General features: G+C 39.5%; 5 protein-coding genes and 1 long non-coding RNA gene across 8 annotated transcripts in view; 4 read left to right on the forward strand and 2 right to left on the reverse strand.

The window, feature by feature from the left end:
• Positions 1-14749: 14749 nt before the first annotated feature.
• On the reverse strand, positions 14750-40807 carry LOC146694083 (uncharacterized). Its single transcript, XM_085430159.1, has 16 exons — positions 40780-40807; positions 40648-40680; positions 39918-39963; positions 33233-33387; positions 30770-30904; positions 30342-30536; positions 30010-30072; positions 29487-29500; positions 29076-29098; positions 28119-28219; positions 26751-26842; positions 25476-25702; positions 17721-17880; positions 16595-16757; positions 16416-16469; positions 14750-16320 (listed from the first exon to the last, which is right to left on the reverse strand). The coding sequence occupies exons 1-16, from the start codon at positions 40805-40807 to the stop codon at positions 16070-16072; spliced, it is 1740 nt and encodes a 579-aa protein (XP_085286285.1). The 3' UTR covers positions 14750-16069.
• Positions 32340-32815, forward strand: LOC146694084 (uncharacterized). Its single transcript, XR_014923874.1, has 2 exons — positions 32340-32524; positions 32748-32815. It is a non-coding gene; the product is annotated as an uncharacterized LOC146694084 (long non-coding RNA).
• Positions 40808-47996: 7189 nt separating the features above from the next.
• On the forward strand, positions 47997-50043 carry LOC146694085 (caspase recruitment domain-containing protein 18-like). Its single transcript, XM_085430172.1, has 3 exons — positions 47997-48104; positions 49126-49407; positions 49659-50043. The coding sequence occupies exons 1-2, from the start codon at positions 48098-48100 to the stop codon at positions 49401-49403; spliced, it is 285 nt and encodes a 94-aa protein (XP_085286298.1). The 5' UTR covers positions 47997-48097; the 3' UTR covers positions 49404-49407; positions 49659-50043.
• Positions 50044-50372: 329 nt separating this feature from the next.
• LOC146694086 (caspase a-like) lies at positions 50373-54611 on the forward strand. The gene is made up of 8 exons (XM_085430171.1): positions 50373-50469; positions 51682-51966; positions 52084-52178; positions 52308-52484; positions 52591-52840; positions 52937-53107; positions 53263-53372; positions 53787-54611. The coding sequence occupies exons 1-8, from the start codon at positions 50463-50465 to the stop codon at positions 53889-53891; spliced, it is 1200 nt and encodes a 399-aa protein (XP_085286297.1). The 5' UTR covers positions 50373-50462; the 3' UTR covers positions 53892-54611.
• A 3246-nt stretch (positions 54612-57857) lies between these two features.
• Positions 57858-61194, forward strand: LOC146694087 (caspase a-like). Its single transcript, XM_085430173.1, has 8 exons — positions 57858-57919; positions 58018-58296; positions 58374-58456; positions 58582-58758; positions 58848-59085; positions 59179-59331; positions 59460-59569; positions 59648-61194. Exons 1-8 carry the CDS (start codon positions 57913-57915, stop codon positions 59750-59752), a joined length of 1152 nt encoding a protein of 383 aa, XP_085286299.1. The 5' UTR covers positions 57858-57912; the 3' UTR covers positions 59753-61194.
• A 4169-nt stretch (positions 61195-65363) lies between these two features.
• LOC146694088 (syntaxin-1A-like) overlaps positions 65364-71331 on the reverse strand; it is a 106785-nt gene continuing 100817 nt past the window's right edge. For 2 of the 3 annotated variants that reach the window (XM_085430176.1, XM_085430177.1), the window contains 2 exons: positions 71242-71331; positions 65364-66743 (listed from right to left, as the gene is read on the reverse strand). The exon at positions 71242-71331 is cut by the window's right edge and continues 21 nt beyond it. In XM_085430176.1, coding sequence (XP_085286302.1) covers positions 66666-66743; positions 71242-71331 — 168 coding nt within the window. In that variant the 3' untranslated portion in view covers positions 65364-66665. Of the gene's footprint in view, positions 66744-67914; positions 69669-71241 lie in introns of those variants that run through there. The other variant, XM_085430179.1, reaches the window with a different exon arrangement.

A 71331-nucleotide genomic window follows, 5' to 3' on the forward strand; every position in this document is an offset into this window, starting at 1 on the left:
CTTTATATTCTCAAACGGTCAAAAAATTTAAGTTCAGGTTTTTTGGAGTTAAGAAAGTTTAGAAGTTTTCTGTTTTCCACATTGTTTCGCTTTGTTTTTGCTCCCTGATTACTTTCACTTATACATGATGGTTAAGTTTAGACACTAAAATATTTGGTTAGTTTTGGGAATACATTTTTTGTTTGTTTATTTCGGTCAGAATGTATGTCTTTACAATAACCTGAAAGATTAAAAATAATGCTTAGGACACTTAGGAGATCCTTTCCATTTCCACTGACTCCCAAAAAAATATAACTATAGCATGATTGGAGGTCAAGGATTAGAAACCAACCAAACTTCTAGAAAATCATTAAATCCATCACTGCACTGAAATGTGCATAAAATTTGAATATAAGTTGTGCAGCCTACATTATAAAACAAATTGTTTCCATACTTCTTTTCTTTTTTTTCTTTTTTTAAATTTAATGTGATATGGACTGTTTTGTGTTGATTGTTGCCTGTTTTACACACATCCACAGCACTGAACCAAACACACATCTCTGTGGGTCGTCGTGTTACAATCCAAAGCAAAATCGTTGCTGTGAGAGTAACCACAAGCCTCACTCACTCGACAACTCAGGTGTCACTATCTATTTGTTTGTTTGCCTTTGTTTTGTAGTTTTTTTGGTTGTTACTACTGTATTACATCACTCTGTGGTGTATGTAGTATGTAGCTATGTAGTAGAGTAAGTTGAACAAGTAACCTCACCCCAACAAGGCAGTTAGAGCTGAGTGAGCAATTGTGTCTTTGTCATGTTTGTCTTATGTGTATCATTGTAAAAAAACAAAGAATTACTTGAACGCGTCATTTGTTTCTGTGGTACTTATAATTTTGGAAAATACCTCTAGAGGTAAACAGTTAAAACAAAAGAAAGAAGATTGTTTTAAAGAACCTTTAGTGGATTTAGTGGAATGTAGTATTGAGAATGCAAACCGACATGATACCCAAAGAAGCAGTAGCAGCAAAACATAAAAAGAAGGATTTTACCTTCCTACCTGTGTTTGACATATTCATCCACCCCCCTTCTACAATCAGCTGAGCCATGCTCTAGGATTTCTAGCCTTTTTTTTTTTTTGGCGAGAATGTCTCACGACAGTGACTTAAGCAAGTGCGCCGTTAGTGACAACAGCTGTGTGCAGATCAACAGTGGATCACATATCGATTGTGGGAGAGAGTATGAGCGTGCAGCGTTTAAAGCGTGGAAGTACTGACCTTACTTTGAGTTTGATTCCATAAAAAGTGACAAAACCATTAGCGTCCATCGTGCGTGGGAAGAAAACTTCTTTTTACAGCGAAAAAAACCCCTAAACTTCCAAGCAAGCACCGAGTGCGCAACGACGTAATGGGAAATTCACAGAGAAACTCGCGGATTCTTCAACTGACCGCGGCACACCTGCACCAGGGTAAACCTCCGCCTACCGCAGTCCTGCTTTACAGGTGAAAATAGAGCAACAGGACCGCTGAGTCTTTGACTTTATTTATGTTCTGCTGTGTTTTACTTGCATCTATTTGAAAGAGTGAGTGTAAACGCAAAAAATATTTTATTTTATGTGCTGGAATGTGTAGAAAATAGGTTTCAATGTTAAACAAATTTATTCAACTCGGAGAATGTTGCATATAATTAAATTTTTGCTTGATGCATAAAGTTAAAAGATTAAAACTGATAAAACAAGTTAAAAAAGAGACTTTTCCATTTGATTACATTTTGTATGATGGATTATGCAGAAAAAGTAGAATTGGGCTGAAAGATCTATTGCTTTATCACCTCTTCAGGTTGTAAATCGTGTTTTTAAAAAGTAACTAAGTAATTAATTACTTTTGAAAATAAGTAATCAGTAAAGTAACAGGATTACTTTTTTGGGGAAGTAATCAGTAATTAGTTACTGATTACTTTTTTCAAGTAACTTGACCAACACTGGTTGTTAATAATAAATTAATTAAAGCAACGAAACAACCTGAAGATCCGGTTGGGAGCCGAAAGAGCCGGTTCTCTAAAAAGAGCCGGAAATCACATCACTACTAACTTGATTAATGACAGTTTTTCGAAAAAACATCAGGTGAAATTTGTGATTGCATAACTGTCACAGTGGTTTTGCAGATGTACGTCACGCTCTCTCAACCGTTGAACAAACAGTAATTAAGTTTTGGCTTGAACGGAAACAAAAATTTCACTACGAAAAATTCCTAAATGCATTTTCTAAAGATTATTTTTATTTTTACCTTTTGTACTGGATGCCACAGTAGGGACGATTTATAAAAAAATAAAAAAAAATTTAAAAAAAGCATATTTTGTGTGCAACTTTTAGAAAGACAAATATCTTCATCTTCAGAGAGTCTCTATAATAAAATTTCATTTATTTTTGTCCGGGACGACGTTAAATTCATGTGTTAAATTGTTTTTTACATGTAAGATTACATTTATTTTCTAGTCAAGAACAACAACAGTAGGAAACATATCTCTCGCTGTAAATTTCTTCCCGCTTTTGTTCTGCATTTAAAATTTTCAAATCACAATAACGTTGTAGCATTGGTATTTAAGGATTAAGTGAAAATAAATAGGCGTAATTTGTCCGAGCAGCCCCCAGTTCTCAGGACCACAGACTGTCCCCAGCAATTTCGAACAAAGTGTTTCATCTTTATATCAGAAACACGATTCTCCTTCAGCTGCCTCTCATTGATATGAATTGCGAGGCTTTTCAAATCAATGGGAGGCAGAAAGAAACTCGCTTCTTCGTTGATATAGAAAGACATAGCCAGTTTATTTTAATAATGATCAATGTAATCTACCAAAACTGACTCTGATTAATGAGTCACAAACGAGCACACCCCACGATAGCGCAGTTAGTGTAAGAGCAGGTTTTACGTGTTCAAGAGGCAGATCTAGGATCATGCTGACGCTCTGTAAGTGATTTTTTTTTTTTTTTTTTTTTTTTATTATCATGCATTCTTTTTTTCTTTGACATTATTTAGCTCAATTTTCAAGAGAAATTGCATTTAAGTTTGATTTTTATTTTATTTCTGGGAGTACTGCATTTTTTTTTTTTTTCAATCTATGGAACTGGAAAATAAAACAGGATTTTGTTTTTAGTAAATGACGTTTTAGGTATTTTTTGTGGATGTAGTGAAAACATGTTTGTGTGTTTTACTGAGTGTTGGTTTGAAGATACAGGTGTTTGTTAGTTTTTCTGTGGTTCAATTATAAAGGTGATTGGTTAATTCAGTTTTATTTACTGTGATGGCATGCCACACATGGTAAGCTCCACACCTCACCACCCGTTGATTCACTTTAGTTTAATTTACAGTCACTACTTTAAAATATTCTATTTATTGTTCAATATTGTTTCTTAAATGTATTTATTTTTCCATCACACCTTCCAATGTTTATATGGTGTACACACATATTAACCTTGCAAGGTCAAAGTTCTGTTTTATGTTATATTAATACATCTTTCTTTGTTTGAGTTACCTGGGGTTTGGCTTCTCCTGTCTGGCAAAAGATATGGCAAAGGGCTGCGAGACCTGAAGTACCACTGACAGCCTAATTGGATTGCACCACATGCTTCATTGCCTGGGGGGTGTTTCATGTTTGTTTCATTGTTTTGTATTAGTTGGTTATATGGCAGCCATCTTGTTTTCCCCCGTGTGTGTCATTTGGTTTAGCTAAACCGGTATTTAAGTTCCCCTGTGTGTCATTTCAGCAGGTCAGTTTGTCATGTTTGTTTGAGTTTAGTTTATTGAGTTGACCTCTTTTATTGGTCTGCCTGTTTAAGTTTTGGCTTTGTTAAATATATTTTCATATTTTTGGGTCAATAAAACCCTTTTTTTTTTTTTCTTTTTTTTTTTGAATTAAAACACCTGTGTCCTTTATGCTTTACTGCTTGGTCCCTGACATTTACACAGCACCAAATCACAACAACAGGGCCCTATTTCAGGAAGCCGGTTTAGAAAACTCAGAGTTAAAAATGATACACGGGGTTGAGTAACCCCGAACTGTCCAACTCGGAATATTCGGTTTCAGAAAGGCTGATAACAATTAGTTCAATCAACGCGGAGTTGCTTTAACCCCAAATTAAGTGCGCGCACGAGGATACATAAAGCCCTGATTAGTGGAGCACAGATTAAGCGAGTCACCATGGAGACGGAGGGAAAGAAGGCGCGGTAAATGTATTTCACAGCGCTTGAGGCCGAAATTCTGATGGCAGTATATGCCGATAACATGCAAATTTTGCGTAACACAGCCTCAGCTGCAAAAGAAAGGGAGCATGCATGGCAAAACATAGCCGACAGAGTCAATGCGTGAGTGTTAATTTAAACCTTGATCGAGGGATTTCCACCCATTTAACACGTTATTTTATTATATTTTATTTTTTATTTCATACATTTTATTTTGTGATGTGATGTGAGTGCAGGTGCAACCCAAAAGGCCCCAAACGTTCCTGGCAGCAAGTAAAAATGAAATATAAAAATATAGTCCAAACAGGTGAGGTGTAATTGTATTATGAGCCATAGTGCTTGGTCTGTTTGTCCGATGTAAATCAATTGCAGTTAGAGGCTACATTAATTTCCCCTCTGTAAGCACTTATTGAAATTATCTGAGCATTACAAGTACATATTTGCTTACTCTGTATGCTCATATGCGACCCGTTATAGCCACTAGAAAAAAAGTGGAGGCCCGAAAAACAGGTGGGGGTCCTCCACCACCACCACCACCACTCACAGAGGCTGAGCAGTTGGCTTCCACATTTGTGATAATGTTGGCAGCATCACATATGATCTTCACAGTGCAGAGAACACAAATTAGCATCCATTACTATAATGAAATAATTTGTTAGTTTGAAATGCTACAGGGAACTATGTACCTGTACATTAATGCTGTGGAAAGACTTCCTGTTCACATAGTCTCCTTCATTTACTGAAGGAGCAATGATTGGAATGTGAGTGCCATCTATACAGCCAATCACGCCTGGGAACCGTGAAAATAAATGTAAAATTTAAGTAGTAGTTCAAGTATCACCACATCATGTATTAAGTTTTGTTCATCCTGATACCTGCAATTTTGTGGCATCCCTCTTTGATAAATCTTGTGGGTCTATGACCGGGAAACACCACAAACGAGTACAGGAGACGTTTCAGTGCAACTGTAACATTCCTGACTGCCCGACAGACGGTAGCCTTGGGAACGTGCTCAGCATCACCAATATTATACAGAAAGCTCCCGTTTGCAAAAAACCGAAGTGCAATACAAATAATATGTACAGAACTGAGAGAATGTCCACGATGTGTCACATGAGCAATATTAGGCCTGAGGATGTTATCCAAATAACTTATAGATTGTGCTGAGAAACGGTAACATTCACACAGGAAATCATCAGGAAATGATAAAATGTCAGAACGCGCTCTAATCACTCTCTCCCGGCGGAGAGCTCTGCGGAGAATTTGTGCTTCAACATCTACTGGCTCTTCAAGGAAGGGGCACGCCATGTCTGACACTTCCTACAGTCAGGTTTCCGACAAAGAGGCGGAGAAGGTCAGGGTTAGTTGAAGTAAACCTGCTAGGGGGCAGGTTAGCTTCACGGAGTGTGTCGTCATAGTAACTCACTCAGAATTTATCTAAACTCGCTTTGTGAAACTGAAAACCCAGAGTTTTCGTTAACTCAGGGTATACTTACTCAGATTTTGCTCTAAACCGGCTTCCTGAAATAGGGCCCAGTTGCCCAAAGACACTTTATATTGTAAGGTAGATCCTACAGTAACACATACAGAGAAAAACCTAACTTGGATGACCTCCTATGAGCAAGTGATTTGGCAAAAGTGGGAAGGAAAAACTCAACCATCTGCTGCGACCGGTTGGTGTGAGTGATGGAAGACAGGAAAAAGACATGCTGTGGAAGAGAGCCAGAGATTAATACCAAGAAAAAACAGTTGGTTAGAAATGCCAACTGTTGCTTCATTCTGCGTAGGTTAGTGATGTAGAAAGACAAGTTGTAAGCGATATAGAACCTTTTATATTTGCTCTAATAGTATTTGCACATCAGAACCAGTTTGTGTTACTTGTTAATTGTCCCCTTTTAGTACTTTGCTGGCCTCATTCTCCATCTAACATGACTGTCAATGAACCATATTTACATTTTACTTTATTTCAAGCAGCCACATGAATAATAAAATATTAAATTGTAGTTAAAGATCTGAAAATGTATCGAACTTTGAGAAAATGAAGAAACCTTTTCTCTCAGAGAAGAGTTGTTCCTCTAAGTCCTCAAGAGCAACTATCCTGCAGCTTTTAGATGCTTCCCTACTCCAACACAGCTGAATCAACTGGTTTGATTACCTCTTTAGCATGCCATCAAGTTTGACAAAGGCCTGATAACAAGCTATTCATTTGATTCAGGTGTGTCGGAACATGGACGCATCTAAAAGCTGCAGGACGGTAGCTCTCGAGGACTGGGATTGGGCAACCCTGCTCTAAGGTTATTATAGGGTTTTTAAATTTGTTTGTTCACAAGATGGAGCCAAAGTGCTTCAAAATTACAAAGTCATCATTAAGTGAAAAGAGATAGTGGAAAGCTGTGGGTTGGCAACCACAGGAGTGAATCCAAAGGTGTAACATTAAGTAAATCATTTCCCACACCCAAGCATTTGTAGCCTAAGCTCATTTACAAATCCTGACAAGTTTGCTTTGTTCACAGTTGACATATTCGCACACAGATCCTATCACTGACTCTCTGTCTGGTGAAAAAGACCCCTCAATGGGGGTCAGCAGGGGGTCAGAGGATGAAAAGAGCATCAACGCATACGCAGTTTGGGAAGCACAGGCACCTTCTCAAGCTTCTCATTGCTTCTTTTCTGAGAGCCTGTTTTCTTTTGACAGTCCTTGTCCTACGTGCAGTGTATCTAGTTTTGCTTCCCCTCGTCTCGTTATGTTTGATTACTCCCAGCTGTGCTCTCCTGCTGTGTCTCATTCACTCACTACTCCCATGTGTATTTAAGCCCTGTGTTTCCTCTGCCCTTTGTTGCGCCGTACCCTCGCTATGCTGTATTTCGTCCCTCCGTGTTCAAAGTGATTCCTGGTTCAGTTTCTAGTGTTTTAGTTTTCTTCTTTTGAGTTTTGTTTTGTATTTGTCATAGTGATTTCCAGTAATATAGCTGCCACTTTCAGTTAAATTTGGTGTACTGTTTTTTTCATCCCAAACCACAGAATTCGTATGAAGGAAACTCGTCCACCACAAGGGATCACGCCTAACAGGGGAACAGCCAATCACAAAGCAACAAACAAAAGTCAGGTGATTAGTGTGAGCTGTGGGTACTCCTTCCTGACGTTTTCCTGTGCTGGGTTGTTTCCCACGTGGTTTGGACTGACTAATGTTACCTGTTGGGCTGGTGGAACTTTTTTTAAATGAGTATTTATTTCGTCATTGTGATACTGTTTCTGTACTGGTGTATCGTTTTATTAGGTGCTGTAACATTTTATTATAGGCAGAAAATAATTATGAATGTGTAACAGTGGTTGCAGGTATTGACTGCTGTTCAAGTGAAGCTTTTTTTTTTACCCATTATTTCCCATTTGGCAGTGACGGGAGGGTTAAGTAACAGTCAGTGTCTTGGAGGGTTTGTGTGAGTATAGTGAAGTAATCTTAGATGGCAGTCAGTGCAGAAAACCGAAGAAGCATCTAACATGAGTGAAACTGAGGGACTTTCTGTGAACAGCTTAAAGCTCCTCAGGTTGGGAAAAAAGAAAATAAACCTTCTCCCCAGTCTGAGGTCCAGAACGCTCTGGAGCAGGTTATCTTCAAGGATGTCTCCATACATTGCTGCATTCATCTTTCTCTTGACCCCAGTCTCCCAGTTCCTGCTGCCAAAAAACATCCCCACAGCGACACACTGAAACCACCATACTTCACTGTAGAGATGTATTAAACAGGTAAGGAGTGGTGGCTGGTTTGCTCCAGATACAATAGCTAATCATTTTACTAAAGTTTTATTTTAATCTACCATCCAAAGATCTTTTAATGCATCATAGTAGGCTTCTATTCTAACTATATATAACTGCTTCTTGTAAGTAAGTCATCCTCTTTTGCTGGGACTTGAGCGGCTGTGGTATTACAGGACTGGCATAACAAGTTGGGCACAACTGTCACCTCTGTACCACCTTAACAATGGTGTCCACAACAAAAACTCGGGGTGTGTGTGTGTGTGTGTGTGTGTGTGTGTGTGTGTGTGTGTGTGTGTGTGTGTGTGTGTGTGTGTGTGTGTGTCAGGCAAATATGTGAGTCTTATGACAACCGACATAACGCCTACCTTTTTGTCTGCAGATAACACTTTGATAAGTCACCGCTCAAAATGTTTAGACGATGAGGGGAAAAAAGTAAAAGCAGCACAAAGTTTATCCAAGCCAGCATGTGTTTGGGGTGGAAAGTTCATAATAACTTAGCAGTCATTGTAGCAGGTAGCATACAAGAATATTAGCATAAAGTTTGATGTTAACATAAGCTAAACTGCTATCAGCTAATATGGTTTATCATTTAAAATGCATGAAAGTTATTAATTTTATGCTACTTTCTTGCAATAAGCTAAATTTTAAATGGCATGCTTGGTTATGTTCTTGAACCATACAATTGAATGTATACATGTACTGTAAAGGCCCTGAATTAATAAATGAATAATACCAGTGAATGATAAACAGTTAATTGCCAACATCATGGACACAAACATGCTATAAAGACCCAAAACACTACCTCAGAGGTCCAACTAAGAATTAATTTTTTTTTTTTTTTTTTTTTTTTTTTTTTTTTTTGCAAGAATGTCTCACGACAGTGACTGAAGCAAGTGCGCTCTTAGTGACAACAGCTGTGTGTAGATCAACAGTGGATCACATATCGATTGTGGGAGAGAGTATGAGCGTGCAGCGTTTAAAGCGTGGAAGTACTGACCTTTGAGTTTGATTCCATAAAAAGTGACAAAAACATTAGCGTCCATCGTGCGTGGGAAGAAAACTTCTTTTTACAGCGAAAAAAACCCCTAAACTTCCAAGCAAGCACCGAGTGCCCAACGACGTAATGGGAAACTCACAGAGAAAGTCGCGGATTCTTCAACTGACCGCGGCACACCTGCACCAGGGTAAACCTCCGCCTACCGCAGTCCTGCTTTACAGGTGAAAATAGAGCAACAGGACCGCTGAGTCTTTGACTTTATTTATTTTCTGCTGTGTTTTACTTGCATCTATTTGAAAGAGTGAGTGTAAACACAAAAAATATTTTATTTTATGTGCTGGAATGTGTAGAAAATAGGTTTCAATGTTAAACAAATTTATTCAACTCGGAGAATGTTGCATATAATTAAATTTTTGCTTGATGCATAAAGTTAAAAGATTAAAACTGATAAAACAAGTTTAAAAAAAGAGACCTTTCCATTTGATTACATTTTGTATGATGGATTATGTAGAAAAAGTAGAATTGGGCTGAAAGATCTATCGCTTTATCACCTCTTCAGGTTGTAAATTGTGTTTTTAAAAAGTAACTAAGTAATTTTGAAAAATAAGTAATCAGTAAAGTAACGGGATTACTTTTTGGGGGAAGTAATTAGTTACTGATTACTTTTTTCAAGTAACTTGACCAACACTGGTAACTACTTATTATTCGGTCACCTTAGTTTAAGGAGAAGTTATTTTTACATGAGAACGTGATTCATGTGATGTAATGGATGATATAGTAGTGGAAGTGTTTCTTTAGTGAATATGTGAGGGACATTCACGCTATAAGCAGGAGAAACTGATAAAACTGCCTGTTTGAATATGTTGGTTACAATTTTATATTGCATAGTTAACAGGACATAATGTCCTTTTAAAGATTTAGACTTTAAAAGGACACCAGCATATAATTTTCAAACTAACCCTAATATTATAGTAAGATACCTTTCTAGTTTATTTTAACCAATATACTGAACTATCATGTTTAGAAACCTACATAGACCAAATAGTCTATAAAAGGGGTCAGCAACCTGCGGCTCTGGAGCCACATGCGGCTCTTTTGTCCCTACACTGCGGCTCCGTGGTTTGGGAAAATAAATTGTAAAAGTATTTAGCTGAAGTGTATTTCATTTGTGGGGTTTTTTTTGGTTTTTTGTTTTTTGTGTTGTTTAACTTGTTCTAAATTGGAAGATTATCATGATATTGAAATATAAAAATAAAATGATATTTTATTATTTTTCGTCGCTCAAAATAAGGATACACTACTCACCGAAACGCCATGCATTTATCCAGACTTTCAACCCCAGGTAGGCCAAGTATGGAGAAATGTAAGAAAAGAAAAATATCTGAAGAAAATAGAACATTTAATGATGCCTGGGCAGATTTATTTGCGTTTACTTCTGACGAGAGCAGCCTACCAGTATGCCTAATTTGTGGATTGTCGATCTTCAGATCCACATACGTATTTGAGCAGCTATTCTCTACCATGAACTATTATTAAAAACAAAAACTGCTCACACCTCGCAGAAGACAGCTTACAGTCCTGCGTAAAGACAAAAGTGACTTCGTACAGCCCCGGTCTGCACACGTTGTGTGCAGAGGTTCAGGAGCAAAAGTCCCATGGAAAACTTGTCACGGCAGACCCGATGATGTTTGCATGAACATGCTTTTCGGCTTCTCTTTATTGACTACTTTTCACACACAGTTGCTGTACACATGCAGCTAGCTTTAGCTTTCCAGCACACAGCCCGACACATAACACAACAGTGGAGAGAGCACAGACTTTAAGGTGGCGAGGCGTGATTGCGGACACTCAGGTGCGTCCACCTCTTCTGCAGAGGCACTGTAGGCCAATAAGGATGGCGGCTCAGTTTTTGTTTGCTACATGGATAATTTAAGTTCAGCTTTTTTAATTAATTTCAGAGACCTTCAACTGGATGTCTTTCTTTTTTGTAATTTTTTTTTTTTAAGATTTCAAAATGTGTTCATTACAATAAAATTTCATTTTCTTTGTAGCACTTCATGGATTTCATAAGCAACACTTTATAGTTGTTTATACAAAGCATAAAGGTAAAAAAACAATGTATGCAGTGTTATGTTCATTTTAGATGTCAAAAAGTATTTGCGGCTCCCAGTGTTTTCTTTTCCGTGGAAACCGGGTCCAAACGGCTCATTGGGTCTTAAAGGTTGCTGATCCCTGGTCTATAAGGTCTAAAAATTGATGCTATAGAGACCTAATCACCCAGTAGAATATTTAACCTGTCATATGTGTCTTTGGCCTATTGTCCATCACTGACATATAACAACTGCTCCTTATTAAAACTCAAACGACTGATTACACATCAACACTGACTTGTCAAAGTTCTTTTAAAATTATATATAAAATTGCTAGCTCAAGTTGATGACAGAGGTTACAACAGAGGTTCGTCCTTAAATGTGTTTGTCTTGATAAGTTGTTGGTAACTACTTGTAGAAGACAACAGATACATTGACCAAACCATCTGATACATAACTCCAATTACCTCCCAGTGTTCCTTAAACCTGTTATTGTGTGTTATGTGTGCGTTTGAGGATTTCATTTAGTAAAATCTTACTTTGCATTTGCAAATCCATATTTTGAAATTGCAAAAACTTTACAACAATGATGGTGAAACCTACTTAACAGCAAAGCCAGACACAAATGACCAATTTTCTGGATTTTTATTGGAAACACAAGGGATTATTTGCGCAGAATTGATCCTCTGTCCCCTACGTTCAAGCATTTCCTTTGACAGTCCCGTGCCCTGCACCAGTTTATTCTGTTTTGCTCCCTCCCTGTCTCGTCTCGTGTGATTATGTTCAGCTGTGTTTCCTGCCTGTTTGCCATTTCCATAGATTTTACAGCACATAAAGGCTCTGTCCTAATTTAGGGTCTGCACGCTTGAAGTACGCATTTCAAGTGCGGTTACGTCACCGCCACGCAACGACGGCTGTCCCAATTCGAAGTGTACTTCAAATGCATACTCCAAATGCGCCGTCGATTTCCCCAAATATCAAACGTGGTCCGGTGCACGCTTCGTGGTCCCATATATCCCACAATTCATAGCGCGGCGGTGGGTGTGGATAATTTTGTCGCAAAATACGGCAGAAGGGAGCGGCCGAAGAGGTTTTTTTTTTCCAAACTTTATTGAACTTATAAAGCGAACAGTCAGTCATTCCAGTTCAGTTTGTACAGTAGACATACAAGGCAAATAAGAGTAACAATATACAGTACAATGAAATAAGGTTGAATAAATAAAGGATTAAAAAAAGAAAAAAGAAAAAAGGGGGGGGGAATGTGACAGACTTCATAACAACTTTGTACTTGAAAGTTGTGACAGCTCATTCGTTAAACATTTCTGAATGAATTTCAATCAATGATAAACCTTTTTTATTGGAAGTTAATTTAAGAGAGTTTAAGTAATATTCAATTTCAATCAAAAACAAATCAAATGATGGGGTTGAGTTTTGAGATTTACATTTATGTATATGGAATTTCCCTAATAAGATGGAGCGGCCGAAGAGTGAACTGTCAAAAGTACTGAATATGACGTCACTTATTTATGTGCGAATGTTTAATAATTAAAGTCAGTCATATATCCACAAACACAACAAGCTGAAAGTCAGTGATTGATATATATATATATATATATATATATATATATACACACATACACACAAAGCTGTATGTAACGTGTCTCGCGGTTAGTATCATGGTTGCTAGGCAACCTGAACAGCGTGACGAAGCGTATACCGTCCCATTTCACAAGCCTCTCACTTCCGCACTTCTCGTACTTATAGTACGCACCGTACGTAGTACGCGTACTTCAAGCGTGCAGACCCTGAATTGGGACACAGCTAAAGAGTGACATCAGCCCACAACTTCTGCATATGACAATGAAGAAAGACTCATACTCTGCCTATCCCGGAGCCTGAGCAGGGAAACTGCTTGTTTCTACCCGCTTTGTGTACTTATTGCTCTTTACATGATAGAGCCTGCATTTTATCTTCTTTGGAAAATGCTAGTTGCATAAGCCAGGACTGAAGATGTTAGGGCGTAATGACACAGAGGCCAATACGGAATGCAGCAGGCAATTTCTGCTATGTGGTACCTGTAGGCTAAGACTCCGGTGAGTCAAGAGACAATTTGTAATCTGATAACAGTTTTGGTAATGTCACACGACATACCTGATTACTTTATTAACTTTATTTGACAAGTATACCAGATTTAACCTAGAAGTTGATATGAATGTAATAGTTTAAGAAGTAGCCACAGTATTAAAGTGTCTTCATTCTGAATGCTGCACCTTTTTTGTGCTTTTTTTCTGAGACACAACATAATAATAAACAGAGCTCTTATGTTTAGCATATCTATATAACGCAATTAAATGGTTAGGCGCAAATGTGTTGTACATTCACACTATTTAACCAAAGATATGAACCTAATTAGCTAGGATGCATGAAGCCATACTCTTTTGATAAAGTTCAGGACTGAACGACTGAACACAATCAAATGAGGAGACAGGGGAAGCAAAGCGGAACATGGAACACACAGGGCACGAGCCTGTCAAACTAAAACAGGAAGTATGGTGCAGACAGACGAAACCCAGGGAACAGAAGGAGAAGAGAGAGGGAAAGGAAGCAAGGGACAGATAGAGCGAGAAAGAGAGAGACCAGACCCCAAATACGAATGTATACAAATATAATTATATATTATTGTTGTTATATAAAGGAACATGTGTATGAAATGTAAGTGGCACACTAATTTCAGAAAGTAATAATAATAATAGTTATTATAATTTTTATTATTATTATAAAGTGAAATAATAGTCTTAGTTATAACATAATATAAACAGAAAGTGATACCTAAATTTCTGTTGTCAGCTCCTTTAAATGCAAGTCCGAAAAATAAATGAATAAATAAATAAGCTATTATAATTATTATTTATTCATTTGGCTTGAAAAAAGTTTGTTTTGGTACAACAGAGCATCAGCTTGATCCTAGATCTGCAAAACCTGATCTTACACTTACACCAACTGCGCTATCGTGGGGTTCTCATTTGTAACTCATTAATCAAAGTCAGTTTTGGTAGATTACACTGATGACTATTAAAACAAACTGGCTATGTTTTCGTACATCAAGTCAATCCCATGATGAGGCTGAAGGAGCGAGTTTCTTTCTGCCTCCCATTGATTTGAAAAGCCTCACAATTCAAACCAGTGAGAGGCAGCTGAAGGAGAATCGTGCTTCTGATATAAAGACGGAACACGTTGTTAGAAATTGCTGAGGACAGTCTGTGGTCCTGAGAACTGGGGGCTGCTCTAAAACAACCAGCTTTATAGAGAAAGAAAAAACAGTGCTAAAAGAGAGTGGATCATTTCAATATAGAGACTGTCTGAAGGTGAACATATTTGTCTTTCTAAAAGTTGCACACAAAATATGCATTAATTTATTTATAAATCGTGTCTACTTTGGCATCCAGTACAAAAAGTGAAATAAAAATAATCTTTAAAAAATGTATTTAGGAATTTTAGGAATCTTTTAGAAAAAAAAATCTTGTGAAGTAAGACACACAGAGTAGTGAATTTCAACACGTATATATTTTACTTGCAAGGAAGGAAAAACATACACAGTGAACGTCTATTCAATTACTCATTGGGGCAATCCCGCCAGTTGTATTTATACACTTAACAACTTTATGCCAAGATTCAGCTGTGTGCAGGCAGGAGAAGGAGCCAAACGCAGACACGAGGGATAAACTCAAAATGCCACAGCTTTATTGGCAGACATTGGGAAAGCATACACAACTACAATGAAACTAAAATGGGAAAAAGCTAAACTGATACTGAAGGAGACACACAGGGTTGTGTAGATCATTTTAGACCTTTTAGATTGCTTGCTCACATTGCTTTTTAGTAACAGGAAGCTATTTGAATACAAGAGAAAACAAAGCAGGTTAAATAAATGTTTGTATTTATTTATTTGAATCCTTAAAGGACAATAGGTCCGGTCAAATATTAAACATTTACAATATAACTATGCAATATATTATATTAACAACAAGGCACTAAATCAAGCAGGCAGTGTTTATGTTTGCTTATAGCTTAAATGTCCCTCAAATCCTTACTAAATTCCTTACCATTCTTAAATTCCCATACCTATCCTTACCATTTCCACAACTATTTTACATGAATCACATTCAAAGAAACAGAAATTCATGGAATTTTTAGTGGGTCCTTCTAACATATTTGTATTCTTGATATTGGCACTAAGTGTTTATCATTCATTAGAATTAACAATCACAGTACATCATGGACTTTACTGCAAGTATTCAGTTGTATGGTTCAAGGACGTGCAAACAGTTGTCACTTATATTTTAGTTCAGTGCAAGAAACAAAGTTACATTTAGATTTTGTTCAAATTTAGATTTGAGCAACAACATTGTGCACCAGCTTGCTGTGTTACAGTATTGATTATTGTCAAGTTGTGTGAATCACTACAATGTGAATCCCCGTAAAACTGAAGTGAAAAGCTACGTTGTCTTTTGTTTTCTTTACTTAAAGTACCTAAATTCTGTCTGTGATACGACATCTTGGGATGTGTTAAACAACAGAGCAACATGGTTTGGCTGGACACAGGCACAACACATCATGTGAAGTATTGTATACTACTGATAAATGGACAGGTTCTTCTATATAACACTTTTCTACCCTACCTGAGCACTCAAAGCGCTTTATATAGCGTCCCTCATTCACACATTCATACAACGACTTCTTCCTGTGTTTAAGTTCGAGCTAACATTCACACTGTGATGGGTGAATCAGAGAGCGATTTGGGGTTAGTATATTAGGTTGCAATGCAACCATAATAAATATGGTAACAAATTACTTTGTAAAATAATGTTAACCAGTGTAATGTAATTTGTAATTAATTACTTTTTTGAGTGATAAAGCCAACACTGTGAGTAAATATGTGGGGAAAAAAGAACTTCAAAGACGAGAGTAACAGATCCACACTGACCACGTATACATCAGCCAGTGGTGACTAGTCATGAACATTTGGAAATAATGAAATGGAGTGACTGAAGAACAGAGTCATGATTGAAATCAATGAAAACATTAACTTTGTTAAAGTAGTAGGTCTTCCCAGCAATCAGTTTAGGGGAGCTGCAGCGATCATCTCTTTCCAGGATGTAAGGCAAAGGCAGAGCTTTCACTTTGGCCTCCATCCCATGGACCTTCAGCACACTCCTGAACACAATGCTCTGCAGCGACACACTTTCCACAGTCCCAATGTGCACTAAACAATGAGACACACAAGTACTTTACATATACTTGTAAACAGCATTTGTTCTGATATTTAAAAAAAAATCTAAATAACAGATGATATCTTACTTTCTTTGCAAAGATCGATTTTGTTCAGATTATCCACAGATAGAAGTCTGGATCCTAAAAAAAAGAACATTGTAGGTGCATTATTGGTTAAATACAGAATCTGGGCTGAGGCATTGAGATAATATGACATACACTGAAGATAAACTTTGTGAGAGAACAGCTCATCAGACACAACAGACCATTAATCATCTTTCTCTGATCCTGTCCTGGTTCATGGATTCTTCTCAGCCCCCCAGCACAGCATGACCACAGGGTGGTGTTATAGTAAAGGTGACCACAGCATCTGAACCCTGTCTTGGCAGAGTAGAGCACCTCTTTGTCCTCATTTGAGCAGCAAATGTCCTGGTTTTTGAAAAGATATATAGCATTTTATGTTAAATAAAAGCATGATTGATTGGACTCATTGAACACTGTGTTAGTTCAGGCAAGCCATAAAGTCAACTTCAGCCTGTAATGTTGATACAGAGCTGGTATCAGGCACATTTTTGGAGATTAATAGAAAATATTACTTTGACTAAAGTCAGTCTGACTGTCAAATATACAGTAAATACCTCCAGCAAACAGTTTCAAGATAGAGAGATGAAGCATTTGAAAGGAAGTGATTAGAATGGTTCATCAACCCTGATAATTATTGCTGGTTCAGATTAGAATGGCTTCTTTTGCTAATAATCTCTACCGAATTGTTGTGAATCTAGCTTTTGCAGAAGGAATCATAAAATGTACACAGAAGATGATTAATCTGCTTTAAAAAAGCCTCTAAATGTTTATGAAAAGTTTTTAACAGTTGGCCAAGTAGCTCCAGTGATGAGTCACTTGTTACATCATGCTGTTTTCATTCACTTTATGCTGACTGTGCTTAAGTTAAATATATTTTTGATTTGTAGTTCAGTTATGCAGAGTTATGCAGTTAGAGAGAGAGTTGCGGTTTCCTGTTTACCCCTCAGGCCCATATCAGTTTCTCTACTTTACCAGTGTTATTCATGTTGCTTCAAAATTACAGACAGGACTCTGAGATAGTTAAAAAGCTCAAGAAATCTAACTTTTCAACAGTTGTTTATTTTTTCCATTTTCATATTGGTCAAATCATGGTTTATGCGTCATTTTGATATGACACCAAGAGGCAGAAGGCACCAGTCAGAAAGAGGCGCTTTAACAATGATAGGCCACTGTAAACAAGACACACAGTGTGAAAAGTTATGGGACAGGGAGGCCAACTTAGCTGTGTTAAATCTAATGACATAATACAGTGGAATACACGAATAAGATGAACAAACAACAGATTTTCATCATCATTACTAATTCTACCTGTGGCTTTTGCAGAATGGATCCGCAGCACTGCGCATCCCCTCCATGCTTGTCTAATGATGTCAGATTGTACAGTGTTCCTGCACAGCACTTCATCTGTGGGTCTTTAATGTTGTAGGCTTTGACCCCACAGCAGTAAATGTTTTCTGATTTCAGATGTCTGGTTGGAAAACAGCGGGACACATTAATATCAAATAAGGACAAAAATAAATAATTATGTTTGTAAGAGGCTGAGTTAGATGAGTCTGTAAGGAGGCAACAGATGAAATGGAGGAAACACACTTTGAGGCTGGAATTCTTGCATGCAGTTCATTTACAAAAAAATGTGATTACCAGGTTAGTGGAATGAACAACCAATGAAGAAACTTGTGCCAACAAACTTAAGATTTAAAAAAAAAAAAAAAAACTATGGAAAACTATAAATCAACTACATGAAACTCTAAAAGGCTTACCTGGTAAGATCCCAATCCCCCCTACTATAAAGGGGCTTGGAACTTATCATTGCCTGTTTGGCAGTCTGGATCTCCAAAGTGGATTGCATTATGGAACAGAGTAAACCTGTTTACTGTTTTCCTAAACCTCAAACATCCCAGATAAGTTGAATTGTCAATACTGACAATTTAACTTTGCAATAAATAGTTTTGAATGCATAGGCCCCCTGCACAATTATGTTATAGTATGAAGATGATGACTTGGGAAATGCTAACATTACCAGAAATATGTATTTTATCTAACCTACTTACCACTTGAAACAAACTAATAAAGAAGTGGTTCACAGCAGCATTAGTGTCACATTCACTGAGACAACTCTATTCTTTCGGCTAGATATAAAACAATAGAAATTGCCATCTTAGTGTTTTGTGGGCCATACTCAGTCTTAGTCCTCAAGAGGCATGGGTTATCCTGTGACAGAGTCTTTATGTATAGTGTTGGATGTCATTCTGGAAGCTAACTTCTTCATTTAACAGTCTTTACACAAGCTGTGCACTGAAAGCAGAACATCAGAGCTCCACTTTAAGCTCTCAGTCATTGTCTACATAGAATGCATTTATACCAAATGCACTTTGACAGCTACTGCAACTGGAAACAGACTCAAGAGCAGCCAAAAAGTCAACCAGTTCAACTCCAACAGACATAACCATAAAAGTGAATCCTGAGTAAAAATACCTGGTGAGTTGGGCAATAATCTATATATTAAATTCAAATGTGTCACTTCAAATTGCAAAATACTTAATGATGCAATAGCTAAATACTTTAGCTCTAAGATGAGTCATGACCACACAGAAACAAGACACGGAACACAATGAGACACCACACAGACTGAAAGAAATGTATTTTAAGAGTCCTGGGAACCAAACGAAGGCAGGGAAAAGTTTGTTACGCAACTGTCTGTGTGTCTTAGAAACCATATGAAATCATCAGCTATGAAAAATGTTTCATTCTACTTCTCTTCTCTCTCTCTCTCACTCAGAAGACAATACATTAAACTAGTTTCCATGCTCCCAGCTGCTCTGACTGACTAAATTCAAAACAGGAGCCATTAGATACTAATCAGATAAAACAAAAGAAGAAATCCCTTTTCAGTGAATTTTATCAGCAATGTAAAGCAATATGTCTGTGAAGGTTCTCAGTCATCCAGGCCATCATAGTCAAAGGAGCTTGCAAAGAAAAGCGTCTGGACTTCTTTAAGTTACTTGAAGATGTTTCACCTCTCATCCGAGAAGCTTCTTCAGTTCTAAGGTCAAATGGTGGAGAGTCCCAGATATAAACCTAGTGGGAGTTTCCCCCCACAGAGGGACAAAAGGACCCCCCGATGATCCTCTAATCGCCTGAGCCAAGGTGTGAAACTGGGTGTGGGTCCCAATCAGCCAGATTTTCGGGTGAGTTCATTGTGAAACCTGGCCCCACCTTATCATGCGAATTCCTGAGATCAGGTGGCCCAGGATGTGAGTGGGCGTTAAGGCGTCTGGGAAGGGATCTCAAAACTGGATTATAGATGGCAGAGAGTTGGTGTCGTAAACCACCGCCTCTGTTCAAAGATGGTCGCTCACAGTGGACATAGATGGCTTCTTTCACTCCTCTTTCAAACCATCTGTCCTCTCTGTCCAAAATGTGAACATTGGCATCCTCGAAAGAGTGTCCTTTATCCTTAAGATGCAGATGGACTGCTGAGTCTTGTCCTGTGGAGGTGGCTCTTCTATGTTGTGCCATGCGCTTGTGAAGTGGCTGTTTGGTCTCTCCAATGTAGAGGTCTGAGCATTCCTCGCTGCACTGTACAGCATACACCACATTGTTAAGTCTGTGTTTAGGCGTTTTGTCTTTCGGGTGAACCAGTTTTTGTCTGAGCATGTTGCTGGGTCTGAAATAGACTGGGATGTCGTGCTTGGAGAAAACTCTCCTGAGTTTCTCTGATACACCAGCTACATAGGGGATGAAAATGTTGTTGCGTCTGTCTTTCTTATCCTCCCTCGCTGGTGTCTGATCTTCTTTTCTGTGCCTCTTTGCTGACTTTAAGAACGCCCATTTAGGATAGCCGCACGTTTTGAGTGCTTCCTTTACATGTGTGTGTTCCTTCTTTTTTCCTTCAGGCTTAGAGGGAACATGTTCTTGGAGTAATTAGGGTCCTAATTACTCCAAGTTTGTGTTCCAGAGGGTGATGGGAGTCGAACAGGAGGTACTGTAGGGTCCTAATTACTCCAAGTTTGTGTTCCAGAGGGTGATGGGAGTCGAACAGGAGGTACTGGTCCGTGTGTGTGGGCTTCCGGTAAACTTCGATGTTGAGGTTGCCATTCTCTTCAATGTGCGCTGTGCACATTGAAGAGAATTGACAGCGTCTTCATTAATCCCATGCAAACGTACACCTATCTGGAACAACCCTGACATATTACAAAACAATAATATGATAAACTTTTCAGATTGGAGTGGTAAAGGAATCAAATATTTAGAACATATACTAGAAGGAACAGAATTTATTTCATTTGACAGACTAGTTACACAATATGGGATCAACAAGAAAAGATTTTTAGAATATCAACAAATTAAATCCATAGTAAAAAAGAAATTTAAACCGGGTCAAGTTGAACTACAAACACCACCAAGTGTGGTTCAATTTCTTACTCTTAAAACCCCCAAATTACTATCCAAAATATACAGAATGCTTTCTAAAACAGATGAATCAATATCACTTCCTATTGCAAAATGGGAAGCGGATTTATCAGTTAACTTAGACCTAAACTTCTGGTCTCAGATTTGCTTAAAAACCTTTCATCTAATTAGAAATCCCAGTCTTCAATTAATTCAATACAAAATATTACATAGAGTGCACTATACAGGTCATCGGATATTCAAGATGGGCTTTACGTCTACCAACAACTGCTCACATTGCCAAACCAATTCACCGGACAATTATATCCACGCTCTTTGGTTCTGTCCACCAGTTCAGAAGTTTTGGCGCGAGATATGTGAAGACTTATCGAAGTGTCTGAAATGTAACATTCCAACTTCCCCCTTAGTGTGTTTGTTGGGCAGCTTAGATAATGTCACTTCAGAAAAGAATATAGCCCATATGGTTTTCACTGCCCTATGCATAGCCAAGAAAACAGTCCTAATGAACTGGAAAAATAAAAGTAATCTTAATTCTAACCAATATAGAAATTATCTATTAGATTACATTAGTCTTGACACAGCCTCTGCCACCACATCAGATCAATTGCTCTGGGCTCCTTTGATCAGTTCCATCACCTAGTGGGGGTGGGGGGTCATAGTTTGGTCCCGCCTTCACTGTTGTGATTGGTGTGGGGGTAGGGACAGGCTTAGGGCGTCGGGGGGTTCCCCGGAGGCATTTTCCTTGGGGGGCTCAACCCGGGGTAGCGGTCATGTCCGGTTAGGGGCTCTGTTGGCTCTCAGGTGACTGTTTCCTCGCGGCTGCGTGCAGCGGGACTAGGGGAGGGTCTGTGCTGACGGACGTGGGTTACTGACCTGGTAGCCTGGCTGCCCCTGGGTGGGTCCGGGATGGGCGTGAGGTTCTGGGGGCGCTCCGTCTCTGGGCTGGGGCCCGGGCCGGGCCTCGGGGGCTTGGGTCCTGGTTGGTGTGTTGCCGGGGTTGTGGGCGGGTGGGTGCATGGGGGCCCAGCCCTGGAGCAGGGTGCCACCGGTGCATCGAGCCACCTGGGGGGCTCTTCAACTGGTGGGGAAGATTGTCACATCTTGCAGGAGCTTTCCTCTCCTCAGGGGCTCTCTCTACAGGAGGGGGAGATACAGGAGAGGTGGAGGAAGATCTCAGCCTGGGTGTTTATTGTCTTATGTAGTCTGGAAGAAGAGTGGATGGTGGGGTGGGTGCAGTTTTCTCTGTGGTGGGGTTGGGTGGACTGTCCTGGGCTCTGTGGGGCCGGGAGGCGCTGCTGCGCTGGGCCCCGGTCTGGATGGGCCCGGGCCCCCTTTCCCTGGTGGGTTGTGGAGTATGGGGTGCCTACTCCGCGACCCTCCGGAAGGAAGGGAGGGGCAAGTGACCCCTCCCTGGGGCCAGCTCCCCCGCTGACCCCAGGGAGGGGTCACTTGCCCCTCCCTTCCTTCCCTCCCCATCTCCAGCTGCCTCCCTCTTCCCGCTCCACCACAACCACCCACACATGCAGGACCTTGGAGTAGGGGTATGTCACCAGGGTGCAGAGGAGGCCACCCCCCCCCCCCCCCCCCCCCCGTCCCCTTCTGGCTGCCTCTGCCTCAATTTTATCCCACAACTTAGACATTCACATTACTCACACTCTCATTACACATACATATAGGATCTTGGGGGTGGGCACGATACACGGAATCCAAAGTACCATCAGGGTGTACACCCCACCCCTGGCGTCGTTGCCCACCTCTCAATGTTAAATACACGTAGACATTGAGGGCCAGAAGGAGGGACCATGTGCTTACCTGCTGCTCTCTGGCAGGTAGCTCCATGCCCTCCTGGGTTTTAAATGCACCTTAGAACACACATGCATCAACACTACAATGAGCGGGTGGAGGGAGGTTTGGAGTCTTCTCTCACCCCCATTCTCTGCGACCTGCTGGAGCGGGGGGGCTAGGAGGAGGAGTTGGCCATCCGACTGCGGTCTGGAGTGTGGGGCCTCCCTGCTGCTGCGGAGTCGGGGCGGTCTGCCTCCCCCCACCGCAGGGAAAAGGGTAACACCACCTGGGTCTGGGTGCAGTTCCCCCCCTCCAGGGGCAAGGGTACCTAGACCCGGGGCTTAGAGTACGCTTGGGGAGTGTGATCGTGTGTACAACGTCTCTTTATGTCTGTCTCCACGTTGGTTGAGTGTGGAGTAAGTGTATATGAGAGCATGAGGGTGGGAATGGATGTTTGTAAATGTGTGTGCCTGTATTTCTGTGTCTATATGTCAGGTCGGGTGTCAGGCGCCACCTCTCTGGGGACATCTTAGGCCCTCCAAGGTATGGAGGCCTATCTCCCCCTACCACCACTTCCCCTGCCAGTGGCGGACTCCCTCAGACATCGGTGCGTTGGTGGTTCTTTGTGTCCGGGGATGGGCGTCCAGGTACACACCGGCTCACTCCTTGGCGGCCGCTTATCGGGGCCTGGAGCCTGGGGCTTGCTCGGGCCACTTCGGAGGTGGGGTGCCCCCGGCCTCTCGGCCTGGGGCTCGGTCACTCAGGCACGGCTGGCTGCCGGCGGAGCTCACGGGCGCGTCACTGCAACTCCCCCTGGCTTCTGCTCCGCGGCTGCTGAGTGAGCCCTCATCTGGGACTCTCCTCAGCTCTTTCTGGGACAGTGGCGCGGCTGCCCCTCTGTTGGTCTTCCTTGGTCTCTTGTGTTCTGGGGGCCTCTGGATGTCTGGAGTTTTGATCTCCTCCATACCTGCTTCATGCCCTGGAGGATGGGGCTGTGGCCCCCCCACACCCTCTAGCAGATCATTACATGAAGGAACCTTTTAAAAAACAAAAAACAAACGCGTCCATGCTCACAGGTGTACACACGGGTGATCACACCCACAACCTACACCCTTTTTGGCTCCTACCTCAAAGCACACTGTGTTCTGTTGATCTTATGTGCTGCACAATAATGTTTAATATTTAGTATTTACTGTCATATTCCCATATATCATTGTGATGTTGTTTATTCTATCACTCTTGTTCTCTTCTGCTTGTTTTCTTTTTTCTTTCTCAGCAGGTGACCCAGGTGATTGATATATGCATTTTTTTTTCTTTTTTTCTTCTTTTTTTTCTTTTTCTGCTCATTCTGTTGGTTTTTGGTTTTTGCCCTTCTCCCCCGTCCCTCTTCTCAGCTGTTTCTCTTTCCCTCTTTCTTCTCCCCTTCTTTCCCCCAGTCAAGTCTGTCCCGTATTCAGTAAGTGAAAATAAAATAAACAATAAAAGGTGAATCAAATGGACCATTATGGCAAGGCTGGGATGGTCAATTTGGTAAAGTAAATCCGTTGGGCATCTTTCTTTGCCTTTAGACAACAATTCTGATGGCAAAAGAGCCAAACGGGACAGGCAAAAAAAAAAAAAAAAAAAAAAAAATGTGCACAGCGCAGTCCAGGAAAGGCAAACAGTTATCCTTTGTGTCTTCCCTGGTGAACTTGATGTTTTTATCCACAGCGTTAATGTGCGCAGTGAAGGATTCCACTTCTTGTGTCTTGATTTTGACCCAGGTGTCGTCTACATATCTGTACCAGTGGCTGGGTACTCTTCCTTTGAAAGAGCCAAGAGCCTTCCTTTCCACTTCCTCCATGTAAAGGTTGGCTACAATAGGTGACACGGGGGAGCCCATAGCACAGCCATGTTTTTGTCTGTAAAAGCCTTCGTTGTATTTGAAATATGTAGTGGTGAGGCAGAGGTCTAACAGTGTGCAAATCTGATCGGGTGTGAAGTTGGTCCTGTCCTCCAAGGAGCTGTCTTCTTGTAGTCGTTTTCTGACAGTCTCCACGGCCTCCGTGGTGGGTATGCAAGTGAAGAGAGAGACTACATCAAAGGACACCATGGTTTCATCTGGATCCAGGGTAAGTTTCTGGACCTTGTCGGTGAAGTCGGTGGAGTTCTTGATGTGGTGTGGGGTGTTCCCCACGAGAGGAGCAAGGATGGTAGCAAGGTGTTTAGCAATGTTATAAGTGGCTGAGTTTATGCTACTGACTATGGGTCTGAGTGGGACAGCTTCCTTGTGGATTTTAGGAAGTCCGTAAATGCAGGGTATGGCATCCCCTGGGTAAAGGCGGTGATATGTAAGGCGGTCAATAATTCACATGTTCACATTTTGGACAGAGAGGACAGATGGTTTGAAAGAGGAGTGAAAGAAGCCATCTATGTCCACTGTGAGCGACCATCTTTGAAAAGAGGCGGTGGTTTACGACACCAACTCTCTGCCATCTATAATCCAGTTTTGAGATCCCTTCCCAGACGCCTTAACGCCCACTCACATCCTGGGCCATCTGATCTCAGGAATTCGCATGATAAGGTGGGGCCAGGTTTCACAATGAACTCACCCGAAACTCTGGCTGATTGTTACCCACACCCAGTTTCACACCTTGGCTCAGGCGATTAGAGGATCATCAGGGGGTCCTTTTGTCCCTCTGTGGGGGGAAACTCCCACTAGGTTTATATCTGGGACTCTCCACCATTTGACCTTAGAACTGAAGAAGCTTCTCGGATGAGAGGTGAAACATCTTCAAGTAACTTAAAGATGTCCAGACGCTTTTCTTTGCAAGCTCCTTTGACCCCAATGTAAAGCAAGTAAACAGAACACATGCACACAATCACCTGTGTCCATTGCAGCAGATCTCAGTATGAGGCTGGTAAATTTCTATCCCACAGCAGTGTTGTCCTGGGCTGCCGTGAAACTGAGAACAACACATGGTCCCTTTAGCCGGGTTGTAAGGAATACCCATCTCTGAACATTCCTCTCCATCATCTCTGCCCTCGTACAAGCTCTTATTACAACACAGAACTCCACGTTGTGCCGAGCCATACGGCGTCTCTCCACAGCACTTGAAGAATCAGATATAATACAGTAAACTGTGCAAGCAGACACAACCAGACTCTCTAGTTTACACATTCAAAGCTAAACAGAGAAATGCATGAGTTATGAAGAAAAAACAGATGAAAAATGCAAATTAAGAACATAAAACACTTGCGAAAATTCTGCATTACATACATGTAACATCCATGCATTATGTTTCTACAGTCTTTTAGCCTTACCAGACTTTTGATCCTTTTGCATTGGCAGTAATGAATACGGACTATCATGGTCCCCGTGTCTGCCCGGCCGGCCCCGCAAGGTTACATGTGTTTTTGTTTACTCTCTCTTTCTCTTGCCCTGCTGCATGGGCGGAGCTCTCTGCGGGCTCCCGCCCTTGGTCCACATACCTATTGCCCATCAGGCTGCCATTATGTGTTTGCCATTTAAAGCCAGGACGCAGACAGTCTCATCACTGGATGATTGTGCAAGACACGTTAGTGAGACTCTAGCCTCAGTGAACTTTTGTGTGTAAATCTGTGATTTTGCTTAACCAATCTCTCTTATGAATAGTTTTCCCGGACCCATAAACTACCCGCTGTGTGGACGTGTGTGAAGAAGAGAGCGTGTGTGAGAGAGCTTCCCCTTCCCGGATTTTCCCCCTGGACCCTAGGAACCCCGCATTTCCTCCACTGTAAATATTCTGCACCTGGTGATTGTGTAAAAACAAAAACTCTGTTTTTGGGACTGAACTCTGCTCTGCGCTTGAGTTCCCATCATTGCTTGTGACACGGACGGTGTTAAGGGAATTTTACACGTAGAAAACAGAGATAGAATCCAGCCTCTGGCACTGTGTGAAAGCAGTGGCCTGGACCTCTGAATTCTGTTGTCAAAGAGTAGCACTCTTGCCAACTTTCTACATTGTAAAGCTATATGATTGAATTTAATAATAAAAGGTATGTATGCTTTCAAACATTTTTCTGCTTCAGTAAAACAGTGCTTTAGATTTTCAACTTTCAGTGGAAATGGTGGTTTGATCATTTTTCCCTGTAGGGGCTGGGGAGCAATTAGTACATTACCTGATCGATCCAAGGCTTCCACGGAGATACACGTCCATCGCAGCAGACCTGAGTATGTGGGTTATACACTGTAGCTGTGGCCTTCCTTTGACCTAAACAGGGTGGTTTAGAGAATAGAAAGAGGAGAAAGGAGATATAGCGAGCAAGTTTTAACTCATTCACTCTTTGAAGTCAGAGCTTATGTGTTTTCACATCCTTTGAACAGTCCTGAATTTCAAGTGATGTAAAAACATTGTTACACTTTTTGATTTCCGCTAACAATGAACGAGTTCAGACAGACACCCAGAATTCTTCTGATTTCCCCCCTCTTATTTCTTGCATAGTCATGGCTGTAGCTCAGGTGGCAGAGCAGATCAGCCACTAATCAGAAGGTCGGTGGTTCGATCCCAGGCTGCCTCCTGGCTGCATGCCAAATATCCTTGGGCAAGATACTAACCCCATGTTTGCCTACTGGTGGTAGTCAGAGGGCACGGTGGCGCCAGTGTCCGGCAGCCTCGCCTCTGTCAGTGCGCCCCAGGGCAGCTGTGGCTACAACGTAGCTTGCCATCGCCAGTGTGTGAATGTGTGGGTGAATGACTGAATGTAGTGTGAAGCGCTTTGGGGTCCTTAGGGACTAGAAAAGCGCTATACAAATGCAGGCCATTTACCATTTACCATTTATCTCTTAATTTACCATTAGACCCGTGACCTGTCAAGAGCTGGAATAAGCTCAAGAATGTGTATAATAACTGATAATTATATGAGCAATTTCTTCTTCCTGTTGTTGCTACAATAACATATTAATGTTTCATGACTATCAATGCAAGTTCCTACAAGAATGATCATGACAAAATCACATTATTGTGATCTCATAGTTTGTTAACTTGGACCAAAAAAAAAAAAAAAGGCTAGAAATCCTAGAGCATGGCTCAGCTGATTGTAGAAGGGGGGTGGATGAATATGTCAAACACAGGTAGGAAGGTAAAATCCTTCTTTTTATGTTTTGCTGCTACTGCTTCTTTGGGTATCATGTCGGTTTGCATTCTCAATACTACATTCCACTAAATCCACTAAAGGTTCTTTAAAACAATCTTCTTTCTTTTGTTTTAACTGTTTACCTCTAGAGGTATTTTCCAAAATTATAAGTACCACAGAAACAAATGACGCGTTCAAGTAATTCTTTGTTTTTTTACAATGATACACATAAGACAAACATGACAAAGAAACAATTGCTCACTCAGCTCTAACTGCCTTGTTGGGGTGAGGTTACTTGTTCAACTTACTCTACTACATAGCTACATACTACATACACCACAGAGTGATGTAATACAGTAGTAACAACCAAAACAACTACAAAACAAAGGCAAACAAACAAATAGATAGTGACACCTGAGTTGTCGAGTGAGTGAGGCTTGTGGTTACTCTCACAGCAACGATTTTGCTTTGGATTGTAACACGACGACCCACAGAGATGTGTGTTTGGTTCAGTGCTGTGGATGTGTGTAAAACAGGCAACAATCAACACAAAACAGTCCATATCACATTAAATTTAAAAAAAAAAAAGAAAAGAAGTATGGAAACAATTTGTTTTATAATGTAGGCTGCACAACTTATATTCAAATTTTATGCACATTTCAGTGCAGTAATGGATTTAATGATTTTCTAGAAGTTTGGTTGGTTTCTAATCCTTGACCTCCAATCATGCTATAGTTATATTTTTTTGGGAGTCAGTGGAAATGGAAAGGATCTCCTAAGTGTCCTAAGCATTATTTTTAATCTTTCAGGTTATTGTAAAGACATACATTCTGACCGAAATAAACAAACAAAAAATGTATTCCCAAACCTAACCAAATATTTTAGTGTCTAAACTTAACCATCATGTATAAGTGAAAGTAATCAGGGAGCAAAAACAAAGCGAAACAATGTGGAAAACAGAAAACTTCTTAACTTTCTTAACTCCAAAAAACCTGAACTTAATTTTTTTGACCGTTTGAGAATATAAAGAAAATTAAATGAATAGTCAAAACAATCCTTTGCTACTTTGTAAAATAGTCATACTTTGTGTTATGTCTGTAAGTTACCTGCATGATTGTACATCTTTCAGTGGAGTGTTTCATTCACACTAAAGCTTGCTCAAAAGGGCTTGCTGAGTTTCTATCTGTATAAGGTTCTTAACTATGTAAAGTGCACTGACGGTATATAAAGTGGAACTATATTGATTGATTAAAACTTTTTATTTTGAACATGTTGAAAAAAGTACAACAACATAGAATTAAAAGAGACAAATAAACAAAAGAAAAGAAAAGAAAAACGAGGAACCACAACCAAACGTTTTCATTAACTTACCATTTGGGTTGGAGCTTGAATATCTGAAAGATAAAATAAAAGATTTAACACACACACACACACACACAGAGAGAGAGAGAGTCTTGTTTTCATATCTTCGTGGGGTATCTCGTTGACATAATGCTTTCCCTAGCCGCTTACCCTACTCATCAAAAATAAACGCCTAATCATAACCCTTAGTCTAAACTTAACCATAACCTAATTGTAACCCTGACACTAATTGTACCCCCCCCCCCCCCCCACACACACACACACACACACACACACACACAAACAGATTTCTGTTTAATAATTAATTTTAAAAAATAGGATTTTATTCCTGATTTGCCTCCTTGTCCCTTTTTTCAAACTTGACATTTTTATTGTTACTTCCAGAGGTCCCCTGGACTTCCCAAGAAACACAACACCTACCTTCTGTTTCATACCTGTGGATATAAAGCACAAAGAGTTTTCATTAACCAAAACAAACAAACAAAAACCCCTATAAAACCCCTATAAAAGTACTATACTTAATTTGAGAATCACAGTGTGGTATGATAAGTGTTTAGGTTTTTATTTTGTTAAAAATAAATGACAAGTTCTGATATTAAAATATAGTTGACTCACAGCAAGACAAATTCGTCAACTGTACTTCAGCACTATGATTCTTATAACAGCAGCACTCAGTTTTGACGTTGAACTGGCCATGATGACAGCACACATGATCTCTGGACTTCCTTGTCAGGATCTTTTTATCATTATTTGGACCACAACACAACTTATTTTCCATATTGTAAATCTCTGTGGAATCTCTGTTTTTTAGATTAAATATGTTAATCTCAGTAAATGATCAGCTCTTTAAACTAAATGCTCGGTTTACATGTTTTTCATAAATGATATGCATTAAAGACTGCTTTTTCATTCAGGATTATAAGGTCTTATCAGCTCTACTCACCTTCACCACAACTTCCATTCTTTGGTGATGGCTTGTTGAAGTTGGTATTTCCACTTGAAAGGCCTGTAGAGGGAAAGACAAAGTCAACATACAGGCTTCACTCACAGTAATTAGCATAAGCTTCCTTTAACCATCCAAAGGAAAATGGAAAAAGGAAAATTTGCTGCAAGCAAACTAATCGAAAGCTCTTTTTTTTTCTTTTTTAGCAAATGTAACCATACATACAGTTTGACATACCTAAAGACTGATATGTAAAGTTGGACTCAAACTACAAAAAAATGTCATGAAATCCATTCAGCAAAGTATGACATGCTATTATGTACTGAGCTGACCTGGAGTGAAATTCCTGACACAGCAGGATGAATCCTTCGATTGTATCTCCAACTTCTCCTCATTTGAACAGCAGCACTGAGTCTCAGTGTCATACTGGCTGTGACCGCAGCACTCATGGTGACGGGAATTCCTCACCAGAATTGTCTTATTATCAGCTGGACCACAACACAACTGTTTGTCCTTATCAAAAACATCTGTGGAAAAGATCATTGTCATTTTTAAAATTTTTACTTCAAATATAACTCAACTGAGAAGCTGCTCCAGTATCCTCAAAATGTTTGAATGGAGTACATTTCACAGAATTGTAAAATTGTTCTACTGAAAAAACAATAATGTTTCTGTGTTTAATTAATAACATTTCACTGACAGCAATGATTTGTAATGAAGATGTAATTTAGTCTTCTTTTCCAACTGTGTGTCTGCTCACCTTTACCACAGCATTCAGCCATTGGTCCAGGTTTTGATATGATGGATGATTGACAACATATTTCATTGACTGGGTTGTAGGCCTTCAGGTCACAGCACTTGGACGCCTTCTCACTCAGACCCTGAGTAATACTAGCTGTAAAAACAAGATAACTTATTGTAAACAACAGAAAATTTGTTATGGCGAGTGGTTTATGGTAATGAAATCACTGCAAGGAAGTTCAGAAGTTTAAAGAAGCAAACAGTTGAATCTAAAAGTATCTGTCTGTGAAGGTTCTCAGTCAGATAGGTCATCGTAGTCTGAGGAGCTTGGAAAGAAAAGCGTCTGGACTTCTTTGAGTTGCTTGAAGACGTTTCACCTCTCATCCAAGAAGCTTCTTCAGTTCTAAGGGTCAAATGGTGGAGAGTCCCAGATTTAAACCCAGTGGGAGTTTCCCCCCAAAGAGGGACAAAGGACCCCCTGATGATCCTCTACCTAATCACATGAGCCAAGGTGTGAAAGCGGGTGTTGGTCACAATCAGCAAAGATGCACAGAAAAGAAGATCAGACACCAGCGAGGGAGGATAAGAAAGACAGACGCAACAACATTGTCATCCCCTATGTAGCTGGTGTATCTGAGAAACTCGGGAGAGTTTTCTCCAAGCACGACATCCCAGTGTACTTCAGACCCAGCAACACACTCAGATAGAAACTGGTTCACCCGAAAGACAAAACTCCTAAACACAAACGTAACAATGTGGTGTATGCTGTACAGTGCAGCGAGGAATGCTCAGACCTCTACATTGGAGAGACCAAACAGCCACTTCACAAGCGCATGGCACAACATAGAAGAGCCACCTCCACAGGACAAGACTCAGCAGTCCATCTGCATCTTAAGGACAAAGGTCACTCTTTCGAGGATGCTAACGTTCACATTTTGGACAGAGAGGACAGATGGTTTGAAAGAGGATTGAAAGAAGCCATTTGCGTCCACTGTGAGCGACCATCTTTGAACAGAGGCGGTGGTTTACGACACCAACTTTCTGCCATCTTTAATCCAGTTTTGAGTTCCCTTCCCAGACGCCTTAATGCCCACTCACATCCTGGGCCATCTGACCTCAAGAAATCACATGATAGGATGGGGCCAGGTTTCACAATGAGCTCACCCGAAACCCTGGCTGATTGTGACCCACACCCATTTTCACACCTTGGCTCATGTGATTAGGTAGAGGATCATCAGGGGTCCTTTTGTCCCTCTGTCCAGACGCTTTTTCTTTCCAAGCTCCTTAGTCTAAACGTATCCCGGTCAAAACTTACATTAACTACTGATTTTATCTACTGTTCTGATTTTATCTGTTTTGATTTTATATACTGTTTGTTTGTTTGTTTGTTTGTTTGTTTGTTTGTTTGTTTGTTTGTTTGTTTGTTTGTTTGTTTGTTTGTTTGTTTGTTAAGTGGGTTTAGAGCTCTGGGTAGCTCCCCAACTAGGTCTAGACTGGGTCTAGAGAGTATTTTAAATTCAGGGAATTTAAAATAGAAAGTAGCTCGTCCACAGAAGGACTGGTATGATAAGTGTGTTTCTAATGTAAGGTATGTTGCTGCGTTTGTATTGTGAGCTATCTGAAAACCTTTTTATTCTGTATTTACGTTACTTACATCCATGTGCTATTTTTTAGCTAGACATGTGTGTCATGCAAGCTAGCAGCACCCCATGAGAAATGGGCCAAAGTGTTTAAGTGTTTACCGGAGTTTTGCACCCTTGGCAAGCGGACTGAGGTATGTGATGAGAGATGATCTGTTGTTATATTTTATTTAACTGAACTGTGTAATCCCTTGATGCTGTTTGAAGTAACCCCTTTTGTTTTATTTAATCTGTGACTGTATATCTCAGAATTACTTGTTTGAACTTGCCTGAATTAACTTAAGCTCATTGTTGTTATTGCTCATTGTTATAGTTCAAAAGGTACTGTACGGGTATCAATTTTTTCTTATTTTATAGTTTTCACGGTGCTCAACGTCCAGAGAATGAGCCGTGTGTGGTGAGGAAATAAATGGCTGCACCCGTTAGAGACTCTTCTGTCGTTCTTGATGCCAAGGGCTGCTACATGGATGTTTCTTGTCTTATAAAGCACAATATATATGCTTCAAGTTGAATCAAAGTCATTGCTGATTGGGTAAGGGGGTTAAACGTAATGTAGCTTTTCAAACCAAAGTAGGAAGTTTATACAATCATCTGCAAGTTTAATTTGTAAAGTATTAATATTAACCTTTTTAATCTCAAGCAGTGCAATTTAACATCTCTGCAAACTGCAGCTACCAAAACAGGAGTTTAAAGAGACCGTTCTGATTCCTGAAGCGTAAATGAAAACAACAAACCAGTAAAACACTGAAGCTGCTTCTTTACATTCAGGCACTCTGGTTCTTTCACATTTACAAAGTCAAATTAACATTGGCTTTTAGTTAGCTAATTCACAAATTCATTACCTGTGATGATCTTTCCATGTTGAACTTTACAACAAGTGGCTGTAGCAGGATTGTAAGGCTCCTTTCCACAACAAAACAGATTTGAACCTGGATGAAGTTTGTTTTCACAGCAAGCAGCCTCCTGGATGTCATACTGTGTTCCATTGCAGTCTTTTCTAAAAAAGCACAGATAACAAAACCCAGGATATTATCCCTGTCACTCATTTCTATTCCACATACATAACATTATAACATAAGAGTAGATTTGGTGAAGGTAAACAAGTTTAAATCAAAAGCAATAGACAGTGCAGGTGGTGGAGGTGAAGAAGAGAATGCACGCAGGATATATTGGACAAAGGATAAAGAATGTTATATATGAAGCTGTCAGGCAAGAGGAAAAGATCCCAGATTAGATTTGTGAATATATTGAAGGAGGAAATGCAGAGGGCTGGTGTGATAGAAGAGGATAGAAGAGATAGGGTGAGATGGAGGAAGATGATCAGTTTTTGCAACTCCTAAAGGGAGCTGTCAAAAAAAGAAAAAGAATCTATAACTGTATGTCAACAGCAGTGCATTTACACTCACTATCTATTTCATTAAGTATACTCGTTCTGCTCCTTTTTAATGCTAATATCCAATCACCTAATTAAAAGGGAGCGACTCAGAGCATTTAGACATGTAGACATGCTCAAGAAAACCTGCTGATAGTTGAAACTGAAGTGACTATGAACATGGAATGGTTGTTGATGCTGGAGAGTCTGTTCTGACTATTTCAGAAACTGAAATCACAACTTGTTACAACCAAGAAACAAGATGCAGAAAAACATCTCTGAACATAACATGTCAAACCTTTAAGCAGAGCACGCCTGCTCCTCCTGTCAGCTAGGAACAGGAAACTGAAACTAGAATTCAGGACTCACTAAAATTGGAAAACAGAAGACTGACAAAATATTCTGATGAGTCTCAAACCATATCAAACTAGTTTTTTGAACATGACAAGCTCACTGTACTTAAATGACTAGCGCAGTCACCAGTTCTCAATCCAACAGAGCACCTTTGGGATGTGATTGAAAGAGATCTCTTTCAAAGAGATATCTGCAGCAAATGTTTGACGTTATCAAGTCATTATTCACCAAAATCTCTGAAGAATGTTCCCAGCAACTTGCTGAATGTATACCATGAAGGGTTAAGTCAATAATCCAGAAAACAAACTTTACATAAATGTCATAAATTGATTTACATAACATTAAGTGAAATTAGTATTTGATGCCCCACAACCTGCCCATAATTCTAGCTTCTCGGGAAGCCCGAAAATCCTATAAAAAAGGCAGCTTTTTTATAGGATGTGAGCTAGGAAGAGTAGGTGCTTGGTTGCTCAACCATTTGCAGAACTTCAAAGTAATTTGAAATGTGAAATGACCTTTAAATTCTGTATGTATATATGACATGTCTGCTTCATTTTGACAAGTAAATGATCATTTTAGGAAAACTAATCTTCTTTGTTTTTCTTTCCTCCTCTCTGGAGGGATTCTGTCATAGGCCAGTTTGAATTGAGAAGGCGTGGTCTAAGAGTATATAAAGGTGGACTGCTGGATGAGAGGTGGATAGGTTGCCATGTTGGAAGTTGCTGTGTGTGTGTAAAAGATTGGCCAATAAACTAAGGTTGCTCTCTGTTCAGTCAGGTGAGTTTGATGCCTGTGGGTTTCATAACACACATCTCTGCCTGTTTGCAGCAGAGGCGGAGCCAAACATTTGAAACACCTGGGGCTTAGCCATAAAGGGTAGTATGCATGTGGGAATTTTTTTTTTTTGGGGGGGGTAGAAATGAATGAAAAAGATTAATGGCTGACAATGGACGCCCCTCTGTCCTAGTGCTATTGGATCTTTCATCGGCATTTGACATGGTTGACCATAACATACTATTGGCGAGACTAGAGCACACTGTAGGCATCAAGGGCACTGCCTTGGATTGGTTTAAATCTTACCTCTCCGATCGGCTCTCTTCGGTTCACTTGGCTACCTCCTCCTCCTCCGCTGTACCTGTTTGCTGTGGTGTTCCCCAGGGATCTGTGCTAGGCCCTACCCTGTTCTCACTGTATATGCTTCCTTTAAGTGTCATTTTGGAGAAATACCACATTGCCTTTCACTATTATGCCGATGACATCCAGATCTATTTTGAGCTGAATGATGATCTAGCTATGTCCGTGAGTAACTTTCGAGAGTGCATGTGTGAGGTCAAGCAATGGCTTCTGGCAAATTTTCTTATCCTTAACGATAAGAAAACTGAAATTATGATCTTTGGCAGTGACGCTCTTCATGCCAAACTTCATGATGCTTTTGGTTTTCTCACTAGCTCTTTCCCTGACACTGTTAGGAATCTGGGTGTGCTACTTGACAGCTCATTTAAACTTGACAAACAAGTATCTGCTGTCGTCAGATCTAGTTTCTACCAACTTCGCCTTATTTCCAGGGCCAAACATTACATCCCGCACAATGACTTGGAAAAGCTTATCCATGCCTTTGTTACGTCACGACTAGATTACTGTAATTCACTTTATTATGGTCTCCACTCTACCCTTTTACATAGATTACAGACAGTCCAGAATGCCGCTGCACGCATTCTAACTAAAACTAGGAAGTTTGCTCACATCACTCCCGTCCTTGCTGATCTGCACTGGTTGCCTGTGAAATTTCGTATTCAATTTAAAATTCTGTTGTTTACTTTTAAAATTACTAATAACACAGGGCCAAGTTATCTTAAGGAACTCTTAAATTCATATCTTCCTACGAGGGCCTTAAGATCTTCCTCACAGTCATTGTTGGTTCAGCCCAGATCTCGCTTGAAGTCTAGAGGTGATCGAGCGTTCGCTCTAGCTGCACCTGAGCTGTGGAACAGTCTCCCGATTGGCATCCGGGCGTCTGATTCTATTCAATCTTTTAAATCACGGCTTAAAACATATCTGTTTGAACTTGCTTTTTCTACCAGTTAAATTCTCGCCTTGCTTCTAGTGTGTTGTTCTAATGTTCTAATGTGTCTGGTTGTTTTGCGTTGTCCTGTGCTGTCAATGTTTTCCATCACTGTGTTTGATGGTTCAGCTTTACAGCTTTACTCTGCTATAGCTCTGTGCTATAGTTTATTCTTATTAGTGGTTTTTACCTGTGAACATAATCTCACACTTATATGACTCTGACGTTATAGTCTTAATTATTTTATTATTTTATTGTTGCGTTGCCTATGTCCTCTATCACTGTGTATGATGGTACAGTTCTCTTTGCTACAGCTGTGTGCTATTGACTGTTCCTATTAGTGGTTTTTACCTGTGAACATAATCTCACACTTATATGACTCTGACGTTATAGTCTTAATTATTTTATTATTTTATTGTTGCGTTGCCTATGTCCTCTATCACTGTGTATGATGGTACAGTTCTCTTTGCTACAGCTGTGTGCTATTGACTGTTCCTATTAGTGGTTTTTACCTGTGAACATAATCCCACACCTATATGATTCTGATGTTTTAGTGTAAATCATTTTATTGTTTTATTGTTTCATGTAAAGCACTTTGGCATGCCCCTGGCTTTTAATGTGCTCTATAAATAAAGATTGTTGTTGTTGTTGTTGTTTTGTTCAAAAAAGAATGACTTCATATAGGAAAAATATATATCACATATCACGTATCACCTTAAACTAGTTTTTTAATTAAGCAGCAAGGCAGAACAAAGTCGGGGCTGTATCAAGACACGAGGACTAAACCCCAATTCAACCAGACCCAGAACTGATCCGGAATTAAAACAGGACTACAACAGTTCAAAACCAGGACTACTGAGGACTTAACCAAGACAGAACCACAATCAGAACTAGATGATAGTAGCACTAAAAATCATCATAGACCTGCACTACACTTATTTTTTAATTCTACCAAAGTACAATATTTAGATTGAAAAAAGTTTATATAATTATTTAGCCTTGTTGTGCAAACATTTAGCCTTGTTGTGCAAACATTTAGCCTTGTTGTGCAAACAAGCCTGCAAGCGCATGGCACAACACAGAAGAGCCACCTCCACAGGACAAGACTCAGCAGTCCATCTGCATCTTAAGGATAAAGGACACTCTTTCGAGGATGCCAATGTTCACATTTTGGACAGAGAGGACAGATGGTTTGAAAGAGGAGTGAAAGAAGCCATCTATGTCCACTGTGAGCGACCATCTTTGAACAGAGGCGGTGGTTTACGACACCAACTCTCTGCCATCTATAATCCAGTTTTGAGATCCCTTCCCAGACACCTTAACGCCCACTCACATCCTGAGCCATCTGACCTCAGGAATTCGCATGATAAGGTGGGGCCAGGTTTCACAATGAACTCACCCAAAACTCTGGCTGATTGGGACCCACACCCAGTTTCACACCTTGGCTCAGGCAATTAGAGGATCATCAGGGGGTCCTTTTGTCCCTCTGTGGGGAGTTACTCCCACTAGGTTTATATCTGGGACTCTCCACCATTTGACCTTAGAACTGAAGAAGCTTCTCGGATGAGAGGTGAAACGTCTTCAAGCAACTTAAAGAAGTCCAGACGCTTTTCTTTGCAAGCTCCTTTGAAACAAGCCTGCACAACTTAATAAATATAGAATTTGAAAAATAACAAACCTAAAAAGAAACACTAGGTACGAGATACATGAGTACCTATGATACGGTGATACTTTTGGTAAACAACCATTTGACTAACATGTGTGTCTCACCTGCTCTTGTTCCATCTCTGTTCCTCTCTCTCCCTCTTTGTGCTGACAATCATCAAATATACAGTTGAAACCAGATATTTACTTACTCTTGAGATAAAAACACTTTTTTAATTGTAACATCAAATCAGACTAAATGTTTATTTTTTTTAGATTGATAAATATAAAAAACATATTTGTTAACTTTAAGAGTAAAGAGAGAAACTATCTGTATTTCTTAATTGCAAATGGCACCAAATTGTATTCATAATTGAGCCACACTTATGGAGCTCCACAGTTCTAGCGGGCGATCGTGGCTCAAGAGTTGGGAGTTTGCCTTGCAATCGGAAGGTTGCCGGTTCGAGCCCTGGCTTGGACAGTTGTGTCCTTGGGCAAGACACTTCACCCGTTGCCTACTGGTGGTGGTCAGAGGGCCCGGTGGCGCCAGTGTCCGGCAGCCTCGCCTCTGTCAGTGCGCCCCAGGGTGGCTGTGGCTACAATGTAGCTTACCATCACCAGTGTGTGCGAATGGGTGGATGACTGGATATGTAAAGCACTTTGGGGTCCTTAGGGACTAGTAAAGCGCTATATAAATACAGGCCATTTACCATTTCTTTTCCTGGTGTTTTTGTTGACATCTCTTAATTTTCCCATTTCAAAGAAACAGGCTCTGTGTTTTGCCTTATATGCATCCACAGGTGTGCCACCAATTTACTCACATGGACTCTACTAACCTATCAGAAGCTTCTTCAGCTCAGAATGGAATCGTCTGGAGTTTTCTTATTAATTAACAATAAACTTAGTGTATATGTACTCCTAAATTTGATGAAAGTGATAAAAATAGACAGCTCTGTCTCTCTTTATTCTGACATTTAACTAATTCAAAAGATATTTCAATATTTATTTAACCAAAACAAAACAAGTTTACTCTAAATTGATGATGTACAGTAAAAAAATGTTCTTGTGTTTTCCATAAAGTGTATGTAAATATCTGGTTTAAACTGTGAATATACTGCTGTGTATTGAAATTCCTCTTGTTTTGCACAGAAATATACTGAACAACATCCAAAGCATAATATATAAAATACTACCAGAGTTTTTTCTTTGAAAGAAGCCCCTTATGTCCATTCTTGTATATCAGTGCATTATTGAAACTGATTTATTAATTATTTGTTGATTCACTCGAAGAGCAAGTAACGTAATATTGGTCAAGTGATCAGTTGGATATCAATCTTTCATGATACACCGTCATATTTACATTATTTGTACAGTACGAATGATTTTCTTTGGTACCTGGTCGAACTTCAGTTCTCCTCTGTCTGCCTGGCTGCGTTTCTCTAACAGCGCACTCGCAGGCAGCAGCTGCCCCGCCCCGCTTAGTGTCTGAGCTCGAATCATACCAATATTAGGGGGGATTTACGCACAGTCGTAAATTCCCGATGTGTGCACTATGTGCTTCGAATATTGTGTGAAGTTTTTGTTTTATACAGTGTCAGCCAGGCATCTAACTATGAAAAGATTACACTCCAAAAGACCCTGGGCTTCTGAAAAAACAACCCGTGCTTAAGCCCAGTAAGCCACCCCCCCGCTCCGCCCCTGATTCTGATAGTTTCCTATTTCCAGTGTCTTGTGTTTAGATTACTTTAGTTTACTGAAATGTGCTCCAGAGAAATTTTCAGAAATACTTTATGAACCAGTCCTGGTCCAACAGTCACTTTACACCAATGTGATGTGAAATGTATAATTTACTTGTTTGTCTATTTAGTAGTTAAACTTTTAACTTGAACACTATATATTTATTGATGCTGGACTCCCCCCGCCCCCTCACCCCCCTTATTTGTTTATCCTATTCTTCTGAGGAACATCATAATCGTCATGGGTTCCCTGAGCCGCCAGGTCAGTGCTTGACCTAATAATGGTCGAAATACATCACTTTTTGGGGGGGTTGTTTTAACACAACTTTTGAGAAACAATTGAGAAAGAGTCGACTTACCGAGAACAGTGGTTTTTGGAGGCTGCATTTTCTCCAACTGCAGGCTCTGCCAACAGATGCAAAGTCAAAGGTGTGAGTCATGGCATTAACAAGCTAAAACGTGTTAATATGTCAGCAGGTGTTCTAAACGAATATAATACATTCAGCATTGTTCAGACTTTAAAAGGTGAAAAACAAAAATGCCCCCCAGTTCTTCTTTAGAGACGAGTACAGTATCAGTGTACCGCATACACGCATAACTCTCTGCCAAATCAATTACCTTTCACTTTTCTATAACGCCCCTGTAAATTATTATCTTATGACGAAACACAGGCAGCGCATTCCCGACAAAGGTTTGCAAACACAGCTGAAAGTGAAAAACACAAAGCAAAAACCCAACAATAATAATAGTTTGGTACCTGGCTATGGAAACCTTTTCTGTGTACTTTCATGAAATTCTTTCATAAAAAAAGAAAAAAAAAAGCCCCCTCTAAGCATCCACTCACCGCTTACTCAGATTTAGTTAAATTAATATTTCAAATAGATTAAATAGGCTTTACACATAAACAAAGAGCATTTATTTTTAAAATAATAATGCTTTAATTTAATGAGTATATGATTTACATTTTAAATTACACATGGTGCTTTGTTTTATCTCCACTTTCTTTAACACAGGCAAGCTCACAACAAACATCAGTGGCCCTTTATTCTGAGCTCATTAAATAAATAAATAAAAATAAAACCTACTTACCATGAGCAGTGCTGAAGTCAATAATTAAACAAACTGAAAGAACAGGCAGATAAGAATTACTGTAAAGTTAAGAAAAATAAATTATTCAAATTATTCAAAATCTATTTCAGTAAAGGTGGGAAATTCGCCTACCAAATCCGAGAGTCCAAAACGGAATCATCTGGGAGCCTTTTGGTTATCTGACACTGAGATGCAGAAGAAGAGGCAAACAGCTGCTTAAATACTTTTAAGACCACGCCTCCCTTGTGACTAAAAATAACCCTAATATCATGCCAGGGCATGATGTCAGGGTTGATTAAAAAAAAAAGAAAAGAAAAGGGGAAAAAAAGAACCTCCACTGCAATATTCATTTGTAAAACTTCTGAAAGTGCAGCATGATTGGGGAAAATATGCATTTTTTTTACTCCCGCTCATTTGCTGCGAGTAAGGGCACCCTCCGTTTCTGAGGTGCGCCTGTTGCTTGCTGCACAGAAAGAGGGATATTCAATTCAATTCAATTTTATTTATATAGCGCCAAATCACAACATAAGTCACCTAGATACATAGATACAGAGAAAAACCCACCAATCATATGACCCCCTATGAGCAAGCACTTTGGCAACAGTGGGAAGGAAAAACTCCCTTTTAACAGGAAGAAACCTCCGGCAGAACCAAGCTCAGGGAGGGGCGGCCATCTGCTGCGACCGGTTGGGGTGAGAGAAGGAAGACAGGATGAAAGACATGCTGTGGAAGAGAACCAGAGATTAATAACAGATATGATTCAATGCAGAGAGGTCTATTAACACATAGTGAGTGAGAAAGGTGACTGGAAAGGAAAAACTCAATGCATCATGGGAATCCCCCGGCAGCCTACGTCTATTGCAGCATAACTAAGGGAGGATTCAGGGTCACCTGGTCCAGCCCTAACTATATGCTTTAGCAAAAAGGAAAGTTTTAAGCCTAATCTTGAAAGTAGAGATAGTGTCTGTCTCCTGAATCCAAACTGGAAGCTGGTTCCACAGAAGAGGGGCCTGAAAACTGAAGGCTCTGCCTCCCATTCTACTTTTAAATACTCTAGGAACAACAAGTAGGCCTGCAGAGCAAGAGCGAAGTGCTCTAATAGGGTGATATGGTACTACAAGGTCATTAAGATAAGATGGGGCCTGATTATTTAAGACCTTGTATGTGAAGAGCAGGATTTTGAATTCAATTCTGGATTTAACAGGAAGCCAATGAAGGGAAGCCAAAACGGGAGAAATCTGCTCTCTCTTTCTAGTCCCTGTCAGGACTCTTGCTGCAGCATTTTGGATTAGCTGAAGGCTTTTCAGTGAGTTTTTGGACATCCTGATAATAATGAATTACAGTAGTCCAGCCTGGAAGTAATAAATGCATGAACTAGTTTTTCAGCGTCACTCTGAGACAGGATATTTCTAATTTTAGAGATGTTGCACAAATGGAAGAACGCAGTCTTACATATTTGTTTAATATGTGCATTGAAGGACATATCCTGGTCAAAAATGACTCCAAGGTTCCTCACAGCGTTACTGGAGGCCAAGGTAATGCCATCCAGAGTAAGAATCTGGTTAGATACTATATTTCTAAGCTTTTCAGGGCCGAGTACAATAACCTCAATTTTATCAGAATTAAGAAGCAGAAAGTTAGCGGCCATCCAGGTCTTTATGTCTTTAAGACATTCCTGCAGTTTAACTAATTGGTGTGTGTTATCTGGCTTCATGGACAGATAGAGCTGGGTGTCATCTGCATAGCAGTGAAAATGTATGCTATGTCTTCTAATGATACTGCCTAAGGGAAGCATGTATAATGTAAACAGAATTGGTCCTAGCACTGAACCCTGTGGAACTCCATAATTAACCTCAGTGTGTGAAGAGGACTCTCCATTTACATGCACAAACTGGAGTCTATTAGATAGATATGATACAAACCACTGCAGTGCAGTACCTGTAATACCTACAGCATGTTCTAATCGCTCTAATAGGATATTATGGTCGACAGTATCGAATGCTGCACTAAGGTCTAGCAGGACAAGCACAGAGATGAGTCCACTGTCAGAGGCCATAAGAAGATCATTTGTAACCTTCACTAAAGCTGTTTCTGTGCTGTGATGAGCTCTGACTGACTGAAACTCTTCAAATAAACCATTCCTCTGCAGATGATCTGTTAGCTGTTTGACAACTACTCTTTCAAGGATTTTTGATATGAAAGGAAGGTTGGAGATTGGCCTATAATTAGCTAAGACTGCTGGGTCTAGAGATGGCTTTTTGAGTAAAGGTTTAACTACAGCTAGCTTGAAGGCCTGTGGTACATAGCCGATCATTAGAGATAGGTTGATCATATTTAAGATCGATATCAAACCCCTTATGTCAAACAAGTGATTTATGACCCCCAATAAAAGTATTTATGACCATGGAAGTAATAAAGGAAGCAATAAAACATATGGTAGCCATAAAAATAACATATTAATAAACAATATCATATTAATAAAAATTATCATATTTCATAACTCTTTAATTTTCAAAAAAATATCTAATTGTTATAAATATATAATTTTTATCATCAATAACACTTTTCTCATTTTAAGCAAAAGAAAAAAGTTTTTACTTGTTTTTATGGCCAAAAAATGCCATCTGTTCTGGTCCACGGGTGTGTGCGCGCCTGCGCCCGTGCACGCGCCTATGTGTGTATGTGAGTGTGTATATGTGAAAAATCTGTTAAACCTTACTAATGTGCTTAGTTAAACTTGTGCTTTTGTAACGTTCAGTATGGCAAGACATACAGGCTGCATAATCTAACATTTAGGCTTAAATTTAACTGATAAATTAGTTATCAACCCTAGCTTTTTTTTTTCCAGAAAAAGAAAAAAAGACTTTCTCTCTTTTCTTTAAGAACATGGATCCCAGACCTGCCCACCTGATCCTGCTCGCCCAGACCCCTGTAACCAGCTACAGGGGTTCTGCGACTCCAGCGCAAGTCACACAAATGCATCTTTGTAGGGTTCAGCCAGCATCCGTTAACCCCTTGGCCCCTCTGGCAGATTTTGGGGCTACGCCTTCAACCTCAGAGAGAGTGAGCTCTATTTCTACCAGCTGCCAGTGAAAGTTTTGGCCCTCTATGTTCATATCACTCTTTATAGCCATCCATCCATCCATTCGCTTCCGCTTATCCTTTTCAGGGTCGCGGGGGGCGCTGGAGCCTATCCCAGCTGTCATAGGGCGAGAGGCAGGGTACACCCTGGACAGGTCGCCAGTCTGTCGCAGGGCTAACACATAGGGACAGACAACCATTCACACTCACATTCACTCGCACATTCACACCTAGTGGCAATTTGGATTATCCAATTAACCTATCCCCACAAGTTGCATGTCTTTGGACGGTGGGAGGAAGCCGGAGTACCCGGAGAGAACCCACGCAAACACGGGGAGAACATGCAAACTCCACACAGAAAGACTCTTTATAGCCTATTAGTTTTATTTGCGAAGGAAATTAGAACAAACATCCTAATGAGTGATTTGGCAGAACTACGTTGTATTTATAGAGTTGCTAATTATTTGGCATTATTGCAGGCAAACCAGCCTATGAAATGGATTAAACACATCATGACTGGGTTCCAGTGCTACACAATGAGCACTCCGAAATCCCTGCTTCAAACATACCACCATGCCAATCAGATTACTTATTCCGTGTGAGGGTGAAGAGGTGACCCTTCTGGATAAGATGGTGAAGGTTTGCTGCATTTTGGTGAACAGTGTGGTAGTAAAACCATGGAAAAATGAAACTTGCTCTTGTTAAATATTCTTAAGTCTTGTGCTGTATAAATAGCGGTAATTTTTCAAAAGATACAGTAAATTAAGTAGTGTTAGTAGTGGGTGATATCGTGTAAACGCTGTCATGATTTTGTGTAAACATTTTGTCATTTTCTATAAAGTGGTTTTAATTTTTTTTAAAAAAGGCAAAAATTGGTTTGTTTCTTTATTCAACTTTTGAACAGTGGTACTCAGTCAGTACATATTCAGTAAATGCTAATTATTTACACAGCAGTGCACTACAGGCATAAATCTAGACCCCTAGATAAAACATTATGGGTCATTCCCACAACCCACAGCTTTACTGCGTTCCAGCAAAGTATCCAATAGCAGTGACAACTCCTCCACAGTAGCAGGCGGGATTTTTCTTTTTTGAGGACGGCTCCTTTTACCTTTCAATACGGATGGTCTGTTTATGTTTTGATCGAGAGCCTTTTTTTGGGCAGCTGAAGAGGAGAAGTCTATCTTATGGCCAACCTCTGGCTGTATCTTGGTCATATTACCAGGCAAAACCCAGTATGCAGGTTCATCTGTAACAGTCCTTGTGCCACGGATCAACACTGTTGCTTCTACTTTAAACAGAAGAGCAGTGACATGGCTGCAGGTCTCCACGACTCCGGCCATACAGGTGCAGTGGGCGGCTTCAACCTTCCCTGTGATGCTCACAATGACCCATGGCTGCAATGCTGGTTCATTCAGTCTTTGAGAGTGCAGTACCTGAAACATACAAAGTTAATTTAAAGACAAGAACTATGAGCCAAGGCCGACATAAATGTGTTTTATCTACTTTCTAATCCATTTATCATAAATGTAACAAAGTGTTTAGAAAGTGAGCACATACATGTAATTTTTCCTTTTTTTTTTAATGCATCCATCTATAGAACGCTGCATGTTATATTCTAAATCTGCCTGTTCTCTTTCAGAAACCTGCCTGCAGAAAATGAACCTAAAGTATGTAATGCAAGGATGTAATCACTTGCACTTCCCAGCCACCGTATACAGACAAAGATAATACAAAACCAAGAAAGACTACCATACAAGCTATACCACAGGCACAACATACCCTTGCATCAATGAGGTAACCACTGGCTTCTCTGAAAGATAATACTATACAACTCAGTTACTTATTAAAATTTCTTCAATCTGGATGGAATGAGGTTAAAAAAAAAAAAAGTCCTAAGGACTGTGATGCTGTGATGTCCACTCCAGGCAAGATTTTGTTGACGCACACTTGAATGCGCCAGAATAGCAAATGTCTGTCTTTATTGATGTGCTCAGACTTACTGACGATCAATCAAGTGAATCTGATTAAGAGCACCTGACTGCTACATATCCTCTGAATTCATATGGAAGTAAGGGTGTACTGTGAGTAATCTTGTGAAAATCTTCTTTTTCCCATGAGTGTAAATAATTTGTGCTTTGTGTCTATACAGGGAGTGCAGAATTATTAGGCAAATGAGTATTTTGTCCACATCATCCTCTTCATGCATGTTGTCTTACTCCAAGCTGTATAGGCTCGAAAGCCTACTACCAATTAAGCATATTAGGTGATGTGCATCTCTGTAATGAGAAGGGGTGTGGTCTAATGACATCAACACCCTATATCAGGTGTGCATAATTATTAGGCAACGTCCTTTCCTTTGGCAAAATGGGTCAAAAGAAGGACTTGACAGGCTCAGAAAAGTCAAAAATAGTGAGATATCTTGGGGATGCAGCAGTCTCAAAATTGCAAAGCTTCTGAAGCGTGATCATCGAACAATCAAGCGTTTCATTCAAAATAGTCAACAGGGTCGCAAGAAGTGTGTGGAAAAACCAAGGCGCAAAATAACTGCCCATGAACTGAGAAAAGTCAAGCGTGCAGCTGCCAAGATGCCACTTGCCACCAGTTTGGCCATATTTCAGAGCTGCAACATCACTGGAGTGCCCAAAAGCACAAGGTGTGCAATACTCAGAGACATGGCCAAGGTAAGAAAAGCTGAAAGACGACCACCACTGAACAAGACACACAAGCTGAAACGTCAAGACTGGGCCAAGAAATATCTCAAGACTGGTTTTTCTAAGGTTTTATGGACTGATGAAATGAGAGTGAGTCTTGATGGGCCAGATGGATGGGCCCGTGGCTGGATTGGTAAAGGGCAGAGAGCTCCAGTCCGACTCAGACGCCAGCAAGGTGGAGGTGGAGTACTGGTTTGGGCTGGTATCATCAAAGATGAGCTTGTGGGGCCTTTTCGGGTTGAGGATGGAGTCAAGCTCAACTCCCAGTCCTACTGCCAGTTTCTGGAAGACACCTTCTTCAAGCAGTGGTACAGGAAGAAGTCTGCATCTTTCAAGAAAAACATGATTTTCATGCAGGACAATGCTCCATCACACGCGTCCAAGTACTCCACAGCGTGGCTGGCAAGAAAGGGTATAAAAGAAGAAAAACTAATGACATGGCCTCCTTGTTCACCTGATCTGAACCCCATTGAGAACCTGTGGTCCATCATCAAATGTGAGATTTACAAGGAGGGAAAACAGTACACCTCTCTGAACAGTGTCTGGGAGGCTGTGGTTGCTGCTGCACGCAATGTTGATGGTGAACAGATCAAAACACTGACAGAATCCATGGATGGCAGGCTTTTGAGTGTCCTTGCAAAGAAAGGTGGCTATATTGGTCGCTGATTTGTTTTTGTTTTGTTTTTGAATGTCAGAAATGTATATTTGTGAATGTGGAGATGTTATATTGGTTTCACTGGTAAAAATAAATAATTGAAATGGGTATATATTTGTTTTTTGTTAAGTTGCCTAATAATTATGCACAGTAATAGTCACCTGCACACACAGATATCCCCCTAAAATAGCTAAAACTAAAAACTACTTCCAAAAACATTCAGCTTTGATATTAATGTGTTTTTTGGGTTCATTGAGAACATGGTTGTTGTTCAATAATAAAATTATTCCTCAAAAATACAACTTGCCTAATAATTCTGCACTCCCTGTATGCTTTGTGTGAAGCTGCTTCATTAGCAAAAGAAAATATTTTTACTTTTTGTTTTAATGAATACTTAAAAAACAAACAGACAAACAAACAAAAACGTATCTTTAACCAGTTCAAAATGTAGAAATGTATTCCTTTAAAGTCATTTCGATGTTTTGAATGTATTTGTCCACTAGATGGAGCCAAAATACTTCAAACCCATGTTGTCACCATTTGAGTGAAAAGAAATGGTGGCTTGTTTGACTTCTGGAATCAGTTGTTTCGTTATTAAAATCATCTCACACGTAAATTAAACATCTCTATCCATTTAAAAAAAATTTAAAAAAAAACCTAACTCCACGCCTTCCTCCAAAAAGTTTTCGAATATGTCAAATGTTCACCAAAATAGAAAGCAAACAGCCATGCGAGGTGTACCAAATGAAGTGGTCGGTGTATATGCTGCATTTATGAATAGGTACCAGTAGAAAGGTAGGGATGTGACCGGATGCAACGTTGCGCCAACATACACTACCGTAAAATGTAACGTATGTGAGGAAGAACGCTATGCTTTGGCGACCTCTTGAGGCAAAAAAGCACTCGAAAGAACTTGTATTGACTCGTACTATACCTATGCGTGCTGGGACGCCGCTCATCTGTTTGGAGGTTAACTCGAGTGATTTGAGGTTCTGGCGCAATGGCAGGTAAGGCGATTTGTCATCTAAAGCAAGTTGTAGCTACTCAAATGTGAACACATGAACACATAACTGAAGTTTTAAATCACACGCAATTAATACAAACAAGCAGCACGGGTTGAGGAAGTTGGAGAATGGCTATAGCGAACACGGATCTGACTGCTAATTGAAAACTTCATTTTTTCTCTCTTTTTTCTTCTCTCTCTCTTAGTCATTAATTATTCGTTGCCAGAGCTCAGGATGAAATCAAACTTGACCTGGTAGTAAGGCAAACCACCGGTTAAAAGCTCTGCTGTCATTTTTTGGCACCGCTGCAGAGTGAAAAGCAAAGGAGATCCTCCTCCGATCTAAATCCTGTTTAGTATCCGCAGAGATTGTGTTTTCACAAAACGCATTGACCCAAGTGATGCCCTTAGAGGAAATGACGTGATACTGTTAATTGTTCTGCTTTTTATTTTATTTGTATTCTTTTCCCTCCTTTTTTCAGCGCGAAATCGTTTGTAGTTTCACTTTTGTACTGCCCACCCACTTTTTTTAATAATCGGTTTACATATCCACACATGAAGATGAAGATCACTGGCCAGAATATATCAACACAGATTTTAAAAGTTACATTTAGTTATAAATTAGCTGCATTTATCTCGAAAAGGAAATATTTTTAGAAATATCTTGTGTTTTCAGATGGGAAGCACGCCACTGGAGTGCTTTTAATATGCAGCACTAAAATATTAATTAAATCTCAAATCAGGTACACCTGTAAAATCTAATGCAAACCAAACAGAGCTTTATAAAGAGATCACTGCTCAAACTTGCAGTTTTCCAAAAAATTCAAACAAACACTGGTCAGACAGCTGAGAACTGAGCTTTCTAAATCACAGATGTGTTTCAATCTGTGTACAAGCGTGTTGACTAATTTTTTACCACTTGAAGTCACCTTAAGAAGTCAAAATGAGAGCAAATTATTCAAGTTGTTACGTGAGTTTGTGTTGAATCATCTTAAACCTGATAAATGGGATTTTCTTTCTCCTAGAAAGCGCAAGCTCGATGCTTGTGCGGGTGAGGAGTAAGTTTGTTGAAAAGACCTCCAACCCTCTTCTTGACCAGCTCCTGGATAACATTTTGGAGGATGGCATCTTGAATGATGGAGAGAGAGAGTCAATAGTTGAGGAGAACAAGAACCGAGCCGACAAGGCGCGCTGCCTCATTGACACTGTGAGGAAAAAAGGAGATCTAGCCAGCAACAAGTTTATTCGTCACCTTCAAAAAAGAGATCCTATGCTTTTCGCTGAGCTGGGTCTGACTGTCTGACCAGGTGAGATGGGATACATCAGTGGAGCTTATCAACACATATGAGCAAAAGGAGGCTTTAACCCTGATTTTATAGAGTCACAAACTGATGTTGTACTTTGACACTGAAATACAGAAATAGGATCTATCAGGCTTTGACTTTGGTTGATGCCACTTAGGTTATGTTTAATCTCTACGCATTGTTGTTTGGCACCATGTTTTTTGTTTTTTTTTTTACCGTTACCTGATTTTTCGTATTTATGTTTTTATCCACAGGAGGAAACGAAAACCTCGTGAACACTCATCCCTACTGCCGAGACTTTGTGAAATAAAGAGATGTGCAGTGAACATGCTCATCTTTCATCATCATTACTTTTCAAAGCAATAATATCAACATGAATGATCACATCTAAAGATATAATACTGTATCTTAATTTTTTTTTTACACTCTAGAGCACTATTATATGATGCTTTTATATTTTGCCAACGTGACAATCAGAAAAACAATCTATTTGTGCTCTCAAATGTGCATGAACATAAAACTGTAATGTTTCCAGGTTCCTCTGTACATTATTTTTTGCATGTGATGGATGAGAATTACAATCTGTTTACGTTAAGATCATTTTATAATCTAGTTGAATTAAATCTTAACGACAGTAAATGAGCTTGTGTGTTTATTATATAGTATGATTCATTTGCATGTACAATGACATGTGGACCTTTATAGCGCATGACGGGTTTTTTTTGTTTATGTTTTTTGTTTGTTCGTTTTGTTTGTTTGTTATGGCTCCCAAGTGAATGGTTAGCATGGGTGCCACGGTGTTTTATAATGTTACAGTATAGTTTTAGCCATTATAAGGTACAGTTTAATGATCCGGATTACTCACATCAAAGTAGGAGCACCACAGGCCTGCTCTGACTTTTATACAGAAATTTATGCACTGTGCGGTACTACTATGTAGGTCATATGCGGAAAGGAGGAGCCTTATATCGTTCATCTCTGATAGCAAACATTACGCAAGCATAATCAGGTTAAAGTCAGCAGCAATTTAAGCAGGTTGGCCACACAAGTTTTGAGCAATGGCAGGTAAGAGCACACGGACTAAATGCATTTTGTTCTACGTTGTCATATATGAGTTTAGCCAGCGAGCAGGAATGCAGCACAATAGGCATAAAGTGTTTACCACCACTGGATTGTGTTACGAACGTTTTGCGGAAGACAGCGGCGGAAAATATGTATTCTTACACTTTCGACAGTTTTGCAACAAAAGTGTTTGTCAGAGAAAAGTTTGAATAGTGTGATTCGACATTTGTTATTTTCATACTATGTTTATGCCAGATTGGATCCATACTTTCGTTTTGCACCCCGGAAAACTATTCCCGCCCGGATGTCTGTTGTTGAAAAAATCTTCTAGTGGAAGGTTTTCAGAGATGAGAGAGCGAGGGTTTAAGTTTCTTTGTTGACAACTATTTGCGTTATGTATACACACTGAATCCACGGAGGCTGTTCTTTAAGTACAACTTCTAAAGATGGGAGGTCACACATTTCCAAAGTGCGACAGGATAGCATATAAAGTTTGTTTTGTTTTGTTTGTTCTTTATTAAAACATCCAAATTTGTATGTTGACGACAGGCATCGGTAATGGTTTCGTTATGCACTAAAACAGTAGCTTCGTTTTTACTCCGCACTTTATGAGGAAGAAGGACATATCAGCCATTTCCTCCGTCAATCCGAAGAATACCGGGCGTTATAACAAGGCAGGATGTCCTACGTAGTGCGCAAACATTCACTCTTTGTACGGAACCAGCGTTAGAAATGCTGAAGTGATTCATGCACATGAAATGTTGTAGATTAGCGCTAATATCTCAGGGGATCATTCTGTAAATGTGGGTCTTTCACCGTTAACTGCATTAAGATGCCGGATTATTAGATACAACTAATATATTTTACTTTGTTACAAAGCAATAAATCTGTACATAGATCGCAATGTTTGCTTTTAATTTAAAAAAAAAAGACTATTCAACTTTTAGAGTCATTGTGAAAACCGCAGTTTGTAGTGATGCTGACATGTGTTATGCGTTACTGCTCCCCACCACAAAGTGAAGCGTCCAAAGACGATAATACAGCTGAAAAGGCTCAAACCGAGCAACCCCCCCCCCCCCCCCCCCCCCCAACGTATTCGATATATTAAATAAAAACAGCAAAATGTATACATCGCCCATTTAGTTTGAGACGAAAAGTTTTCAAAGGTCAGCAATCTTTCTAAACATTTCTAAAATGACATATTCTCTATTCTAGATAAGGAGCTTGGCAGGGTACGGTCAGACTTTCTGACGAGTGTGTCCAAAGCGGTTATAAAGATGCTGCTTGACGACCTCGTAGAAGATGGTGTGCTGAATGATATGGAGAGCGAGTCAATACTTGAAGAGAATGACAGCAGGGCTGATAAGGCGCGCTGTCTCATTGACACTGTGAGGAAAAAAGGAGACCCAGCCAGCAGCAAGATGATCGTTCACCTTAAAAGTAGAGACTCTTCTCTTTACGAAAAGCTTGGTTTGTCTTGCAGTCAGCCTTCTCAGGCAGGTGAGAAACCTTAAAAAATATTTTTATTAAAAAATATAGTGCAGAAGATAATGTAATGATCACACAGGTACAAACAGAATAAAATACATTATTTCAAGCAATAATCTGTTTTGTCAGCCTCAGCTCCAGATCCTCGGGAGCCACCAGAATGGTCAGATACACTGATCCACACGACTGAGAAATTCTGGAAGATGAAAATGGATGATAAAAGTGTGAGTCATTCACAAACCTCATGCAAAATATCTCAGTTTGATAATAAGAATAAGTGTTTTCTTATTAAAGTTAATGTTGAGACACAAGATAGATTTTTCAACTTTTTTCCCTTTATTTTTGTTTTGCAGATTTACCATGTGACCAAAGACGCCTTTAAAAATCGCGTAGCTCTGCTGATCACTAACATGAAGTTTACTGATGGGAAATTCAATAGAAATGGAGCTGAGAAAGATGAGGAGAACATGAGGAAGCTGCTCTCTGCTCTGGGTTATGAAGTGGTGAAATACACAAATCTCACAGGAAAGGTATTTTTATTAAAAGGGAAAATCTGGGGAAAAATTTTATGTCTGGTTTGTTTTGAGATACAGGAAGTTATGCCTTGACTTTTTTTTTTGTTATGTTCTTATACAGGCAATTAATAAGGCTCTAATTGACTTCTCCAAACATCCAAAACTCAAAGATACAGACAGTGTGTTGGTGGTTATAATGTCTCACGGGAAGCTAGGAGCAGTCCTTGGTGTCGACTGCAAAGAACCCATTTGTGATAATGAGGAACAAGATGCGTATGAGGTGAACAACATTTACAAGCAGTTGAGCTCAGACAAGTGTCCTGCACTTCTGAACAAACCCAAGATCATCATCATCCAGGCCTGCAGAGGAGGTGATCACCTTCTGTTCTTACAGTTAAAAAAAAAAGGCTTAAGTTATAGATTTGCTGGAGTCTTCTTATCTTACAAGTACATTGCATATGTTTCAGAGGAGAGAGGAGGTGTGCTTGTTAGTGACTGTGCAAAGCCAGATCTGGTCTGTGATGACGTGAAACAGCCAAGTCCATCCCTATGTGCTGATGAAGAGGGCTTAGAAGACGACACTCTACGATGTGTACACAAGGAAAAAGACTTCATTTCTCTTCTCTCCTGCACTCCAGGTCAGTGTAGCTAGGCAATTATTAAAACTTAGTGACACACACACAGTGATGACACACATGAATCTGTAATGATAACACCCCCCCCCCCCCCCCCCCAAAAAAAAAAAAAAAAAAAACCTGTATCCAATTTCTGTCTCTGAATTTTCTTTCTGCAGATACTGTGTCATATAGAGACAGGAATCAAGGGTCTATCCTCATACAGTACATTGTTCAGGTTTTCAACACCTTTGCACATCAAGACGACGTCGAGGAGCTCTTCAGAAAAGTAAGCGCTGCAAGTGTAAATTGTTTTATACTTATTGGAAGCAAGTCTCATTACTTCACAACCATGTTGATACTGCTTGTGACATTTATGTGGACAGTTACGTTAAAGCAATATTTAAATTACACTTCAATTATCACTGGGAAATAGTGCATGTACAGTATTAAAAGTAAAATAATAAAAGGTTAAAAAGTTTGCAGAGTATGGCCCAAAAGAAGGCTTTCAAAGCATTTTTCATCTCCTGGAAGTTACGCTTACAGGAATCAATAAGTGCCATATCTGTCACTTATGTTTCTGGAACATGTGGAAAGTTGTATTGCTATAGTCAAGCAGTAATTACTTTGTTCTCGTGTCATTAGTGTGATAATGTTGTACATTATTACTGTGATAATGTCGTACATCATTTTAATCATACAGGTGATGCAACGCTTTGAAGACTTCAGTGTTCAAAACAGGAGACAGATGCCAACAAAAGACAGATGCACACTGACAAGACGCTTCTACTTCTTTCCAGGCCTCTGAGATATTTTTACAGTTATGTAACTCAACTTTGCTGCCATTTCAATTGATGTTTTTAGTGCTCAGAGTTAGGTCATTTTATCATTTCCAAAGAACTACAAAGAGATGCAAACCTAGAAGCAAAAAGATGATATGATCTCACAGTTAGACAAAAATGGCCACAATAAGATGCAAAATAGCTACAAACAGATGGAAAATACAATGATAATAAAAATTTTAAAAGAATGAAACAAAGCTGCCATCTGTCTGTCTCCTTTGTTAAAAAAAAATCCTGATGACATTTCTAGCTTCATGTGAGACCCATGCACACAAAACACATCAACATGAAATATCCTCTATGTGGCAATTGGAGACGGTTGGATGGACGAACTGGAAGAGACGTCCAGCAGAAACAGGGTCAGAGAGGGACAGACATACTCTCTTCCACAGCATGTCTTTGTCCTATCTTCCTCCCTTCACACCATCTTTGCAGAAGATGGACACCCCTCCCTCAACCTGGTTCTGCTAGGGCTTTCTTCCTGTTATAAGGGAGTTTTTCCTTCCCACTGTCGCTAAACCTCTTGTTTGCATAGGAGTCCATATGATTGTTAGCTTTTCTCTGTTTTCTTTGTATTATTTTTTTTCTATTATTCTAGAGTAACATGTAAAGTATCCTGACATAACTGTTGCTGTGTTTTCATGCTATACAAAAATAAAGAAATAAAAATAAAATGCGCTTTGCTTTTATTTTCCACTCACTGCCTTTCTCTCTCTTTGGATTCATACACCACTGCTGCATTTAACTTAAGGAGTTACTACACTCTGCCTCTCTCTCCTACAGTGTCTTGCTCTCAATTCTTCTCATCTCTGCCCTTGTCGCCACATCTTCCTGTTAAAAAAGAATCCACTGGTGTTAAGTGCTTGTTCAAAGGGGGTCATCTGACTGTAATTGTGCTTGTTTGTTTGTTTATATCATAGGACCTTTAGCCTACAATATAAATTGCCCTGAGGTGACAACTGGTATACTGGTTTAGGGCTTTTGCTATACTGCTCCACTTGATGGTCATAGCTTAGAAGATTTTTTTAAAGGATCTTTTTTAATTTTCAGTCCTTACAATGCCCCAGCAGGTAGGGGCACCAGCCACTGACAGGGAGTGTGGTGGGGGAAATAGCCCCCACACCTGGGGATGCCCGAGACTTTCAGAAGGAGGTGAAGCCTAAGACCCAGCCTGACACATACAGGTCCTTCTCAAAAAATTAGCATATAGTGATAAAGTTCATTATTTTCTGTAATGTACTGATAAACAGTAGACTTTCATATATTTTAGATTCATTACACACAACTGAAGTAGTTCAAGCCTTTTATTGTTTTAATATTGATGATTTTGGCATACAGCTCATGAAAACCCAAAATTCCTATCTCAAAAAAGTAGCATATTTCATCTGACCAATAAAAGAAAAGTGTTTTTAATACAAAAAAAAAGTCAACCTTCAAATAATTATGTTCAGTTATGCACTCAATACTTGGTCGGGAATCCTTTTGCAGAAATGACTGCTTCAATGCGGCGTGGCATGGAGGCAATCAGCCTGTGGCACTGCTGAGGTGTTATGGAGGCCCAGGATGCTTCGATAGCGGCCTTAAGCTCATCCAGAGTGTTGGGTCTTGCGTCTCTCAACTTTCTCTTCACAATATCCCACAGATTCTTTATGGGGTTCAGGTCAGGAGAGTTGGCAGGCCAATTGAGCACAATAATACCATGGTCAGTAAACCATTTACCAGTGGTTTTGGCACTGTGAGCAGGTGCCAGGTCGTGCTGAAAAATGAAATCTTCATCTCCATAAAGCTTTTCAGCAGATGGAAGCATGAAGTGCTCCAAAATCTCCTGATAGCTAGCTACATTGACCCTGCCCTTGATAAAACACAGTGGACCAACACCAGCAGCTGACATGGCACCCCAGACCATCACTGACTGTGGATACTTGACACTGGACTTCAGGCATTTTGGCATTTCCCTCTCCCCAGTCTTCCTCCAGACTCTGGCACCTTGATTTCTGAATGACATGAAAAAGTTGCTTTCATCCGAAAAAAGTACTTTGGACCACTGAGAAACAGTCCAGCGCTGCTTCTCTGAAGCCCAGGTCAGGCGCTTCTGCTGCTGTTTCTGGTTCAAAAGTGGTTTGACCTGGGGAATGCGGCACCTGTAGCCCATTTCCTGCACACGCCTGTACACGGTGGCTCTGGATGTTTCTACTCCAGACTCAGCCGACTGCTTCCGCAGGTCCTCCAAGGTCTGGAATCGGTCCTTCTCCACAATCTTCCTCAGGGTCCGGTCACCTCTTCTCGTTGTGCAGCGTTTTCTGCCACACTTTTTCCTTCCCACAGACTTCCCACTGAGGTGCCTTGATACAGCACTCTGGGAACAGCCTATTCGTTCAGAAATTTCTTTCTGTGTCTTACCCTCTTGCTTGAGGGTGTCAAAGATGGCCTTCTGGATAGCAGTCAGGTCGGCAGTCTTACCCATGATTGCGGTTTTGAGTAATGAACCCGGCTGGGAGTTTTTAAAAGCCTCAGGAATCTTTTGCAGGTGTTTAGAGTTAATTCGCTGATTCAGATGATTAGGTTAATAGCTCGTTTAGAGAACCTATTCATGATATGCTAGTTGTTTGACATAGGAATTTTGGGTTTTCATGAGCTGTATGCCAAAATCATCAATAATGAAATGCTTGAACTACTTCAGTTGTGTGTAATGAATCTAAAATATATGAAAGTCTAATGTTTATCAGTACATTACAGAAAATAATGAACTTTATCACAATATGCAAATTTTTTGAGAAGGACCTGTAGACAGGCATGTTTTCATAGTTTCCCAGAGCAGACACTTCCAAGTAAGGCAGGTGAAGGGAGGGGGATTACTTGTGAATTGAAACTTACTGAACTTGCTTCTCTTCTTCGAGATCTTGCAATGATAAGAATATCTGTGGTCTTGATGCAGTCAACCCTACAGGCATAGTTCAGTGTATTGGAAACACTCAGCAAAGGAACGGTAGATGGAAAGAAAATTATTATATGAAATGAAGAGAGATGGTGATTTTTCTCTGGTTATGTTTTTTTGTTAATTTTTTGTCATTAACGTATAATATTGGCCATTAAAACATCGTAGAGTTGAAATGTTCAAACAAGTTCAAACATGACTTGACATGTTGTGGTAATTCAAAGGACACAGAAATGTTGATACTGTCGGTAAACTGCTTTTATCTCATCTTTCTGTTTTCTTTGACAGCAGCCCAAGTTTCACTTTTACTTCCTGTTCCTTATGTCTGCCTTCTTTTTAAAGCAAGCTGTTTTGATCATAATTCAGTATACACAAAATGCGTGTAAGTTAGGAGTGAAACTATCTGAAAATAAATTGAAAATAAATTAAGTTATAAATGCAATTTTGGAGAGTTTATATGCCTAACGTGCAGCAGATGAACCTATGAAAGTAAGAAGAAACATTGTCACAAAAGCAGCAGCTTGCCTATGCACTAAAACAGGAAGAAGAGTTTATGAACTCTTGTTCAATACAAGTTAAGGCTTAAATAAAAATGTTAAAAATGCAAAAGCTAGTTGATCCTTGAATTTAAAAACATCTTACATTTCATTAACGGCTCTATAACCACTTATTGGCATCTCTTTGTTCCTAGGAAATCAGGCAGTGCTGTCCAAAACAGCACACATGAGCACACATAAAGGTTTGCAAATGGTAACATACAGAAAGCACAAGTAGTGCAGGAGGTGCTCAGGAACATGACTCTTAGAAAATATAAAAGATGTGTTCTTTGCAAACAAAGATATTTGTCATGACTTCATTTCTAAGAGACCACTGCTCAGAAGAAAAAGAAAATATTTTATGTTGCATTTCAAGTTTGACTTGATTACAACCACTTCCATGGAAGCGTGGTTTCCACACAACTATTAATAGATAAAACATCTTGGCAAACACACAATCATTTGTACATGCTGGAGGACACAGGTTGCAAATTTGTGAAGTAAAGTTTATGAAAGATGGCAGGTAAGACAGAAGTTATCATGATCCATGCACTTTCCAAGTGTTAATGTGTGATAGATTTTGATTTTGACATGATTATTTGATCTCATTCTTCCCTCTAGATAAGGAGCTTGCCAGAGTGAGAGGACGGTTTGTTGAAAAGGTATCAAAAGCCCTTCTTAAACAGCTCCTGGATGACCTTTTAGAAGAGGGTTTGCTGAATGATGGAGAGACAGACTCTGTGCTCGAAGACAACAGCAACAAAGCAGACATGGCCCGTGCTCTCATCGACATGGTGAAGAGGAAAGGAGATAAAGCTAGCAGGAAGATGATCGAACACCTGGAGAAGAGAGATCCTACACTTTACTCTGAGCTGGGTCTGTCCTGTGGTCAGCCTCCTGGTGAGTTCACCCTGTTTGGAAGAAGGAAATCGTACAGAATAAAGTCTGAACAGTGCTTTTGCTTTTTCCAACTGCAGCGTCTCAGAAGGAGCAAAGCTGGTCGTCCAAACTCATCGCCACAACTGACTCTTTCTGGAGGACAAAGCTGAACGATAAAAATGTTTGTCATGACTGTTCAAACACTTTTAACAAACAAGATTCAAATTTGGAATACTTTGTAAGTTTATACACTTAAATTTTACATTTATAACAGTAAATATTCTGTCTTTACATTTGTATTTTTAGATTTACCCTGTGGCAGAAAAGTCCATCAGCAGTCGAGTGGCCCTCCTAATCACTAATCGAAATTTTTCTGATGAGAGATTAACCCGAAAAGGAGCTGAAGTTGACGAGGAGAACATGGATAAACTTCTCCGATCTCTGCATTATGAAGTGGTCAAATACAAAGATCTCACTGGAAAGGTATTTAAATACTAATCTTTTATTCTTTCCTAGCAAATTACGGCTGAGTGACAAAATAACTGATGCTGGGACTTTTTGTGTTCAATCAGATGATCGATGAGGCTCTGATGAATTTCTCCAAACATCCCAAACTCAAAGAGACAGACAGTGTGTTTGTGGTGATTATGTCTCACGGGAAACGGGGAATTGTCCTCGGTGTCAATCACAGAGAAGAAGTGGAACCAGATGAATTCCCTGTTGACAATATTTACAAGTACTTGGGCTCACAGAAATGCTCAGCACTGCTAAACAAACCAAAGATCATCATCATCCAGGCCTGCAGAGGAGGTGACTTTCAATCATTTCATCTGACCAACATCCACAAATGTCCTCGTAGCTACAGTTTGGACCTGAATTAAAAGCATGCTGCGTGTGTTGCAGAATCTGGTGGCTCCGTGATGGTTAGTGACAGTGCAAAAGTGGTCTGTGATGATGTGTCACAGAGCCGCTTTGATGAAAACAGCATTGTGGATGACTCTACTCGATACGTGCACAAAGAAAAGGACTTCGTTTCACTTCTGTCCAGCACCCCAGGTCAGTTTGTCTGCTGATGGGTTTTATTATGCAAAAGATTTCTGACATTATTAAGATAAGCATCTGAAATTTGCACCAATAACACACAAGCATAGTCTCATTCTCAGTTTTCACATGATTTCCTGCAGACACTGTTTCATACAGACAGGAAGACCGTGGGTCTTTTCTGATCCAGTTCATCAAGGAGGTATTCAACACGTGCTCTCATGAGGACGACATCGACGAGCTCTTCAGAAAAGTAAGTACCTGAAAACTCGTTTGGTGATAGTGCTGCAGGCAAACAGATGCAGTCACTGGTTATGTTTTCATCACACAGGTCATGCAACGCTTTGAAGATTTTCCCTCTGAGAAACTGAGACAGATGCCAACCAAAGACAGATGCACTCTAACCAAGCGCTTCTACCTCTTTCCAGGCCGCTGAGACAGGATTGAATTTTGGTCAAAGGAAACACATAATAAGTGCTAATAAGTACATTAATGATTTCATGGATTATCACTTCCTAGTAATAAGGGATTCATACTTATCTGTAGTATAACGAGGGATATGCATTGATTATTGTGAATTATATGTAAAATATTGATTTCTTTGTTTCTGTTTTTACTGCTTTGTGAAAGTGAATGTGAGATTTTGTCAACTTTTAATACGTTTGGACATTTTAGTAGCTATATGAGTGAGTGTATCATTTACATTCATCAGTTGTTCTTGTCTATAATGTCATCACTGTTACTGTTATGTGTCTAAATAAGTAAATGAGCCCTTAGTTACAGTAAATGAATCTTGTATTAACTAAAATGTTAACACCAGCGGTCTCCAACCTTTTTTGCGCCACGGACCGGTTTATGCCCGACAATATTTTCATGGACCGGCCTTTAAGGTGTCGCGGATAAATACAACAAAAATAAAACTAGTACCGGTACCGAAAAAAAGAAAATTTATTCATAACACACGCGAAAAGACCAAAGAAAACCGAGTAAACGATAAAAACGATAACTAAATAATGCTGAAAACCGATAAAAACCCTGAAAACTATACATTTCACACCTGAGCCTCAACTCTCGCGGCCCGGTACCAAACGACTCACCGGTAAAGACATAAAGACCTGGATGGCTGCTAACTTTCTGCTCCTTAATTCTGATAAAACTGAGGTTATTGTACTCGGCCCTGAAAAGCTTAGAAATATGGTATCTAACCAGATTCTTACTCTGGATGGCATTACCTTGGCCTCCAGTAACACTGTGAGGAACCTTGGAGTCATTTTTGACCAGGATATGTTCCTCAATGCACATATTAAACAAATATCTAGGACTGCTTTCTTCCATTTGCGCAGCATCTCTAAAATTATAAATATCCTGTCTCAGAGTGACGCTGAAAAACTAGGCTGGACTACTGTAATTCATTATTATCAGAAAGTTCTAAAAAGAACTTTCGGGTGAGAGAAGGATGGCCGCCCATCCCTGAGCCTGGTTCTGCCGGAGGTTTCTTCCTGTTAAAAGGGAGTTTTTCCTTCCCACTGTCACCAAAGTGCTTGCTCATAGGGGGTCATATGATTGTTGGGTTTTTCTCTGTATTATTGTAGGGTGTAACTTACAATATAAAGCGCCTTGAGGAGACTGTTGTTGTGATTTGGTGGTATATAAATAAAATTTAATTGAATTGAATCATGTGGGTCTATGACCACTGGTCCAACATATAATTATGCTTAATACAAGCATTTTGTTAGTAACTCAGATTTTTATTACTGCACATTAATTATCTTTAATCTACATGTGGGCTACAATAATAGAAATTACAAGTATATAAAGTTACATATTTATAGAAATGTAATTATTTGTGTAAAAGTTTTAATAAAATTGCCAATAGGAGGTGGTTAGCTTGTGATATTACTAATTACTGTGACCTAAATTTACTGTTTTTCTATTGAAGATCCAGTGGCAGATGAGTTATACATTGATTTAAACACATTGTATAGACTAGAAAGCTTTAGTAATTTATACCTGACAGCCCTTGTTATTTATGTTTTTTGAATAGAGTTTTAAGGAAATACATCACTTTATTTTGTATTTTAATTAGAGTGAAGATTTAAGATTGTGAGGGCCCAGTGGGATTTTCAGTTTTTTAAGCAGGCTGCAGCATTTTTGACTGTGGGAATGAGCATTTTAAAACATCTTAGTATAGTACAGTTACTGACATATTAACACATTCACATTCAAAGAAATCATTAGATGCTTCCTAAACTTGTTCATCTGGGGATGAGCATGTCTTTACTTTTATGATTGGCTAGCTGACAACAGATAGGTCAAAAGATCCTTAACTGGGTGGAAAGAAAGCGTGAGCTCGTGCCTTTGAAAGTTGTGCAGTGTTTTGGCCACATCCTGTATGATGGTGGTTTTCAACCTTGGCCATCTGATGTAGCCCCCACCCTCAAAACCCTGTTAGATGGGTTAAAAATAATTCCCTTCAGCACCACCTTATAAACACCTGCACTGTTTTATCTCTTACGCTCAGTGCATGCAGCCTACCTTTGTAGCAAACTGCCTAAATCTTTAATCAGTTGGTAGTGGGTTTATATTTCAGACATGCATCTAAAATGTTTAGTTAGCAGTCCATATAACAGCTATATTCATGAGCCTGTTTTAACCATTTATCAGTTCTCTTTAGCTAAAAATTTTATTCATTTATTGAGAATTTCGTGGTTTCAAGTGATGAAATGCTGCATGAAAAGCATGGTTTGCTTGTTTCACTCAAGCCAGAAGCTAGTAGTGCAAACGTTTTCACTGATGATTTCCTGCATCTCGGTGCATCTCTTTCTTTACAGGAAGATGACCCTGATGGTGTGAAAGTAGTTTTGCAAATAGGAAGTAGCTTTCTTGGTAAAAAAAAAAAAAAAAAAAAAAAAAAAAAAAATTGAAAGGAAATCCACAAACCTGAAACTCTGTAACATTAAGTGTACAACTTTGAAATGCCTTCAAATACTAAAAGAAAAAGTAGGTGAAACTCTGGTCTCTCTCATGCAACATTTAGAGGAATTATGGGTCGCACAAGACTTTTGCTCAATTTAAGGTTTAAAGAAGAATAGAATTAAGAATAACTCAAAGTATTCATTTGGAATCTAAGAAAAAAAAAAGTGCATACTTTTAGTGGTATGCAGTGTAAAATATCTGAATGTTCAAACTGACTGTAAAGTTTTATCCATTTAATTTACATTTTCAAAACTGAACTTTAAGTTCTTAAATTTTAATGGTAACGGCAGTCTCTTTAGCAGCTCTTCAATTCTATGCAGAATAGTAAAAGTATAAATAAAAAATGTAAGAATAGCAGTAGCAGGGTGTAATAAAATCAGTCTAAAAGGTAAAGTGGAGAGGGATAAAAGGTAGTGTTCAGAGTGGGTTATTTTCCTTATTATTCAGCTGGTCTTCTTGTGCCAGTCACAGTGTATATCTCTGTCATATCTTGGTCATATGCACTGTGATTCTGATGACACCCTTAGCAGCTTTGTCCACCCTCTGCAGGTCCTTCCAGTCTTGTTCTGTGTGTACCAGGCAGTGCAGCACTATGTCATGAAACGACATACAATACAATACAATACAATGTTGTAACTGATGTAAACCAACTCATGTGAGGTAAAATACAAGCAGATGATGGTAAGTTGGTGTAATGAGTAATTGAGATGACAGTGACAATTACATTTAACTTGTAAATTAGAGCAACCACAGCCACATACAGACATTATGTTAACTGATGATAGTGAATGTCTGGTACTGTTTCTCTGTGTTAAATCTGTTAAATAAAAACTCAATCACTTCACATATTTGATTATCACAACAGGCACAAGACTACAGAGGAAGTAATTGTCATCTGATTTAAATGTGACAAAACGGGAAATTGCAGAGTCCAGCGAGCTAATATAAGGTTAGGTGCCAAAAGGACAGAGCCTGCGCCTAGAAGAGGGAAGTAGGTCGGAAGTTCATGTCTACAAAAACAACAAGTTCAAACTGGAACAAGTGCCATTAGGAAGTAAGAGGAATTACACTCTTAATTCTGTATGAGAAGTTTAAATGTAGATTTGAGTGCAGGGTAACCAGATCCAAATAAATTTAAACCAGGGCGTAGGACGTGAAGGATAACATGCGACATGTTGCTAATGCTGAGTTGTCTGAAATATGGATTTATTCAGCTTAAAGCAAACACGCAAAAACTTTGCAGGTTTGACAGTTAGCATGTGAAGAACAAATACTACTGCAATTTTCAAATCTTCAGTGTAAAGTTAAGAAATACAATAAAAACAAAAGGAAGCTGAAGTTTCTTCATATGGTCTTTTCTGCCTTCTTGCACTCATTCTCGCTTCTTCTTATTTATTGTGTGACTATATGTCATACTTTCCACTTGTGAAACTGAAAGAACTCCACTAACTTTACTCAGGTAGCTTCCCAGTGTTTCATTGGGCAGACATCCCTTTTCTTTCCCAAATTTTCCATCATATTTTGACAAAATCACTGCCTTAGCAGATTTTAAGGCTGTGCAATTTCCCCTGTTGAGTAGAATATAATATGCTGAAAAGTTACCAAGATGCATCATGACAACCTTCCCTGCTTTCAGTTCAAATGGATAAACAGTCACATGCCAGAGAAGTGTTGATTTATTTAACAAATATTGCCAATAAATGTGTGGGGCATCGTCTCACTATACTGGATAAGGGAAAAATAGATACAATACAGTACAAGCTATAGGTTAAAAGATGGAACTGAGCACTGGACACATAATATAGTTGGCTGTTTGTGGATGGTAATGTTGGCTTTGTTGTTAATGTTACTTTTCTGCACCATCTAGATAAATGCCTGTTCCTTTTGAGTTCTTGAAGTTGTTAGTTCTAATAAAAGAAGACTGCTACAATTTTCAACTTTATTTAGGGAAATGTGACCAGCAGCAGTGATGCAGTTTTGCCATCAGATGTGGTCCTCTGGGCTTCCTTTAAACATACATCTGCGCATAAACCTGGAAGAACTCATATGAAGCTACCCAAGTGTTGCCATTTCAGTTTCGGCTTGTCCATTCAGCAAGCTAAACCTAGACACAGAGTGCTGCTGCCTGACCTTTCTTTTAGAAGTGAAGGTGTGTTTTCTATGAAGTGGAAGCATATCCATATTCAGATGTGTCGCAGATCACATCAGAGGCAGTGAAACGTGTAAACAGGTCTGTGCAGGTTCTGTAATGCAGGTAGTCTAAGAAGTTTGGAAAGAAAGCGACTGCACTTTAGATTTTGTGAAGATGTTTCATGGGCTAAACCTTTCAGTTCTAAAATCAAATGGTAGACTGTCCCAGTTGTTAAACCCTACTTGGGTACCTTGAGAGGGTCACTAAGCCAGTATTAATTATGTGGATTGTCACAGTGAAACATCTTCAAGAAACTTAGTCCAGTCATTTTTTTTCCAAGCTCTTTGGGTCTAAACAGATCTTTGTCATTTTAATCTTTATTTTGCATTTTTCCCATGCCGCAGAAAACGAGAAATTGCTGAAAGCGGTATTATGGCTACCCACAAGTCCCGCTCTGCCCCAGCTTTCAGGTTACTGCACTTCTGCTGCTGATAGAAAGCTAAGGACAGGTTTGGTTTTTGCTACTAATGATGTGTTGGTGCACCAATAATCCTGCTTTGTGCATTCAGGTTCAAACGTTGTGTATGTGCTTGACTGAAGAGTCAATGGTGCAAAGCGACCAACTGCAGGATTATGACTGAACTCCTCAAAATCAGAATCCTGTCTAGAAAAAGTGACATCATAGTCAGTTCATCTTGACAAGACAGCCCGTCCAGACCAGTGAAGGAGAGCAGTTTGGGACTGGGCTGGAGGAAGGCTGAATATTTGACGTCCCTCTCCAATTTTGCAATCATGTTTGTGGACATTCTGGTGCTTAAATAACTTGCTACCAACACATCAACTTCAAGGACTCACCATTCATGTTTTCACTGGTATTGGACTTCTGGATATATTATTCCCCTGTGGAATCATGTGTGCAAGGCAAACTACAAACTCAGTGTAATTTTTTGGGACAAACTTTACTTAAAAAAAGAAAAAAACAAGACTCATTAAACAAATAAACCCATGTCATTACAATACAACACAAAGGCAACAAGTTGAGTAGGCAACATGGTAACATGGTTGCAGTCTGTGCTGTCTGATGTTTCCCCCCAAAAATGATATGAGTCTTTTAACAGGGCTACTTTGGGTTCATGCTGATGCATTCATTGACTCAGTGAGTTCATCAATGGAAATAAACATACAGTAGAAGTAGCTTGACAGGATAATATGCAATGTTTAAACCTTGGGGTTTACAGAAACGGCAGAAATAAACAAAAGGTTTGTCACTTCATTAATCCAACCAGACTAGACTCCACTTTAACAGCTTATTTAAATATACTGGCAGTGTTAGAGAGCTTTATATTACTTTAGAAAACAAAGACACATTTGGCTACCAACAAGCACTCATGTTTTCATCCAACGACTCACATACAACATGTTCAGACATGTAGCTACCAAGGAACTTGCAAATATCCTTTCAAATCTTATATATGCATGCATGCACTCAATCACACTCAACACTGGAGCAACGGTCAAAAATGCTGCACAACCGGTAAGGCCAGATGAAATTAAGTACAGTAGCGTTGCTTCTGTCAACTACAAGAGATGTGCAATTAGAAAAAAAGTTTGGCAGTGTGTTAAATATACGAGCAAAATACCCAACATCAACGTAGCTATGTTCTTTTTGATGTATTCCCTTTTGCAACAGAGTACAAAACACCACTTTACAGTGAACTAAACCATGCAGGGCTTTTAAGAGGGAGGTAGAAGACATCAGAGAGAGAAAGTAAGAAGACTACAAAAAAGATAAATACATGTGCAAATGAACAGAGGTCTACAGATAACATAGCTCTGAAAACATAACCGATGAGTTACCTGTCACTTTGCCTGTACAACACAAAAAAAGACACATCTGAATCAGTGTCATACTTGGAAGTTGGAATGTTTTAGTATAGCGTTACATTTCATTTAGTAACTTTTTCATTCAAGAAACATCATATCGTTGACAACACTCGACACTCTGATAAACAGTTTGCAGCACCACACATTTACAAAATAGCAACTCATGCGAAACAAAAACAAAACACCTCTGGCCCTGTACACTGTGTGTAAAATTTATTGTACATTATGTAACGTATCTTTTGCTGAACACGTAATAGATTGCATTTGTTAAAACAGGAAATTGGAAATGTGTGTTATTCTGCTTTTAGCTCTGTCGTGTGACTTTGTGTGTTTTTTTTAGTGTGATCGTGGCTGAGGTTTAGCCCAGTGTTCCCCCAACAATGGAAGCAATGACGACTCCCAGAATGATACAGCATATAATAATCATAATTTTCTTCTGAATGGTATTAACAAATAAAAGAAAAAAAACATCCAAAGCAGCAAATGGGGAGCAGAGAAAACATGTTAGTTATACTGTTTGTGCTTTACTTGAACAGAGTTAATAATAATTTGAACAAAATGCAGTTTACAACAAATGTAAAAGAACCGAGCTGGGGAAAAAATGCAATTTAATTCATTCTAATAATGCTGGAGTGTGACCAAAATGTTACATTATTTCTACATCTTCTTTTAAAAGAAATCTTTAAATCCTGCATTTTGCTCATACCATCTGTCATATACACATGCCACAAACAGAAATCATCTCTGTGGTTAAAGCCATCACATGCACAACATAAAAAGCATCGATTTGGCTCCATCTAGTGGTTATCCAAGAATATGCAAGCAAGACTGCAAATTTATCAAAAAGTAAAAATCCACCAAACACAAACTTCACTTTTAAAACGTGTTTAGCAAAGGTCCCTCTAATGAAGAAGTTCAGCGTGCAGCAAATAAATCCTGTGGACTTGCACAGTTTCCAACAACTCTTAAAGAAACCGTTTAAGGAAATATGCCCTTAGTTATGAGTCACATACATCTCATCACATCAGTATAATAAGGAGAAAATAAAAGTTCAATTAAACACATCATCTCTCTCTATGAGACACCCTCATGCAGTTCTAAAGTTTTACATATCAGGACATAAACAGAATCATCTGGTTATTACAGCTAAACTAAAATTATCCATCCATTCTCTACTGCTTATCCTTCTCAGCGTTGCGGGGGCGCTGAAGCATATCCCAGCTTCCTGAGGGCGAGCGGCAGGATACAACCTGGACAGGTTGCCAGTCTGTTGCAGGTCTAACACACAGATATAGGGCAACCATTCACACTCGCACTCCCACCTATGGGCAATTAGCCTATCCCCACTAACTGCATGTCTTTGGACTGTGAGAGGAACTGGAGTACCCGGAAAGACAAACATGGGGAGAACATGCTAATTCCACAAAGAAAGACTTAAATTAGTTCATTCAATTTTAATTTACTCAATAAACCAAAACATGTGACATTATTTGTTTAAAAAAGGCAAAGTGCAGAAGCAGTGTGTGAAAAGCTAAGTAAACAACATGATTCAGTAGTTCGTAGAACCAACTCCAACAGCAATAACTTGAAATAATCATTTTCTGTACATATTTCTCAGCATTTTATATTAATGGTTTTTTTTTTTTGGCTTACTCTTCTTAACATTGCTTCAGCTTGTTGAGATTTATGCGCATTTAATGAAGCACAGCTATTCCACCAGAGCATTTCAATCTAGTTGAAGTCTGGACTTTAACTTGGCCATTGAAACACCTTGATTCTTTTCTTTTTCAGCCATTCTGTTGTCGTTTTGCTGCCATGCTTGGGATCATTGTCAGTGACTGTAAGGTGCCCAGCTTCTGTGGTTGCACAACCCAAATCATCATGAGGTGTTTGATATGCTATAGGGTTAGGGGGGTTAGGGTTAGCGCCTTCGGTGCTAGGCCCTCAAACTGGTCATCCTTCTGCTCAAAGACCTGTTTCGGAGAAATGAAAATATCTTGATCTCTGAGCTTCAGGGAGAAAAGTGCCCCGACGCTCTGAAAGGACACGTCAAAGGCACAGCGTTAACAGAGAACCTGGCGACCCAAGACTCGTTCCCAACAACAGAGAAGGATGAGGGACAGAGCAGTACACAGGGATGGTTCTCGTTGAGGCATAGACCTTAACGAGAACCCTTCTCCACTATCAAATGCATTAGATTAGCAGCACGTGGCTGCTACTTACCCTTTTAATTCCTCTGAAAGTATTAAGAATGTACTTAGTCTTTCACACACTGGTTCTGCATTTTGGATTTTTAAAAAATAAATAATGACACATATGTCATGTGTTGTTATTCATCTGAGGTTCTTTTTACCTCATTTTAAGCTCTGTAAAGTAACTGACTAAACTTTTAAATGTGCAACTATAAACTTACATTTGTTTGTTATAAATCCTAATTTCACTTATAAACTATTAATAGCTTATTTAATTTACCTGGTCATTTCAGATTCATCGATATATCGTGGATGTATCGGGTGAGAAGGAAATAAAATCTCTACATTGTTGCAGTATCTTAAAAATCATGATTAAAAAAAATCACAACTATTAAAAAAAACTAAACAAAAAAGAAAACATCCACCCAGCTGTTAACACATCACCACAAGTCAATTGTTTTATATTTGTTAGACTTTTCCAAAAGCAGAAATTGCACGGAAGCATAAACACTACAGATGAAAACCTGGAAGGGAGAATACATTTTTGGAGATTGCTGTAATTCCTGATCACTCCTCCATAAAGTCACTATGGCTGCGAAACAATAAAATCTCTAAGGCACATATTTGACCAACCTAACTCAAAAGTGGATTTCCCAAAATGTTTAACTATTTTGTTTTACCTTTAGTAATACATCATTGTTAAAACTAATTGGTAGTAAGCTTATTTTGATGACCATTTTAGTAATAATGCAATCATCTTCAATTTGTGTTTGTGGGACAACAGAGAGAAACATGCACATGACAAAGCTTTGCAACTCAAACAGGCCAAGCACAAACCGTTCCTGGAGCTGAAGCACACATTAAGAATAAAAGTTGATGCAGATTATATTTGAGTGTTCATAGCTTGCTGCACAGACCTCAGACCAGTAATGCAATGACTTGCTTCCCAGTTCACAAGCAGTGCTCACTGCACACATTGCAGAGGCCACCATACAGTACATTTAACACATGAACAGTTGTGTGTGTTTTTTTGGCATTCATGTCACTCATAATGACTGTCCTGTCTGCCATGTGATGATTTTTTTAGGCTCCTAACTGAGTCCCACTGCGAGCGAAATAATGAGGATGGTGATACAAATCGCAACACAAACTCCTATCAGGATCACCTTCTGGATGGGGGACCATGGGGAGGGAGAACAAGGAGAGCACAGCGTTAGATAATGAGTCAGGGGATTGAGAGGAACATGAGAGAGACAGAAAGAAAGAAAGAAAGACAGAAAGAGAGACAGAAAGAAAGACAGAAAGAAAGAAAGAAAGAAAGAAAGAAAGTTTGCAGTCTTTAATTATAAATGGGGAAATAACCATGTAGATGACCCTTGCACTGAGTCATTGGATGTGTGCAATTTATCTAATGTTGAGCACCTGGTTAGACGTTGACCAAGAGGTGGCAGAATTGCTCCATTGTGTTGCAGATTGTTTAAAGGAAGGAAGACTGCCATGATTCCTTTCAAAAGCATTTGTCAAATGTTTATATACTATGGGAACAATCAGCTTCACATAATCCTGTCCAAAGATAGTGAACCTCCAGAGTTCATGATGTAAGATGATACATCTGGCTTTACTAGCAAACAACTATTCAAAGATGACAGTTTGTGCATTTTCTGTATATGCACTAAACATTTAAAATCACTATCATCTGTTGTGGCTCCTTGTCATGCCTCTCCACCAGAATGTAGTGTTCATGTGTTAAAAGTGACTCTGGTTGTAAAGGTTGAATTAAAAATACATACAGGTTGTTTTTATTCCATTTCCTCTTAAATACAAATATGAAGATCATTTTTCTTACCAAATTGAATTGTTCTTAGGTCAGATTCTTATAGGCACTCACCGGCCAGTTTGTTATGTACACCTATTCAAATATCTAATTAGCCAATCATATGGCAGCAACTAAATTCCTTTAGGCATTTAGGTCATCTAGACATGGTCAAGATGACCTGCTAAAGGTCGTGATAGGGGAGCAGCAGTAACTCAAATAACCAACTGTTACAACTAAAGTATGCAGAGGAGCATCTCTGGAGGCACGACATGATGTGCTACAGCAGCAGAACATCAAACGTTTAGGCTGGTGGTATAATTGTGTGGAGGATATTTTCTTGGCACACCGTAGTATCAAATGGTCACGATTTAAACTTTGCAGCCCATCTGAGTCTTGCTGTTGACCATATACTTTCCTTTCCTTTCCAGGGCTATATGCCATGTCGTAGAGCTCAAATCATCCCTACCTGTTTTTTTGAACATGGCTGTTCTCAAATGTCCTCCACACTCACCAGATCTCAATCTAATAGAGCATTTTTGGGTTTTAATTTTTGCAGCATCATGGATGTGTAACTGACAAATCTGCAGCAGCTGTGGACTAAAATCTCTGAGGAATGTTCTTAGAACTGTGTTGAATCAATAAAAGGAAGAACTGAAGAATTAAGGCAGTTCTAAAGTCAAAAGATGCTCCAGCTCAGTACTAGCAAAGTGCACCTAATAAAGTGTCCGGTGAGTGTATATGCTAAAGTTACTGAGGCTGAAAGTCATTGCTGTAGACTTAAATACACTCACAATAACCACAGTCCATACACAGATACATGACAGGTGAGCATGCACAGCAACCACTCCACTATACACATGCACCGATTCCGACTTTAACTACCACCGTTCCACATGACAGCACGTTTTTCCGTTTAAGCAACTCACCCTCCGGGCTTTACTCTGGTATTTAACAGCCTTCTTAGTGTCTGATACCGCCCTCTCCACATAGTCTACCGAGTGCTCCACATTGTACTC

The sequence above is a fragment of the Copadichromis virginalis genome, linkage group LG14 (assembly GCF_057382275.1).
Source record: "Copadichromis virginalis isolate Kocher_CV1m ecotype Utaka linkage group LG14, C_Virginalis_male_GT1.1, whole genome shotgun sequence".
NCBI lineage: Eukaryota > Metazoa > Chordata > Actinopteri > Cichliformes > Cichlidae > Copadichromis > Copadichromis virginalis.

Bases quoted from the DNA above. Each gene is read 5' to 3' on its own strand.
- LOC146694086 (XM_085430171.1), top strand. The intron at 52,841-52,936 runs GTGATCACCTTC...CATATGTTTCAG, and splicing joins CATCCAGGCCTGCAGAGGAG to AGGAGAGAGGAGGTGTGCTT. The intron at 53,373-53,786 runs GTAAGCGCTGCA...TTAATCATACAG, and splicing joins TCGAGGAGCTCTTCAGAAAA to GTGATGCAACGCTTTGAAGA.
- LOC146694087 (XM_085430173.1), top strand. The intron at 58,457-58,581 runs GTTTGTCATGAC...TTGTATTTTTAG, and splicing joins CAAAGCTGAACGATAAAAAT to ATTTACCCTGTGGCAGAAAA. The intron at 59,570-59,647 runs GTAAGTACCTGA...TTCATCACACAG, and splicing joins TCGACGAGCTCTTCAGAAAA to GTCATGCAACGCTTTGAAGA.
- LOC146694083 (XM_085430159.1), bottom strand. From the start codon at position 40,807: ATGATTCCGTTTTGGACTCTCGGATTTG. The intron at 30,537-30,769 runs GTGAGCAGACAC...TCTTTTCCACAG, and splicing joins GGCTGAATGCTGTGGTAAAG to ATGTTTTTGATAAGGACAAA. The intron at 25,703-26,750 runs GTAATGTACTAA...TGATTCTTCAAG, and splicing joins GGAAGCCTTGGATCGATCAG to TGCTGTGGAGAGACGCCGTA.